This window comes from Miscanthus floridulus, chromosome 17 (assembly GCF_019320115.1).
Source record: "Miscanthus floridulus cultivar M001 chromosome 17, ASM1932011v1, whole genome shotgun sequence".
In the NCBI taxonomy this organism is placed as follows: Eukaryota; Viridiplantae; Streptophyta; class Magnoliopsida; order Poales; family Poaceae; genus Miscanthus; species Miscanthus floridulus.
This window is the reverse complement of record NC_089596.1, coordinates 95,772,888-95,842,005: the sequence shown is the minus strand read 5'-3', so window position 1 is coordinate 95,842,005 and position 69,118 is coordinate 95,772,888. Positions and strand designations below refer to the sequence as shown.

Genomic DNA, 69,118 nt, shown 5'->3' with positions numbered 1-69,118 from the left:
GGCATCGGCAGGGCCATCCCCTTCAGCTCGACTAGCACAAGAGTCCCTGAGACTCGAGTAGGATGTCGGAATCGGCGAGCAGTAAGTGTCACGCGCCCCGACCAGCCAATGTAATAGGCTTAGAGCTGTAGAAGGAGGACATAGTTGTGTTATTGTAAACTTGAGCCTCTTCAGGCAAGCTTGTAATAACGTAACTGTATATCATTATAAGCTTGTTTGCTTTGTATAAAACGTATTTAAGCTTGAAACTTTATGTTGGTGTAACTATGTGAGAACATGTTAATGTTCTGTTTAGTTGTACCATTTTGCTCGACACATCATCCTGGAAAGTTTGTGCGGCCTTAGTTTGCCATGTGGTCGGAGTATGAGGTACGGTGACCTGTACACACGTAGACACGGACAAGTCAAACCAAGGGGGACCTGCCGATCACCCGTAATGTAGAGAGCGGATCCCATGCACGTGTTGGGAGGAACCGAAGATAAGGCCTGCTCCAAAAACTATAGAAGGAGTGGTGGTCGGCTTGTACTGGCTAAGTTAGAATAACCATAAAATTCGAAGTGACACATTAGAGTGGTCGGAGAAATCATAATTGCTTTATTGAAGTAAATCGAAAGTACAAGAGGAGTACATATCTTAGTAGTTAAGCATAGAAACATCTAAGCTTGTCGATGTGCCATGAGTTTGGTACGTCCATACCGTCCAGGTGAGCTAACCTGTAAGACGTTGGTCGTGTGACTTCCTTGATCATGAAGGGTCCCTCCCATGGGGTTGCGAGTTTGTGGACACCAGCCTGGTTCGTCTTCCACTTTAGGACTAAGTCCCTGACCACGAAGAACCACTCTTTAACGTTCTTGTTGTAGTACCTGCACAAAACAGCAAGATATTTGGCCGTGCGTACACAAGAATCGAGCCTTTTCTCTTCTGCGCTGCTCACTTCTAGCTCCCGTACTTCATTGACCTTGCCTTCGTCGAAGTTCTCTACTCATGCTGATCAGAAAGCTATATCTGGTGGGAGGACTGCCTCAGCGCCGTAAACCATAAAGTATGGTGAGACGTCGGTGTTACGACTGGGCTACGTTCTGAGGCCCTAGACCACAGCTGGTAACTCTTTGAGCCATCTTCCGGGAGCTTTGTCGTTTTCTCTATACATCCTCTTCTTCAATGCGTCCAAGATCATGCCATTTGCCCGCTCGACTTGTCCATTAGCTCTAGGGTGCGCTACCGAGATGTATTTTACTACTATGCTCCTTTCATCGTAGAAGTCCCAAAAAGCATTCCGATGAACTGAGTACCCAGATCGGTGATGATGCTATTGGGTACAGCGAAATGGTGGATGACCTGGTCGAGGAACGTGACAGCCTTCTCTGAGGATGCCTGTACCAGAGGCATGTATTCTATCTACTTAGAAAATTTATCAATCAGCACAAAGATGCATATAAATTTCCTAGGAGCCGGTTTGAAAGGCCCGATCATATCCAGTCCCCAGCATGTGAAGGGCCAAGAGGCTGAAATCGTCTGGATCTCATGTGCTGGTACATGGATTCTCTTAGCGAAGAACTAACAACCCTCACAGTAGCGGACTAGCTTCTCTGCGTCGGCTACTGCTGATGGCTAATAGAACCCTGCTCGGAAAGCCTTACCGACCAGTGTTCTTGAGGCCGCGTGGTTGCCGTAGGAGCCAGAGTGGATTTGGTCCAGGAGATGTTCGCCTTCCTCCTGGGTTATACACTTTATCAAGATTTCCTCCTTTGCGTTTTTGCGCCATAACTTGCCATCGACGAGCAGATACTGCTTACTGCGACGCATCAGGCGCTCATTTTTTGTCCGATCAGTATAACCGCTGCCATCTATTAAGTACTTGATGAAAGGTGTTCTCCAGTCTGGCTCATGAGTGGTCGGAGGTGGCTCAGTTGTGCTCGGCGCCGGAATCGTAGCCACCAATTGCTGGTTTGGAGCTTTATCGACCGTGGAATCTTCCTCTTCGATGGAAGGCGTGAGCAGGTCTTGGATGAATACTCCATGTGGGATTTTGGCTCAGGATGATCCTAACTTTGACAGCGCATTCACTGCTTGGTTCTTGTTTCGGACCACGTGTATGTACTCGATGCCATAGAACCTGCCTTCCAGCTTTCTTGTCGATTTACAGTATGCATCCATCTTTTTGCTGGTCATGTCCCAGTCCTTGTTGAGTTGGTTGATGACCAGAGACGAGTCTCCGTAGACATAGAGACGTTTAACACCAAGCTCAACCGTAATGCGTAAACCATGCAGGCATGCTTCATATTCGGCGGCGTTATTAGATGTCAGGAAATAAATCCTGAGGACGTACCGGAGCTGCTCCTTGGATGGTGACACAAAAAGAACTCCTGCTCCCACACCGTCAATGTTGAGAGAGCCGTTGAAGTACATCGTCCAATATTTGTCAGATCCCGAAGAGGCAGGCGTGCTTAAGTCTGTCCACTCGATGATGAAATCAATGAGTGCCTAAGACTTGATTGTAGTACGGCTTGAAAATTCCAAGGAGAAGGGGCATAGCTCCATTGCCCATTTGACAATGCGCCCATTCGCATCCTTATTGCGAATGATGTCCCCCAAAGGGTACTCGGTCATGACCACTACACGATATCCGTCGAAGTAATGTCTCAACTTTTAGGATGTTATCAGTATGGCGTAGAGCAGTTTCTAAATCTGTGGGTACCTGGTCTTGGATTCATTGAGTACCTCACTGATGAAATAAATTGGCCGCTGTACCTTATAGGCGTGGCCCGGCTTGTCGCGCTCGACCACCATGGTAGTGGAGACCACCCGATTGGTTGCCGCAATGTAAAGTAGGAGAGTTTCATCTTCTCTGGGAGCAGTGAGGACCGGAGGTGATGTAAGGTATTGTTTTAGCTACATGAAGGCAGCGTCTGCTTCCTCCGACCACTCAAATTTCTCGGATGCTTTGAGCAGTTTGAAAAACGGTAGCCTTTTTTCTCCTAATCTTGATATGAAACGGCTGAGAGCAGCCATGCATCCGGTAAGCTTCTGGACATCCTTCACCTTTTTGGGGGGCTTCATGTCTAAGATAGCTTTGACTTTCTCTAGATTAGGGCGTATGCCGTCGTAACTGACGATGTTGCCTAGCAATATACCAGAAGGAACACCAAAGATGCACTTCTTTGGGTTTCTTCCATTGGAATATATTGAGGGCTGCAAAGGTGTGTTTTAGGTTGTCAACAAGGGTATGTGCTTCCTTGGTTTTGACAACTACATCATCCACATAGGCCTCTACAAGGTCGTCTTTTATCTTGTCTGTGAGGCAGGCCTAAATGGCGCGTTGGTATGTAGCCCCGGCATTCTTGAGCCCGAACGACATAGTCGTGTAGCAGTAGGCGGCGAAAGGCATGATGAAAGACGTCTTGATCTGATCGTCCTTTTTGAGAGCGATCTGGTGATAACCAGAGTAGCAATCGAGAAAGGAAAGGAGCTCGCAACCAGCGGTTGAATCTATGACCTTGTCTATGCAAGGCAAGCCGAAGGGGTCCTTAGGGCAGTGTTTGTTGAGATCAGTGTAATCAACGCACATTCTCCATTCATTATTCTTTTTGCGTACAAGAATCGGGTTGGCTAACCACTCCGGATGATACACTTCTTTGATAAATCCGGCTACCAAAAGCCATGTCACTTCTACCCTAATCGCCTCCTTTTTGTCGTGAGCGAGCCATCATAGCTTCTACTTGATAGGTTTGGCCTTGCTGTTGACATTCAAGGAGTGCTCGATCAAGTTCCAAGGTACACCGGGCATGTCAGCAGGTTTTCATGCGAACACATCCACGTTGCTCCTCAAGAACCCGATGAGCGCGTCTTCCTATTTGGGATCCAGTTTGGCCCCGATAAGGGCTGTTTTGCTAGAGTCGCCGTCGACTAGCTAGATCACCTTGTGCTCCTTTGACTTGATGTTCTTGTGTGGAGCCTCGAGGTCTGGGATCTCCAGGTGGTCGGCTGAGGTCTTCTTAGCGTCGAGCATGGTCTCGGCCATGCGAATAGAGAGGTCATGGGCCTCTGCTATTTTGAAACTGTCGTCTTCACAGGTGTAAGCGGCGTACACATTACCTCGGAGGGTTAGGACTCCTTTCTCGGTAGGCATCTTGAGCACCAGATACCTGTAATGAGGTATGGCCATGAACTTGGTGAGCGACGGTCGACCAAGAATAGCATGGTAGGTGCCGTCGAAGTCAGCGACCACAAAGTTGACATAGTCGGTGCGGAAGTGGTCCGGGGTCCCAAACTACACAGGTAGCATGATCTGCCCGAGAGGTGTAGAGCTCTGTCCGGGGAGAACACCCCAGAACTGTGCCTCGTATGGCTTAAGATCCGCCTAAGCTATCTTCAGGGCAGGCAGACTGTTCTTGAACAGTATATCGATGGAGCTGCCGCTGTCGATTAGTACTCTATCGAACTGGACCTTGTTAATACAAGGATCAAGGACCAGGGGAAAATGTCCTAGCTCCGGTATTGCGGCCCATTGGTCCTTCCTGCTGAAAGAGATTTCGCGGTGAGACCACAGAGGGAGCTACGGATCGGCGAGGAGGTTATCAGCGTTGGCCACGTTCAAGCAAGTACGGGCGAGCAGCTTGCGTTCCCGCTTGGTCTCGATGGACACTTTGCCTCTGATGATGGTGTGCACGCGATTGGTTGGCTTGACGTACTTGTGACGAGGGTCTACATCGTCATCGTCGTTATCCTCGTTACGCTGTTCCCCTGCATCGTTAGGCTTATCGGATGTGTCCGGAGCCTGTTGACGCATATAGATAGACTTGAGAATGCGGCAATTCTCCATGGTATGGTTTGACTTAGGATGGAGCTGGCAGGGCCCTTTCAATGCTTTGGCATAGTCGTCTTTGTAGTTACGACGTCCACCACCCTTTTTAATGGTATTGACCTCGCCGTCGTCTTCCCGAGCACGCTTGCTCCTGTAATCGTCACGGCGGTTACGCCACTGATTACGTTGGTCGTGGTGGTTGCGGGAGTCGTTGCGCTGGTTGCGGCGGTCAAAATTGTCGTTCCAACCATGGTTGCCACGGTAGTCATCGTGGTGTGGGGGTGGTCGGAGCGTGGAACCCTTGCTACTTCTTCAATAATTATCTTCTTAGCGTCGTCGGCGTCCGCATATTTCTTGGCGGTGGCTAGGAGCGCTATGACCGATTTAGGTCTCTTCCGAAGGAGCTTGTCTCTTAGGGCGTCGTGGAAGCGGAGGCCAGTGATGAAAGCCTCAATTGCCTCATTGTCGGAGATTGATGGGACCTTGATGCGCATCTCTAAGAAACGCCAGATGTACTCACGCCCGGTTGTTCACAAGTAGCGATGAAATTGTCGATGAAGGCTTGCTTAAGCTCCTGCCAAGAATCAAAGTAGTTTGTCGGCAAGCTGACCAGCCATTGGTGACCTACATGGCCAACAGCGACTGGGAAGTAGTTAGACATGACGTGCTCGTCAGCCATGGTTGATCTGCACGTAGTTTCGTAGAGCATGACCCATAATTTAGGGTTTTCCTTATCGTCGTACTTCTGAAGTTTCTTGAGTTTGAAATTCTTGGGCCATATGACTTGGCGAAGATGTGGAGTAAACTGCTTCAAACCCAGCGGATCATGGGCAGTGTCATACTCCATACGGCGATAGCTTTCATAGGATGCTCGATCATCGGCTCTCTGGTTGATGCGAGCGCGCAGATCGCGTCCACCGAGGTAATGGCGGAGATCGTTATTGCCATCATGGTGATCTCGATTGCCATCTGGATTAGCCTTGTGACCGCGGTTATCACGGCGATTATCGCGGTTGTCTCGGCGATTATCGTCTCGGACGTCGTGATGGTTGTCGTCCCAACGGCGGTTGTCATCCTGACCACCATCGTGGCCATTGTTTCCGCCTTGACGGTTGTCTGATAGGTCGTTGTTGTGCGAGCCATGTGGGTTGAGTGGCTGTGAGCGACTTGGAAGCTGGCGGCTGTGGCTTGACTCGACTGAGACAGATGGAGCCCAGACTTGATTTACAATCTCTGTGGTCTGGGCCATGGCAGCCGTCAGATAGGCTTGTATTTCATCGCGAACCGCTTGGGTTTCTGGGGTGTTGGGTAGCCGTTGCATCGTCGCCATGGCGACGGCCACGTTGGTGCTCGGAGTCTTGAAGACCTGTTTGTCCCCCACCCTGTCGAAAGCATCGTTGAGGTCGCGTGGCTGGACCCTTATGCGTCGTGCCTCCTGGTCTGCTTCGGCTTCGATTTGTCGGCGATTAAACCGGTCAATATTGCGAGCTTCGCGTGTAGTCCTTTCTTGTTCTGTTTCGCCCACTACTGGCGGTTCGTCATTGCTGACAACATGGATCAAATCCCCTTGCCTTGGTGGGAAAGACGGGAATTGCGGGAAACCCAGGGCATGGTCTGGGAGATCCAGAACGTATTCGACGCCTTCATCATCGTGATGCTGGAGCTCGGTGTGCATTGAGGCATTAGATGTGGTGCCAGACGAGGAGCTGGAGTCACCCTCTTGGACCGTGTGGACGGATCCTTCTTGATAATCTTCAATCCGGATCATGTTGATAAAGTTGCGCGGCTTCGGCCGAAGTCGGTGCATAAAACACAGATCCAAGCGGCGTTGTAGGTTATACGCGTAGCTGGAGGCAACGTTTCGTAGGCCGTAGGGCTGGACCTGGTGGTTCCCCATCGAGGCTTCGTACTCGAAGAGCCGGAGACCCATCGCGGAGACTGGCTGGCGACGAGCGGAGCGCCCTTCAGGAGTAGATATGACCATGAGATCTGTACCAAGTCGTGCAGGACAACTAGTCCGAGCTGGTCGGGTAGATCTATTGTGGGGAGCGGTTACCTGCTCATTAGGTTGACTTTGAATCGTACTTACCAGAGCTAGGGTTTCAGCGAGTTTGGTACCGACCCGATCGATGGAGTCGAGCAGGTCGGTGTTGTCGATCTGCTTCCCTTTGTAGTGGGGAAGCGGACGACGAGTCATCGGCGTGGCTGAAGATGATGCAGGCGTGGTCGGAGCCAGATGTACCATGGTCAGAGCCAGATCCATCGTGGTCGGAGCCATACCCATCGTGGTCGGAGCCGTAGCCGATGTAGGTGGAGCAGTGGTCGGCGCAGACTGGAATCCACACCTCCTCCGTGGCCATGGCGATGAAGTCGTCGGAGCCAGTGGTCCAGGTGATCTGGCCGACGGTGAACGTGAGGCCGTTTGGCGTAGCCATGGAGGCGGAGACGATGACCATCTTGTTTGCTTGGAGAGCAGTACGCACACCCCCTACCTAGCGCGCCACTGTCGACGAAATATGGTCGGCAGTCTACCTAGGGGTATGCCCAAGGTAGTAGATTGTCGGTAGACAGATGCGCAAGCCACAAACAAGACGGTAACGCAAGACAGATACGAGGTTTTATCTAGATTCGGCCACCAAGAAGGCATAATACCTATGTCCTGCGTCTGATTTGTATTGCTGTATGTCTGGGATCAACCGACCAAGGATGCCCGCTCGGTGAGGACTAGGAAATGGACGGAGAAAGTAAGGCAGGACACTCAATTCAACTGCAATACCGATGATCGTACCCTATATACCTGCAGGACAGTACCAACAAGGCATGTTAGAAGAGTACCCTGCAACTTTCTAGGCATGACAAAACCCAAACAGTGTTGTGGACGCCATCAACTCCCATACCAGATAAATACGGTAAGGTTCCCCCACATGCCTCTGAACATCAACAGTATTGTGGGCGCTGTCGTCTACCATACATGGTGAATACGGTAAAATCTCCCACATGTGTCTGACAACAACAGTGTTACGGACGCCTACCATTATCTTGTACCCGACGACGTAGACAACAAGACTTAGTAGCATGCTTACTCTCTCTCTCCCTCGCTTGTAAGGCTGTCCCCTTCATCTATAAAAGGGGATGCGCTCTCTCCCAACGGATAAATCCCTCAGTTCACTCATACACAAAAGTAGAACCACTAGGTTTAAACCTCGAGCACACGCTCAAACACTTAGCACATAGCAGAGTTCCCGTCACTCTCGACCCTTCAGATCAAAGTCCGACCGGACCTCTTGTACCCTCTATCTTTCTCCCTTCCGTTTGTAACCCCACAGCAAACTTCGAGCACCTAGGCTAAGGAATAAAGTCATCGACCGACTCAAACTGGACATAGGGCACGTTGCCTGAATCAGTATAAACCATGTGTCATTGAGTGCTAGGCCACATCCGATCACAACGTATAACAGAACTACAAATATCTACGTGTTGGTCACTTTATGCACCGACACCATTCTATTGAGATCTCTTCGATTTCGGGTAACCTGGATGGGAATCTTAATTAAATAGAAAAATATAAGAATATGGACAGCTAACAATCTTAATCCAATTAGATCTCTAAGATTCCGGGTAACCTAAATAGGAATCTTAATCCAAATAAAAAATATAGAATAGAAATCTAATAAAGAGGTAAGCGTAGAATTTCTTTGTTTCATTCTTTTTATGTTCTTTTTCACTATTTTTTGTTTGCCCGTTTTACTTCCTCCGAGTATGTTTTTCTTTATGTTCTCATTTGTACGTTTCTTACTTGGCTCCAAATACGTTCTGAATTTTTTTTCTAGCTATTTTTGAGAGTACGTTCTAGTTTTTATTATGACCGTTTTCTACTCCACTTCAAGTACGTCCATATTTTTCTTCTCGTGGTTATTTTTTATACTTGCTTGCCTTTTCTGATTTTGTTTTCATTGTTTTTTGTGGTTTTCTCCGCCTGGTTTTCTGTGTTCTAATAAATATAATAAGAGTAAAAAAAATAAACAATAAATAAGATACCACAACTATTTTAATCTTTCACTTCTTAAGAAATAAAGATTTTTACCACTAAGTTAATTTAAATTTTGACTCAAACTCGTGACCCGTGCTACAACTCACTCATGTCCAACAATGATATGATATCTTATTTCAGTACGTATTGGATTTTGTTGTAAATGCACGGTCACGTTTGCTAGTTGAATAAATGTAGAAAAAATGTAAACATACCTACTACAAGATCGAGGTCTTGAACCTTGAGCTCGCAAAATAAAATAAGTTTTATGATGGGTAAATTAGAATTTTCAAACTAAGAAAGCCAAACTTCGTGTTACAATTTGATTAGGACTTGCGACTCTCATGCAGAAGGTACCTTTTCAGTTTCACTGAATTTTACGTGTTTAATCATTGTTTTTAGAATAAAACATATCTTTTTAGTGGAAGGTAACGTGATTGTGGATGACAAAGCATTTGTGTTGATTTCATTAACCTTATTATGAGACTTTCCAACCTGATCATCGAACCATAAGCATAGAACAGAGATATGTACTACCTTTGCTTGGGTGAGTATATATTAGTGTGTCTATATCTTATTCTGTTTTGGGGGAAAAACAGAAGTCAGCGGAGTGAGAGCATAATTCTTCCCATCATGATGAATCATACAATTTGAATTGAACCCAAACTAAAAAATCAAGAGGAACCAACTACAACTATAGTAGCAACACAAAGACAACTATAACAACACAAAGCGGGCCGAAGTGCTTTCGCAGGCAGAATCCTATTCGACAAAAAGCCTTAAAAGAAACCAGTCACCAGGGCCCACATGCAGTGCGTAACGTGGACCGCCCTGCCACTGCCAGTGTCCTTTCCGGACACCTTCAAATCGAGGATTTGGACACTCCAATGGTTTTAAAATCTTTTTTATAATCTCAATCCAACCTCTCCTCCCGTGGATAAGCAATCCTCCCGCAGAAGCAGAAAAGCCTCTCGAACCTTCCAAATTCCGTCGAAATCCTTCCCCGAGCTCTAAATTCTCTCGCCGGATTCGCCTGATCCGACACGCGATCTATCGGCTCGCCCCAATGGCCGACAAGGAGAAGCCGGAGGCTGAGGAGGAAGAGGAGTACGAGAGCGACCTCGACGACGCGCCCCTCTCCGCGTTGCGGCGCCGCGACGCTGCGAGCGACGACGAGGAAGAGGACGAGGATGAGGACGGAGGGACGCCCATAAGGCGTAGGAAGGCCGGATCCGACGCAGATTCCGACGGGCAGGGCGCCGCCGAGGTGTACGACGAGGAGGGCGCGTACGAGGAAGGCGAGGAGGAGTACGAGGAATACGAGGAGGAGGAGTACGGGGGGTTCGAAGCAGGGGACGGCAGAGTGCGCGGGGTGGCTGCCGAGGCGGTTGCCGGTGCGGGGCAAGGGGGGGGCCAGGCGGCGGGGGATGGGGAAGTTGAAAAGGTGGGTGAGGCAGCGCCAGGGGATGAAGAGGAGGAGAAGAAGGGGAACGAGCCCTACGCCGTTCCGACGACCGGCGCCTTCTACATGCACGACGACCGCTTCCAGGAGGGCCGTGGCCGTGGGCGTGGCCGCGGGCGCCAAAGGTAGAGCCTTTCCTTCTCCACTTTGTTGCTTATCCTGCTGTTGATTTCACAAGTGTTATGAGAATTGGACCATAGACATGCATTTGTTAGTCTACTTTAGTTGCATTGTAGGTCTAGTTTTTGACTGTCCATTGTAGGTCTAGTTTATATGCAGTTAATTGGAGCCCGTTGATGGGATTCTGTTTTCAGCTCCTTCCATCTATGGTTACCAAAGGACATTGGTACGTTGACTAATGAATAATACTGTGAAAATACCAAAGTATTCCACCTAATGTTATTATAGTGAATCAATAGCTAAAAAAACTTATGGCAGAGCTGATTTATCTATTTTTTTCACTCATTTACTTGGTAGATGGAAACGGTTATTCTATTCTTTGTACTCTAGAATAACGATGCATGTAGAACTTGCGTGCATGGCCGTTACTTGTGTAACATGGAGCAAAATTTTCCCTCATATAAAGAAGCCGGAGCAAAAAAGCTGAGTGCATAATGCACTGCATTAAAGAGCAGTGAATGGGGCAACAAAATTCAAGTGCATACTGCAATTTTCCCTCAAAAAAAGAGGATAGTGACCCATTGTTAGCATGAAAACAGACAAGAATAACTATGAAACAGGGCAAGTGGGATTTGAAGCATGGTATGGAAGGTAGCTTGCTATCTCAACCATTGGAGATATATATATCATGCATCTTTCTAGCACAGGGAGTATAAAAGATGATAATATAAATGAAGTACTGGATGGGAGCTTCAAAAAGGTTTCTGGTAGAGTTAGACAGAGGGAGTAGTTGACTTAACATTATTTTGCTTGCGGAATTTGTATATATTATATTATATTATTGTTATATTTTTAAAAATTATACTGCATGCATTGCAGCTTCTTTTTTAATAGAAAAAATGGCCTGATTAGTGAGTGAACTCTGTACTGAACTCAGTCAGGATACAGAACCTTAGTTATTTTTACATGGATGTCCTTTATATTAAGAATGTTATTGTGATGCTCTGTCACATAAGCTTCATATTTAAGATTGTTTATTTATGATTTGATGTTTTGATTGCTGTCTAATGTTTCAGTATTGCTCATGTAGGAGAATGGTGAACAGTAGAAGGTTGTGGAGTCCTAAAGACGAGCGAGCCTGGGTCCATGACAGATTTGATGAGATGGATCTGCACGATTTTCATGGTGGCAATGTAAGTTAATGTTTTCTTGCTGTACTTAATTTGTCCAGCGGTGTCATCTAGTAGGTCCCTAATTTGTTTAGTGTCCCAATTGAAGTCCAAATTACTCTAATTAGCATAGAATTGCCTATATAACATGCAAATGCGTTACCTAAATTGCAAGATATACAAATGTGCACAAGGGTGATGGCATGAGCACATAGTAGAGCGTGGGGTGTAGGGGGGCATCTTGGGCTCCATATTAGAGTGCTACGTATGTAAGGACTTGCTGATTAAGGTAATTTGTACCTCAAGTGAACCACATAAAATTTAGGGACATGGATGTGCATTTTAAGAGAAATAGGGATCTAGATGACACTGTGGGACAAGTTTAAGGACCACCCATGCATTTTATTGTTTTGTTTTTATGGATGCATCTTCTTTTCTTAACATGTTACTGGTTCTTCAACTGTACTTTCAGCCAAAAAGAAAGCAGGGAGGTGGCTTTAGAGGACGTGGTGGTGGACAAGGTGGTAGAACTCGTGGCATTAGCCGTGGTAACTTCAGAGGCAACAGATCTCGAGCAAACTATCATGATGGTAGCAAGAACTATAGCTATGTTCCAAAGGAATCTCATGCATACCATGATAACACCAAGAATACCCGTCATTCTTCATACTCTAATGGGAAGAATAGAGCTCCAAAACCATCTTGTGATCACTATGATGATGCTAAAAGTTATGACACTGTCCCAAATGAATCTCGCACTTACTATGGTGATGCTAAGAGTCAAAAGAATGCACCAAGAGTAGTTCGAGGAAGAGGCTCCAAGCGTTACCAACCACGCTTGAAAAGTACCACTGATGTATCTTCAGAGCAAAATATGAAGTGAGTGGAAGTCTTTCTTTATGCGATCTTATGTCTTCGCACCTTCTCTTCTGAGATATATAACTAATATATCAGAATTGTTTTTGTTATCACATTTCAGATCTCAGGGTCTTGAAGACACTTCGTCAAATGCAAACTTGGGAAAAGACCAAACTCAAGGATCAAATTCGCGGCTTGAACAAGTCCTTCCTATTAAGCAGACTGTTGCATCAAGCTTGAATTCAGCTTCACCACCATTTTATCCTGCGAGGTCATCCAATCAAGAGCTCCCAGTTGGTCAAGGAGGGAATGCACAACTTAGTAATAACCTACTGAGAGGGAAGGCCTTTGTACCATCAGTTGGGAATGCTGCAGCTGCTATGAATGGCATGAATAGACCTGCACTGCTTCTAGCTGCATCATCATCAAATGCTCCATTTTCTTTAGCCACTAATCAAGTCAATAGAGACTATGGCCAGCCTGCGCATCCACTTGTTCAACAAAACCCAGTTCAATCCCCTACACGATCTGCACCCAGGATGCCTGCCCAGATGTTTGGTGCAAGATTCAGCAATAGCAGTAAAATATCACCTGCACAACCTACATCAACTACTTTGGGTGATGACGCTGAAATTTCTTCACCTAGGGGATCAAACAAATTTGATTCTCGGTTAACAGTTAAGGGACAACCTGATGACCAAGGAGAAGAGCGTTCTTCGTTTCTCTATGGTGGGGCTCATGTTCTTGGGGCTACAGGTGCAATGGGCATTACACTTGGTGATCAAAATTTCCATGGTACCCCAGCATTGCTGCCAGGTTTGTATCATCACTCAGTAAAATGTGAGTTCAGTAACATGCTCTGTGAAGCATATCAAAGAAATAAACTATTTTGAAACTTACCACAAACTAGTGAATAAGGTAACCGAACAGAGTTTGCAATCCTGTCATGTTAAGTGAAGTAACTGAACAGAGTTTCTGACCCAGGAAGCTACACATTTTTGTTAAAAAAAACTTTACCTACATATTTTAGGTGGCTGTTATTTTTTTTTTAAAAATTGCATTCAAGGTTACCAGTCCCCTGGTAAATGGGCAGTATTATTTTTAGTGTGAATACACTATTATACAAGCATTCAGTTGCTTATTACCTCCTCTTTGTACTTGCTTTAGCCTGCATATGCTTTAAATTTAATCATCAACTCTTTTTTTGGTACAGTTATGCAGTTTGGAGGTCAACGACCAGTTGGGCGTGGTGTTCCTTCAATTGGTATGGCTCTTCCAGGATTTGTGTCTCAACAACAACTTGGTCTCAATAATTCTGAGATGACCTGGTAAGGACTTGTTTAAATCAGGACCTTTTGAAAGCACATTTGTCTTGTTTTCTATAATTGGTGCAATGTGGTATTGTATTAAGTTGCCATTCTGCTGTTGGTATGTTTATGGAGAGTATGCATTGACATTAATAACCATGTGAAGTAAAGCAACTCTTATCATAATAATATGCAGCTGCATACTACTTGTCCGGACTGAGTGCTACTCTTGTATTTATCAGTTGAATGTGCCAGTATTGTATTCACAATTAGCTTGTACTTAAGTACCTAACTCCCTTCCTTTGGTATTCTAATGACATTAGGCTACCGATATTGACTGGTGCCTCTGGAGCTCTAGGAGCACCTTATGGTTCACCTTATATAGCCATTGATGGAAGTTATTACTCTCGACCATCTGAACAAGCATCTTCATCAGTTTCTATTAGGTATGTTGGCCTATAGTGCGATATTGAATTTTTTGTTTTCATCAATTGCATGTGTTATTAAAGTAGGTTGAATTATTCTCCTATCTCCTGTATGCAGAGAACCTAGTGCAAATAATGCTTCTTCTCTGTTGAAGTCCCAAGAAATAACAGGTAGATCTTGATTCTCTTTTACTCTAATTGGCATTTCCCCACAAAATGCCACTTTTCTATTTTCATTTATGTTAGGAGCTTTGCCTTGCTTATGTAGTTTATGTCCTAGAAGTGTTTTGACACCTTTTCGTTTGTGCAGAGGTTGCAAGTGATGAAAGAACTCAACGCCAAAATAAACCTCGTCGGTATGTTGAAAAAATAACATTGATATACTAATTTCTGCTCTGCTGCATTAATTTATAGATAGTATGTGTTGACATCATTCCACTTTTTGCTAAAGATACTCGGAGATGAACTTTGGCCAATGAACATAGTGATGATAGTAACCAGTGAGGACTCATTGGAGCTTTGGATCCAAAGTAAGACCTGTGCAAGAGACCCAGGCCTTACCAAGTCCTTGCAACATCTCACTGTCCGATGTCTAGCACTTTGGGCTATCTTGTAACCCAAAAAATGCCAGGTACATACACTTCTCCTATTGCAGATCCTCAGACCCTTTATGGTTTGACTCTTGTATCTTTTCTCTGCTCAAAGTTAAAGTCTGAGTGAAGCAGTGAAGAACCTGGTTTGGAAAATATTCTCATTAGTGTAGATATTACCTCTAGTGATGGTTTGTTGACGTTTCAGACAGGAAAAAAAACAAGCTAAGTTGTTTTCCCTGCCAGAAACGCCAAGTATTATTGGCTGGAGGGAATATTGTAATAACTAGCCTAGATCTCGTTTCAGTGCTTATTTTCCACACTGTTGGTCGCGCCTACAAGATCTGGACTTGCCCATGTGCAGGCTTGACAGTTGAAGATGTTCAAACCATCACTGTGGTCATTTGCTGTGATTATTCTGCCGGGCTGGTGGTGTTACAATTATTAGGTGAGTTTGTCGGCATTTCCAGTGTTTGTATTCTTGGTCCTTGCTATGCAAGCGAACGGTTGTGTGACCTGGTGTGTTTACATTGTCAGGTGAGATTTACATGGTACTCTACGTTACCACAATATCAGACGTCGTCGCAGCATATTGCATACAGTCCATAAGTGTGAAGGTCTTGATGGAAATCGTGAGACTGCTCCGTACTGTAAAGCTCGTGTTCCATTGTACATCAGTCTGTGTACTTGGGTGTGCGCTTGCTTCTGTGCCTCTGCCTTTAGCTCTTTGGTACTCGGCTGACTTGCATCCGTTATATTTATGACGAAGATCCTGTAAACTTGTTATCTGATCCACCGTGTTGAAGATATAATTGCCCATGACAATGGTACGGTCTTGGTAGTTAATATAACATACTAGGAGCATGATTTTGTTATGGTGGTGAATCTTGCTTTGGATGTTGGCAGATCAGGGCCTTTGCATTCAAAGACCGTGTGCATCGGAGGCGCCAGTGCACAACCCATTGCGCTGCCGCAACTTTCCGAACGTTCTCTACCAACTTTTCCACGCAAAAAAAAAAAAAAACAGAAAACAAAAAACAAAAAAGTGCTATACCTTGTCGATTTGCACAGGAGTGATGTGTACCGTGGTCATTACAAATCAATTATAGCCTCCTTTGGAACGCAGTAATAATTATAAATTTAGCTTCTCCTTGGAACGTTGGAATTTTACAGAAATTTCTAGAGGAAAAAACAGTGTTTCGGAAACAATGTCGTGATCAAAACAGGGCCTACGAGTGTCCGATGGCTCTGAGAATATAACAGTAAACTTATTATCGTCACGGGGGCATGGATCAATTTCTGGTCCTGGTCCTGGTCCGTTCTCAGGCACTGCCTTGCATTACTGCAATCAGACGAGCAGACAGCAGAAGCCTATCGGCATCTAGAGTGCCGATAGTACTCCATCAGCCGTCCAAGAGCCGACGAGGCTCCAAAGTGGGTTAAGTGGCCTACGCGGGGGCCTATAAGGACCTGTCGGCTATCCGCTGGCCGATGAATATCTGTCGGCTGTCCGATAGCCGATAGGTCCCAAAATACCTAACCACCGCGTCTTCCTCCTTCCCCTAGCTCGTGCTCGCTCTCTTTCTCTCACCGCAGGGCCATTGCAAATCGTGATTTGTTTACTTTTCCCTAAGACATGTTAGGATTAGTGGTGGGACTACTTACCTTAGCTACCTACCACACATGCCACAGGCTTGTCGGCTCCTCGAGAGCCTACAGGCCTGTCGGCACTCCCAAAGCCGACAGGACCTGTCGGCTCTCCAGATGCCGACAGGTGCTATCGGAACCAGCCCCGCCGTCGGCTGCCACGTCACCCCTCTCGGCTGCTGGACTGCTGACAAGACCCCTGTCGGCTTCCCAGTGGTGGACAGAATGCTATATCCACACTTTTTTTGATTAACAGCTTCTAGATTTACAATTAACCGTTAAAAAAATATTATTCGTGGTATGCCCAGTGTCCCGTGTTGGTCCATTGCCATGCAGATGCAGTACCCTTTCCTACGATCCCACACCGTGCCGATCTCAACCAAGGGACCGGAATATAACCTATCCCAGAGAATGGAGTAGACAGGACACATGTATATACGCGGCGCCCAGGCCCATTGTTAGCGCCATTTCAAACACACAGTCCTTGTGAATCTTTGGAAATCGCTCAGGCTAGCCAGTTGGCAACACTACTGTCGTCCGCCGACCGCCGGCATGATTATGATCTTTATTAGAAAGAGCCTCAATGATTGAGCCGCTGTCATCTAGCTAGCGCGTCTCCGATGGATCGATCGAGTACAGTTTCCAGGCCGTGAATGCATGCATGATGGAAACCAACTATTGCGATTTGAGATGCGCTATTGGTGTAGTGGCAGCACATTGTCACATGGAGGGATCGGCAGAGCCTGTCCCCGCTACCTAGCTGCAGAAATAGCTGTCATCCTTAATCCTCTGCTCGTGATTAATTTAAGCTGCTCTGGAGGTACGTAGAGTGTATTTGAACGAGAGGTACGAGCCGTCGAGCCCCGCCCTACCACTGACACTGAGCCGGCCGGCAGTCTTGGTGGTAGTAGTACGTGCGTACGTACTGCATGGTAGCTAGGGGTAGGTGTAGGTCTCCCTACTGCTCCCTCGTGTACCTGCAGCCCGCCGATCCCTTGCCAGTTGCCACGCCCAGAACACTAGAGGTAGTGTGGCGCTGGCGCCCCATGGCGACTGTGTAGCTAGTGTGTACCGGCAGGCCTTCATTTACCATGGCCATAACTATTGCCTAGATCTCGACGACAGAGAATCGCATGGAGAAGGAGAACACTGCCCCCCCAGCTCCTTTTTAAGAAAGAGATCAATCGGCAGTCGGTACGCCGCCTTTGCTTTGTTGCTTGAGGCGGCACACAGAGAGAGAGAGCGGCGATGAGGCGGCCGCGCATCGGCAGGGTGCTGCTGGACTGCTTCTCCTTGTCCCTGTGCACGAGCACCTGCGTCTGCGTCCGCGCGCTGGAGGACGATGACGAGGAGGCCGTCCAGAGGGCGGCGCTGGTGACGGCGAGCGACCACCACCACCAGCGGCACCGGCAGCTGCGGCTCAAGGACATCGTCGATGGGGCAGGGACGCTCGGCTTCCATCTGCAACCCAAGGTACCGCCACTCTTCTGCATGCATGGTTGCTCCGCCGTTCCTTCTCCATGTGCCTCCGATCGATGCACTGCACCATTCTCTCGGTCTGTCTGTCTGTCTGTCTGTCTATCTGATGTGTTCTCTCTTTCCGACCGATCGGTGGTCTTGCTGTATGATCCTGATGATGATCAATGCAGACGGTGGAGCTGAGGGTGTCCATGCACTGCAACGGCTGCGCCAGGAAGGTCCACAAGCACATCTCCAAGATGGAAGGTACACTCATCTATGTATCGCAATATTTCACTGGATCGGTCTTCCACTGCAATGCAAGAGTGTTTGCATTGATTCGTATGCCAGTCAAACTGATCTCAAGTTCTGAACTACTCTAGGCCAGATTCATGCCTAACTTAATTAGTAGTAGGATACATTTTGTCAGATAAGCCACGGCCCTTCTCGGTCGAAGACCTGCCCTTTCTCACTTGTGTTTCCCTCATCCCCTCAATCGTCAAATACTCTGTATTGCATAGGACTGCTGAATAATTTATCGTTCCCATTTTGAAAGAGACCAGACCTTGCCCTGCATGCCAAGGCAAAGATACCTGCTACAGTAGTTTTCAGTAGGGTGTAGGGGTATCTTCTTCTACAAAACTCCTGAATAGGAGTAAAAGGGGTACTCCGTTTATTTTTAGACAAATTATGCATCGACTACCTATCTCTGTTTATTTTTAAACAAATTATCTAGAATTTGATCAAATTTATTACAGAAGAGTGTCAATAATATGACACAAATTATGTAATATTATGGAATAGTATATTTCAATGAATCTAATGACATTTATTTATTATCATAAATATATATTGACTATTATAGAATTGCATTGTTTACACGAAGGAAGGAGTATTTAAGCTTGATCCAGTCGTCCAGGAAACCATCATCTACCCTTATCTTCATCCTAGCTGGCTACCATGCATGTATTTTCTTCGTCCTAAAAAGAACCTAATTTTAGGTTTTGAACAAGTCAACTTTGTAGTTTGACCAAGTTTACAAAAATAGTATCAATGTTTATATTGAATATGTTTACTGTTAGAACATACTATTTCGTAATTGGTCTAATTATATTTATTTGTATCATAAATGTTTATAAATTTTTAATAGAATTAATCAAACTTGAAATTGTTTAACTAGTAATTATGATTTCTTTTAACATAGAGAGTACTAGCACTACTATCAAATCTTTCTACTTTCACCATAAAGAAAAATCCATCCAGATCTTCGGTAGCATAGGACGTCATCTATATTCAGCCTATTCGCTGGTTGGTTTCTGGGCTGATTTGGGCTGACTGGTGCTGGTTTGTTGTGAGAAGAAAATACTGTTGGCTAGCTGGTTTGGGCTGGCTGAAACCAACAAGCGAACAGGTGATTATATTTATCTCGATCGAATTGATGGTGGAGGTACGAACAGAGGCATTTAGTATTTGGCTGGCGAGCTTTGCACTGAATGCAGCTGCACTGCAATCCGTGTGGTACCAGTATGTACGTACTACTCCTGCATCAACGCATGTATTATCAGTAGCAGTACGGGTAGTATACTGTAAAGTACTAGTACTATCCGTAACGATACGACTGCTGCGCGATGCGTGGTTCTTCGTGCAACGTCACAGGATCACCAGTTCTTGGTCTCGTCAGCGATCACAAATCACATCGGGTGCCTCCTGCTCCCATCCACGTACATTGCCCTGGCCCCTTGGGCTTTTGTCTACACGGGGGGCCCAGGCCCACCCAAGCATTGACGGCAACTGTCATCTCGTTGCCGCTCGGCGCTCGCTGATGGATCTGTCCTTGGCACAATGCCACTGTACGCAGCAGTCGACTGGGACATGCTCGTACCGCGCACATGTCGTTTGCGGATGTCTCGCATTCTTGCATCATATTCATTGGGCATTAGACCTTCCCAAACGCTCCTTTTCTACGAGTAGGCCTAGGATAGAATAAAAAAGAAGATGCTCTACACATTTGTTATAGTGATTTGTAGAAACTATATATGTTTGGGGGGAGAGAAGGTGATACATACTAAAAAAAAAGAAGAGGGAAAGAAAATAAATGTGAGGCATGATGAAAGAAAAAAGTTTCTTTATAAACCACAAGTAGCGATAGTTTGCATTGTGTGAATAGCAGTGTTTTCCTAAACGCTAAACGGTAAACAGTCGGTCACCTACCGTTTAGCTATTATTCGGGCTAAACGGTCAATTAAACGGGCTAAACGATCAATTAAACGGGGTAAACGGACGATTAAACGGAAACGGACGGAAACGGCGCACCACCGTGTAGCGTGTACACGGCGTGTACACGGGCTACACGGCCGTGTAGGCGAACAGTGGTGAATAGTAGTCTCAATATTCCCTAGTCTATGTTGATCACTTTATTTGTATTTGAACCCCTAAGAGTGCTAGTCTCTATTGGTGGTGCTCTTAGCCATACCCAGTTTCCATTTGCCCATTTGCCAACAATAGATATTCAGAATGTATGATACCACACACTGCTAGTGACTTGTTTACTACTAGGCCTTATCCAGAAGGAAGATTGGGCCGAAAAAAATGCCTTATTAGTGAGGTACAGTTTTAATGCAGCAAGTTTGTCCTTGTTCTCTTATGAATGTTGGAGGCCTTATTCAGAATGACCCTTAGTGAATCGGTTGAAAAAATGCTTTATGGGCGAAGTGCAGTCTTAAGTGTAGCGAGTTTGTATTCATTCCCTCGTAAATGTTGGAGGCTATAATACTTTATATTCGTCCTTACAATCTAACGATAACTTCTAAATTATAGAACAATCTCTTCCACTTCGCTCAATTTCTCCACATGATTTTAGCAGTATCCTCTAAATCTTAGCTCCTACTTGTTTGTGACACATGAGATCCATTAGCTAGTGGCTCAAGTAATTTTTTCCCTTCTCAACTTTCCCCCTATCTTTTCTCTACCGCTCCATTCTCGCACTATGCGTGGGACTAGTGCTTGTATCGCTCATCAGGTGTGGTAGAGGGGGATTGTGTCGGCTAGGGTTGAGCTCGTGTGGGGGCGATGGAGGAGCCAAATCAAACAGATGCCCTTTTCCTTGAGGTGGAGGGTGACGATCGGCGTGGGTGACCACGAAGAGGTTGGCACGCCGAATCTATCCTAATTGTCCTAAGGTGTGGTGGAGGACTTGGATTCGGTGACGGAGAGAGAGAGAGAGAGAGAGAGAGAGAGAGAGAGAGAGAGAGAGAGAGAGAGAGAGAGAGAGAGAGATGGAGAGATGGTGAGTCGAGAACTCCTATTTCACCCAAAGAAGATGGACTTGAGGCCTGAGTGTGGATTTGAGAGCTTCCTTTTTTTAGAGGGCTCGAGTATTCTGTGCTAGACCTCATCGTCTTTGTCCCCTGGTACAAACTCAAAAATAAAATAGAGGCTATGAGGGACAGAGCTTCCTTAGGGCCAAAGTGAGTCATAAGCCCCTCATATAAATAATTTCTTAAGTAGGAATTTCTAATTCCATCATCCAATTAGCAAAAAAAAAAAACTAATATGAGCCTTCTTTTTGTTGATCATATTAGACTTGGTCGATTCGTAAAAGGAACATTAGACTCGGTCCCTATGTAATTGTTGAGGCATGCTAAATTAAAGACGCTCTTATGACAATCATGGATAGTTTATCTAATAACGTTGGTTGGTGCCTGCAGGCGTGACATGGTTCGAGGTGGATCTAGAGAGCAAGAAGGTGGTGGTGAAGGGGGACGTGACGCCGTTGGAGGTGCTGCAGAGCGTCTCCAAGGTCAAGTTCGCGCAGCTGTGGATGGCCGGCCCCGGCCCCCATTGTCGCTAGCTGACCTCCACCTGCTGCCGCCGGCGCCGCCACACGCCCAGGTTGTCCTCCATCCATATCGTTCTCTGAAGAAGGGCCGGGATTCATAGATGCTACTCCTGCATCACTGCACTACGGCACTACGTGGCATCATATCGCGGCCAGATTCGGCGAGCTCGTACGCGCCATGCACGCTTTTATCGCGCGCGCCTGCAGAGGCTGCAGCGTTTCGTCAATGCTGTGTGCTACTCTGCATACTGTGCCAGTAGTTACAAGGTGTTTTACTGTTGTTGCTGGTGTAGTACTTGATAGTGGTATCAGTATCACAGGGGACTTTGATATCTCCAGGATTGTACAAAATCGCAGTGCACTAAATTAAAACAGTGAAAGTCATGTCTTATCTCTATCTCTGAAAAAAATAAATGGAGCGGTGATGCTTTTACTTTTTTTTTTTCTTTTGGGGTACGGTGATCCTTTACCAGAGAAGACTGTTGTTTGGATACGCCATGGCCCATGGCCCCTGTACAGACTTTACCATCGGGGCCCATGCGAAGCCCGCATGAAAAACGCTCGTTAACAATTCGACAGATGCAGGATCCACCATTTTCCAAAAAAAATTGGCATCCGTTGTACATGAACATGCATTAACAAAAGATGACCAAGATGTCTAGTTTAAGTTTGAGGAGAAAAATAAACTAGGATGACAGTCCAGGGAAGAAAAAATGACATTTTGCTAAGCATACGAAGGCCATCCGCCCATTTATTTTAAGTTACAACTTACAACTGCATGCAGCAAAGAGAGATGAAAACACCTGACCAGCCAAAAACTACTAGAGTTCATCAACAATACCAACTCCCCCACAAGTTACTCTTTGATTTCAATTGCAACTATACACAAGATTAGCTTGGCAGTTAGCTTCTGATCTCAGGCACTGCTTCGATGAACAGACTTGTTGATCCTCTGCAATCTCTATACTACGAAATCAGGGCCAAGCTCTGGCCAGGGATTGGGCCACGTCGCCTCCAATTTATCGGCCGTCAGACCCTGATCGGGACCGTCCAACAGCAGGCAAAAGAGCTTGCACTTTTCTAGACCCTTCTTCCCCAACGCCCGGCGCTCCCGTCCTCGCGCCGCCGCACTGGATGTAGGGCCACCACCCTCCTGCACGGCCTGCACCGCCGCCGGTACTTCCGTCCGCCTGCCTTACCCTCCTCTTCCCCTGCTGTCCCCGTGCGGCAGCTCTTCCCTGCCCGTATTGTGGCATCCTGCGCCCCCCGCTCGCAGCCATCGAGTGGAGGTGGAGCCCGCCGCTCCGCTTCCTCGCAGCCGTGACCACGGAGACAGAGGCGAGCTCAATGTTGAGCCCAAATGCTCAATAGCCATGGCGGAGTAGAGCAGGAGGCACGAGGCCAATAGCGCTCGCGCGTAGGTACACAATAGCCGTCTTCTTTCCGATGGCATCGGCGAATGCGTCCGCATGACCCCCACCGAGACCATAGGGCATTCGACCAGCGGCGCAGCAGGTGGCCGTGGCCTCGCAGGATTGGTGGCCGCCGAGCAATGCGACGTTCAGCAATGTTGCGCCGGTGCAAGGTGGAAGATGAGATGGAGCTGCTGGCGCTGGCTACGGTTCTCTGTTCTCTCACCAGGCCGGCCTAGGTCCACCTTTGATTCTGCCGCCCGACCAGGCATATTGATGTCCCCTTTGCATCTAATTAATTGTTGGCCTCAATCAAATTTGTTTCTGAATTCCGTAGAGAGAATCAAGCAAACAAGGAAATATGTTTATTGCGCTTATACCAGTATGGATTTCTCAGATTTTTCCTTTACATATCTGCCCATCTCTATTTTCTCAGCAACTTGTTTGGTTCATCTGCAAAATCCGTTGCTGAATGAGCTCTGAAATCGATAGTGCCACTGCCCCATCCCTGCTCAAGCTACACTTACAATACAATGTTGTGTGCTATTGTTTATACTTAAAATAATATCAATTATTTGCTCAGTTTCAATGACAGCCCCTAACATTGTTCTTATTTCTAATCATCTTACTACATGTTGTGTTGTGAAAGTAAATATTTCTCTCACACATAAACTGCTAAGTTAAACACACGGGCCTAGCAACTCTGACACAGTTATGGGTTGATGCATCATGCATGTACCTTCACTTGATAGCTCAAGAACTCGAGAAGAATCAGATGATATTTTTCATACTAATGACAGGCTCGCTATCTATACTAAAACCACCACCACAACTATATTCACAATGTTTGTAGCCCTATTCTAGCCATGTTCACAATGTTTCTAGCTCAAAAATCTATTCCCCTTCTGTTGCCTTGCCTGTATATACTGTAACCTACTACATTCACAATGTTCCAAGCCCTGTTGCTATATGAATGGGATTAAGATATAAGGCGAAATGCAAGGGAATGTATGAATTACATTGGCTTTGACTACTACATGGATGTCTGTTGGCTGATTGGCCATGAAATGAATTACATGGATCTTTTTGTACAGTTAATTAACAAGTCATTAACATGGTTATTTTTCTTAAGAATGTTGCTAACATACAAAGGTAGCTATGCTGCAATTGACCTCCAAGTTTCTCTTTTTATTTTCTCTGGTTCTGTGATGATCTTCTATGTCAGATGTACTTCTGTAGTCTTATTTTAAATGCATTAGTCATTACAGAATATGTAAAACCCAGCCACTTTACAAATTTTCATGATATTGATTTACAACATAGCATCTAGCATATATATATGCAGTTCTTTACATGTGCACTAACTTACAAGCTGACATCAAAGTTGCTCTAGGACCTTTTACTACCAGGATGAAATAATTGGAGAAAGCAATCTAGGCAGCTAACCCTGCCCTCTATTCAAGCTTTAAGTACAATATAGTCTGACAATTGCGGAGCAAGAGATGAGAGTGCATATTTTGCTTCACAGTCAACATTTCTTTCGGCCATTCTCGGTGATCCCTGGTTGGCCCGCTCCAAGAAGGGCACGGCAAAGCCGCGCCGGTGTTCTGGTATTTTTTTAACGTAACAGCCTCCACGATGTTTCGATACTGAGAAAATGGTTGCCTGGTTACCATCTGAAGATTATCATTCAGATGAATTTTTCGTCATCATCTTGTTAGGCTGCAGCATATGGCAGCAACCCTCATGCACTCCGTTGCAGCTACATTCTGAATTTGCTCCGGTGCCTCGTGCCATGGTCCGTGGACTGGGCTGTAGGATCCAACGAAGTCAGGAGCTAACTAAGGCACAACAGAGCTGATGGAACTGTGCTTCCTTATACGCAGCTGTACTCAAATATTTCAGTCACTGGCTTCTGAATGCATTATGAAGCTGGGAAATGACATGGTAATGTCCCTGAACAATCAACAATAATTCAAAAGGATTCAGATCCTTTTTTAAGGGAAAATCACTTCAAACGGAAAGGACAGGAATAACAATTTAAGAAATACGTTTCCCAGGGGAGATGCGCTACTCACTGCAAATAAGGGAGAGACATGTTTCTTAATGTTGCCGGGTTCTTTTTCACAAATTCCTCCCATTCTTCAGGATCTATCCTGCCGTCCCCATTTGAGTCCGCTTGACTGAATGTCTGCACTCCAGTCCAAACAGAGCAACGCAATACATGTTAGAATAAAAATGAGATCTTTGCAAACAAACACCTGATGACTAGCAGAGTAGCAGTAGATCAATTACATTCTCGACAATCGTCTCGACAGTGCTATCTGAAAGGCAGAGATCAGACTCATCAAGCAGTGCCAAGACCATCTTTCTGAGCTGTGTTTCTCAAAGAACAAAATTGATATTTAATCAGAATCAAACAGGTGCAGTTTACACAGGCACTAGGACTTTCAGAGTGATTAAGGCATGAACGCTGGCTGCTTTGTTTTGTTTTTTTCGGAAAACAGATGAGAATGCATGATCGATCACCTCTTCTTTCTCGATGTAACCTGTCCCCCTTAGATCATACAGCTTGAACGCGACTGCATAGAGGATGAGAAACCCAAATCAAACATGTCAATTCCTTCTTTCTCCATGTAACCATTAGAGACGCAGGAATTGTACAGGAATTTCACAAATTTCACATGAAAAAGCAATCAAGATTAAGGAAAAAATTCTCCCGTTCCAAGCAGATCCTAACGCACGAGAAGACGATGAATGAACATTGAGGTATATACAGTTCATACACGCTGTCTTCTCCGATATATGTGCTTTAGGGTGGAATACACTGAGCGACCGCACGAATTCCTCGAAATCGATGACTCCGTTCCGTTTGAGATCGAACAGATCGAAGACCTGTCACAGTAAACACGAACCGAGTTAATTAATGAAGAAAAGTGCGTTTGGTCACAGACGAAAGTTTCCTCATGTAACTGTGTATATAAGGGCGAAAATGGGCAGGAGACGCTTACCCGGTCTGCAAAGAGGTTCGCTCTCTTGCTGTTCCTGAACAAGGCGAGCTGAAACTCCTCCTGATGGACCAAACCAACAGACAGACTCCAATTGGTCAGCGCAATCAATCAGAAACTAGGGAATGGAATGGAATGGAGCTGGATCCATGGATCGATCGATCCCCAGTTCCCCACCTTGTGGATGAGCCCGTCTTTGACGATGGAGAAGCTCAGCTTCTTGTACAGCTCGTACAACGCCTCCACCTCGTTCACCGTGACTGCCACACAAGCAAACACAACAACCGCAGCAGCCGGGGTCAGTCAAGCGTCACGCAATCGGCGCGGCGGGGCCGTCGTTGCCGGTGTGAGCAGGGGGAGAGAGATGACATGAGATGCTCACATGAGGTCTGGGACGCCAGCACGGCCGGATCCTCGTGCGCCGGCGCACTCCTGCTGAACCGCTTGGACGACACGCAGCCCATCGCGCCGGCGGCGTGCGAGCGAGCGAGCAGCCTCTGGATCGGGACGCGACGCGCTGTGCCTGTGCGGCGGCCGGCCCACGCGGCACGAGGCTATGGTATGCAGCAGCAGACCGTTCGAGAGGTAAGAGATTCGGTAGGCCGGCGAGGCGGCGACGGCGAGGAGACCTTGCAACTTGGTGCGCGCGCGCCGATGAAGTCGTGTGTTCTCGCGCCACGCCACGCCACTAGCGCGCGCGCTGTCTCCCTCGCGTCCCGTGTCCACGCCTCCTTTTGTCTGTCTCCCTGGCTGGAGGCGCGCGTCCGCGATCTTTATAGCGAAGCGACTTCCGGCCCGGCTGCCGACTGTCGGCTGCGGCGTCGTGGTCAGAGATCGGACGTTACCCGCTAAAATGTAAAGTTTTTTTCTCCCACGACAAAACAGAGTTTTAGACGGTCTTTATTCGGTTGGTATTAAAATCAGCTGATAAGCCAACTGAAACTGTTTTGTTGTGAGAAAAAAATACTGTAAATTTTAGCTGATAAGTCAGCTGATAAGTTCAAGCGAACATGCCGACGCTCACACACAGTTGGCGATGGCGTGGACCCTGCTGGGCAACGAGAGCACGACAGGTGCAACGAACCGAACCAGGATGCCCAGGTGGTGTGCGTGCGAGAGAGCAGGGTTGCAGGAGGTGATGGCCTAAGGGCTGGGCATCCTAGGCGCCGGGACAGGGACAGGGACGCGCTGACGCGGCTGGTTAATTTACTGATAAGATCATTCACGTCGTGTAACTAATGGTTAAACAAACCTTCAGCCATCTGTCACAAAGACAGACTCATAAAATATAGTTTTGGATGGTTGCAAAACTATATTGGGAGGAAAAAAATAGATCCTCCAAAAGCACTCTATTTTTAGTGTCGAAAATCCATCATATCATCTTCGGCTAAAATAGAGCGTTTATTAGACTCCTATTAGAAGAGTGTTTTTCACTTTTTCTCCTATGTCCAACGTCTGTAAATAGAATTAGCTCTTGATGAAGAATAATTTTATCTATTTTTTATTAAAGTATATAAATTAACATGCTGAGAGCTACGGGGTATCTTATAAATTATTGTTGGACATGATTTGATATCGGAGATTTATGTTCGGTGAGGAGGTGACTTCTTCCACATGGCCTCACGGGATGACGGTTGGGTTGGTTTTTTGGACGGGAAATTGGGTTGGACTTTGGAGCGTGTGGGCTACTCTGGAAAAGCTTTGGATCGGCAATGTCAAACTCGGCAGATCATGGACCGCGACGTTGGTGTCTGCTCGTCGTCAACGGCACTGTACTGCACTGCACGACGCAGGATAGGGACACACGCACGCACACCGCTTGAAACGCCGGGAAGTCGTTGTTTCAGTTTGTCAGCGGAGCGGACGAAAGATCATATCCGACTCAGAGAGACTGTGCATGACCGCCAGGCTGCAGCCACGACGACTTTAGGGACTGCTTGAATCTTTTACCTCGTTATTTTGTCTTGTCAAGCTAGAAACTAAAGAAAGACATCTGTTTGATTAGTGGACAAGATCACCTCATAGTCTGTACTGACAATTTTTTTCTTACTTCTATAATTACCCTTGTCCGGCCAAGCTAGATGAGGCAAGCCATTAAAGAACCAAGCAATGCCCTTAATTTCCAAAAAATTGCACGACAAGCAACCGTCCACGGACGTAAGTAAGAAAGATTAAGCAGCCAGACGAATCCATTTTTTACCACTATCTCAAAAGTCAGCTTTTCCTTACTTAACTATAAAACCAGACACAACTCCTCCCTTTTCTCTCCAATACATACACGTGACCCCGTGGCTGTGTTTCTCAGTGGGTTTTCTCCCTTTCTTTTATGTTTATTTCGATCGAATCTTTGAAAAATCGTACTAAATCACAGAAAATCATAAAATGGAAAAAATTCAATATTGTTGGACTCCATATGAGTAGATCTACACAATGAACATATGATGTGATACAAAAGTTTTTGTTGTAGCTTTAGATCTGTACTTTTCTCTTTAGTTTATGTGGTTCAATTGTGGTGAAAATTTTATGGCGGGCTAATCATTACATGCTAGTGATGTAGTATAAATTTCATGCTCATTGGATCATGTACGACTGAGTTATAGATTTATATAGGTTTATGCTTGTTAAATAGTTAAAAGTGTGTAAAAATAGAAAATATGTGTTTTTTGTGTAATGTTCTATGTAACAACATGGTTATGTTAAGTGTTCATAAAATATAAGAATAGTAACATTACACAAAGAACACACATTTTCTATTTTACACACTTTTAACTATTTTAAAACTATTTAACAAGTATAAACCTAGATAAATCTATAACTCAGTCATACATGATCCAATGAGTATGAAACTTTTACTATAGCTCAAGCATGCAATGATTAGCCCATCATAAAAATTTCACCATAATTGGACCACAGAAACTGCAACTATAAATTACTAGAAAAACATAGATATAAAGCTATAGCAAAAACTTTGTACTAAAGCATACTGTATCATATTTTTACTATGTATATCTACTCATGTGAAGTCCTACAAAATTAGATTTTATTTTTTTATGATTAATTTACTATGATTTTCAAAGATTCAGTCAAAATAAAGATAAAAGAAAACGAGAAGAACCACCCAGAGAAACAGCCATGTGGTCATGTGTCTGTATTTGGAAGACGAGGGAGGAGTTGTGTCCGGCTTCATAGTTGAGGGAGAAAAAACTAACTTTTGCTGAGAAAGGAAAAATAAACTTTTTCTGTAACCAAACATGCTCCAAATTCCCACAGGCTACAGCCAGTCCAGCCCAGTTGGGCAGGCTGAAACAGAGGTGGGCCAAGAAGGGTCTTCATTCTCGCTCCATAACGAGGGAAACAAAACATATGCACGGCTATCAGTCAGTAGCCTCCGCAAACGGCATACTCGCGACACCGGTTGAGGACTTGAGGGTGACATCACTTCCTCCAATGAAAGGAAGATCAACAAATGTCACCTGTCAAGAGTCAAGACAGACAAGTTCCACCTGTGGTAACAGAAAGCAGAGTCCACTTTATACGTAGCAGGAACATAGCACCAAAATTACAGGTTCCTGATGTACAAATGTGTATCTTCAAGTACACAAACGGTTATAGAATATAGAATAGCTCATACCACAGCCCACAGGATAAATAGAGACAACTGGATCATAAATAAATTGAGCCTCAACTTGGCATTGAGACTCGAAAGGATGGATATCTTGATTGTTTCATACTATGAGGTTACATATATACATGGAACTCCCAGAGAAGAAGGGCAATAGTTACCTTCTTAACAATGATCAAGCTAGTCAAGAAGATCAAATGTTTTCCAGAACACTGGTTACGCTACATGCAAAATATACGTGATGGAATAGTTTCATTTCTGGATCATTCATACAATAGCAACATCAAATGGGAACAATGCAACCTTGGCAGCAATACCAGGCCACCAAGATGCCTAAAATTGCTCCGGCAAAGACCTGTGATGGAGTATGTCCTAACAACTCCTTGAGTTTTCTTTCACTAATCGGATGGCCTTCAAACAGGTCCTCAACGATCTTATTGAGTACCTGTGTGATCATAATGCACATATTAGTAAATGAGTAAAGGTACATACAACAGGCACACATCTAGTCTAGTCTAGTAACAATGAAATTCAAGGAGCAAAACTTCAAAGCACACAGCGGGTAGCATCCAGGAAAAGCACCACATCATAACCTATCATGTTGTGCTTGATTGATGTGATTCGAGCATGCCCCAAGGCCCAAGAGATAGTCAAGATTACTCTAAACATAGTTAAAGGGCGTACCCGGTGCAGAGAGCTCCCGCTCTGTGCGGGGTCTGGGGAAGGGTGTTTAGTGGCAAGCCTTACCCTCGCCTGTGCAATGCGAGGAGACCGCGACTCGAACCCGGGACCTTCCGGTCACAGGCGGTAAGACTCTACCGCTTGCACCAGGCTCGCCCTTCACTCTAAACATAGTTCAGATGTCAAAATACAATAAGTGTTATGAAATGCCTACACAGCAAGTGCTGCTAGGTTGATGACCATCGCAATGTCTTATATTGAATATCATCGACAAAAGGAGTCTCAGCAAATATAGCTGAGAACAGGAATGCCTTTTTTTTTCTATGTAGGCTCATCGGGCATTCAGACCACAGGGCGTGATGCACCAGGCAAACTGCCAAATGACAACGCTTTGATATATGGTCAACAAAACCCTGTGAGCAGAACAACACAGCACTCCAGGTTTAAGGGGCACTGTAATGGATCTAAGCTACCAAGATGAAGTTCTAAACTTCCTGTGACAAAGCCAACAACACCATGTTTAATGATGAATATTAAGCTATTACTACATATAGTGGCATCACAGTTATCACCCCCCAACAAGTAAACCACAGTGGATAGAAGACAAAAAAAAAGGTACGAGCCTAGACAAGACAACAGTATCACAGTAACTCAGATGAGATACAGATCCAGAAATGGAGACTACTAAAATCCAAGCCACATTGACCAGCCAATCACACAAAAATCCACACCATTCTCTTAGATTTAACTGTTTGTTTCAGGATTATGATGTCCAGCCAATCACACAAAAATCTACATCTTGAACATGATATCCTACCAACTAACTGTCGCTTAGCAGAGTATCGAGTATCGCAATGATAGAAAACAATCGTAGCCATCACGTTCTGATTTAATCGTAGCCATATGAGAATAACATCATGCTCAGGGTTTCCCTCGGACTGCAAAACTAGCTCAACGAAATCAAGATTTCCCAAATGAATAGCATAATGCCACCAAAACATTGCAAGATATACTGTACAAAAAGGAAGCAAGCGAACCATGAGCTCACCTCGGCCTGCATTCCGGCGTGGCGCCTGACGCCCGTGGCATCGTACATAACAATTAGAGTAAAACCGAGACAAACGGGGAAGAGCGCGTCGCTGACGCCATGGCAGAGCGCGACGGATGCGGTGAGCGCGGTGCACAGCGCGGTGTGCGAGGACGGCATCCCGCCGGAGCTGAAGAGCATCCGCAGGTCCCACCGCCGCTCGACGACGGAGGTGAGCAGGGCCTTGGCGGCCTGCGCCACGGCCCACGCCACCAGCCCCGACACAAAGGTCGGGTTGGCCGCCAGCGCCAGCAGGTACGGGCTCTCCCGCGCCTTGGTCACCGCCGCCGCCGTGGTGCTCATGAGCAGCGTCCCTATCCCGGTCCCACCCGTGGCCGTGGCCGCGGCCGCGAGGTCGGGGAGCTCCCCTCCCGCGCGGCCGCCCCGCAGCGCGGTGGAGAGGAGCCGGGCGAGCGACGGCGGCGACGACGACGACGGCGCGGCGGCATCGGCGGCGGGGCCGTGGGCGGAGGAGGCTAGGGTATGGACGGCGCCGCGGGGGCGGCGGCACGGGGGCTTGCTGTTGCTGAGGGGCCTGGAGGCCTGGTCGAGGAGGCTCGGGAGGAGTGCCCTAGCGAAGCGGTTGGAGCTGAGCACCTCCATTGCTTCTGCTCCGCATCGCCGCGCGGAGGTCGGAGGAGTGGTGTGGCCGTGGCGATTAGGCTTGGGTTAATACCGACACGTCCATGTACAGGAATACCCCTGCGCTTTTCCAGTATTCACGGCGCGTGTCGTCGCTGGAGGGGCTGGTTGCCCAGGGGTGTTTTCGGTAGCACGAAGCGGCGAGGGGACGAGGGGGCGAGGGGTTTCCGGCATATTACGGCGAAGATTCTGGGGTGGTCGCCGTCGGCCCGTCGCGGGGAAGCTGAGAAACGGACATAGGCTACGTACCTTCATGAAATGTGTGGTGGTACTGTGATGTGAATGAATAATGAAAAGAAGGGGAAAAAATTTCCTTCATGAAAAATGAACGTGATTTTTTTGGGGGTTTATGGAAATGCTGCCACATGATGGGTTCCACACCAGCATATGCTGCTGCTGTATGCCCAGTACTTCGTTCGCCTTGATTTTTTTTTCGTTCTAGTTTCCAACAAAATTCTTCTAGATGTCCCGTACTCCCGTCTGTTTCACTGAAATTTGACTTATACTGATTTGTTGTGAGAGAAAAACGATGTGCTCCAAGCCTCCAATTCGTTGTTGGATGTCACTGATGGAGGATAATCAGACCGTCAAGCTGTCAATATCCACTTCCAAGTTCAAAACAAAAGGTTTGGCAAAAAACCAAAAAAAAAAGTTCCAATCACAAAAAGAAATTGCTGTCGGTCTACCACGATTTAGGAGCACGCAGGCAAGCAGCAGAGTAGCAGAGCTTCTCAATGTTTACTTATCTGCAAAAACGGAAGATCCTGTTGAAGGTGGAAGATTCCAAGCTCACAGAAGAGTTCAATGCAGAATATGAAGTGCTAGTTGAAGGAATTTTAGAAGCAACGTGAAAAGTTGCAGGAAGCCTGGTTTATGTAGCTGTTGCCCTTTGCTTAATCTTATTTCTGTTTGGGCGTGTGGCGCTTTGTTTTGTCATGGAACTTTTGTGTAAGCCATGGGGTAGTGCTAAGGGGGCTGGCGGCGGGCCATGCCTCTCCCTATTTAACTCTTATCATGAGTGCGGTTATACCTTCTTAAATTTAATTAGATTTGTAGAAAAAATATTAACAATATTTTTATCTCTAGATAAGTTTATTATAAAAATAGATTCAATGATCTATATAATGATACTAATTATGTCTTATAGATATTAGTATTTTTTATATATTTGGTTAAAGTTGAATACATTTGACTTCTCGGAAAACTATAAAGACAGTTAAAAAGAGACAGGGATTACATTTCATCATATTTTACTTATTACTTAACGTGCACTTAACTAAGTGCAGTGAATGCACCTTAAAAAATCTAAACAGATGGGCTATACTCACTTCGTATATATCAAACCTTTTTTACTAGCCTCTTTATGCATAATTTCTAGCTCCGACACTACCGGCATCCGTGTGTGTACCGGTTTTTTTTTTCTGTTTTTCTCTTGTTTTGTTGCTGCCGCTGACAGTTTTAGCTTTCTATGAAAGCTGGGTTTTACCTCTATCAAAAAAAAAAAAAAAAAGTAGCCGAGCTTCTGTTTCCGTTTCTCTTCAGCGAAGGTGTAACGTAACAGCAGAACAAGCCACCTCCTGCTCCCAATTCTCCACTCCCGGAAGGCCGAAACCCCCAAAACCCTCCTCGCCGCCCGGCGGCCGTCGCGCCCAAGCGCAACCGCGGAAGAAGGATGTCGCTGTCGAAGCCGGTCTCGGCGCGCCGCCTCACGCCGGCGCTCTTCCCGCTCGCGCACGCGGACGCCGCCTCGGCCGCGGCCTCCCGCCGGGAGCTCCGCAAGGACACGTTCGTCGCCACGCCGCCGACCCCCGCGCCCTCCCCGCGGGCCGTGCGCCTCGCGGAGCCACTCCCCACGCTGGCGCCGTCCCGCCTCGCGTTCCACAACCGGATCCTCGCGCTCCTCTCTGGGCCCCAGGCCGACCTCCCCGAGGCGGCGCTCCTCACCCGCCACGCGCTCCACTCCAACTGCCGCCCTTCGTCCTGCACCTGCGCCGCCGTCCTCGCCGCGCTCCTCCGCGCGCGCCGCCTCGAGGACTTCTTTGCGCTGCACCGCTTCGCGCTCCAGGCCGCCGTCCCGCCCACCGCCGCCACGCACGTGCTCTACCTCTCCGCGCTCGCCGCGCGCCACCTCGACGACGACGCTCTCCACCACCTCCGCATCCTCGCCCGCCCCGGATCCCCCGTGCCGCCCTCCCCGACGGCCTACCGCGTCGTCGTCGAGTGTCTTGTCGACCACGGCCGGCTCGCGGATGCCGTCGAGCTCAAGGATGAGATGCTTGACTCTGGATTCGTCGGGCCGGATCCCAAGGTCTACAGAATCCTCATGGCTGGGTTCTTGGGTGCTGGGGATGGCGCCAAAGCCATGGAGCTGTACCAAGAACTCAAGGACAAGGTTGGGGGCGAGCCAGTTCTTGATGGCATTGTGTATGGGACTCTCATGAAAGCGTACTTTCTTATGGGAATGGAGGAGAAGGCTATGGAGTGTTACAAAGAGGTGCTCGGTGTTGAATTGGCGGTGAGGTTTGGGGCCGAGAGCTACAATGAGGTGGTTGATGCGCTTGGGCAGAATGGGAGGTTGGAGGATGCACTTAAGCTGTTCAACAGAATGCTTGGGGAGCATGACCCTCCACTGCGGATTGCAGTTGATCTGAGAAGCTTCAGGGTGATGGTTGATGCATGTTGTGCTGCTGGGAGATTTGAAGATGCAATTGCAGTGTTCAGAAGAATGGGAGAATGGAAGCTGGTGCCTGATGTGGCATCCTATAATAATTTGATTCGGCACCTGCAGATTAACCAGTTGATAGATAAGGTGGAGGTGCTCTACAGTGAGATGTGTGAGAGTGGTGTTGGTGCGGATGAGGAGACATATTTACTGCTCATGGAAGCATGCTTCAGTGTCGACCGCATCGATGATGGTATCTCTTACTTTGACAAAATGAACAATTTGGAGCTGAAGCCTGATGCAACTGCATATCATAAACTTGTTGATGGCCTGGTGGGTTTCAGTATGGTCGACAAGGCTCAGGACTACTTCGATCAGATGAAGGAGAAGGGAGTTAGCCCGAACATCTCAACCTACGAGACATTGCTGAAGGCATATATTTCTGCTGACCGGTTAGATGATGCAGTCAAGGTTGCAAAAGGTATTCTTTTGGATGAGAAGGTTGTGTTCAGCGATGGAATGAGGGAGCTCTTGGAAGGAGCATTACGTGGAGATGGGAGGGAAAATGACATCGCCAAGTTATATGAGGATGTGGAGAGGGAAAAGGCTGAAGCAGAAGCCCGGGCTGCAGAAGAGAAGGCGAGGGCAGAGGCTCTTGCCAGGGAAGAGAGGGAGAGAAGGAGGGCAGAGATTGCTGCTAAGGATGAAGCCGCAGCTAAAGCCAGTGCCGCTGCCATTGAAGCTATCCTAGCCCATAAAAGGAAGACTGAGAATGAAGGAGCGCCTGCTCCTGATGCAAACACCCTGGATGGTGGCTTTCTCAGTAAGCTAGGCCTTAAATCAGCTGGAGAAGGGACACTTCAAGGCAATCCAACAGAAAGTGGAGACGATGAAGAAGGGGAACTTCAAGGTAATCCGGCAGAAAGAAATGGGGACAATGTGCCCTATCTGTGATGACCACAAGAAGTTATGTCCACAATTTGTTCATCACACTCAAGTCATAAGCTATAGCTTGTCAGTTTATATATCAATATCAATATAATGAGCGCGATTAGTGATTTCGCGACGCCAAAGATTATCTTTGGGTAAAATTAGCTTGCTTCTGGCTGAGCATTGTGTTACTGCACTGGATGCATACAAACATTTATAGAATTTTGATGCGTAATTATTGGAGGCCATTTTCTATTTGTTCAGCATCAAAACAACTGTCTGTGTTTGCTACCAGCAGCGTGTAAATGACAAGAATTGTAGTTGCAAAATCTATTCTTAGCAACAACATTGCAAGCTACCGAAGAAAGCAGAAAGTGAGATCCAGCCATTCTTTTGCTATCTCAACAGTTGACACGAAAATCAACCTCATCATATTTCATTGTGTAAAAATGTTGACCTTGCATAGCATCAATACAATCCATTCATATATTGATGAAAAACAAGGAAATATTTGGTAAATCCAAAGCTTTGTCGCCGATAATGCGACTAGAAGGCAGAGCCGAAAAATGCGTCTGCGTTTGGGGTTGCTCTGAATCAGCCCGGGCAGCTTGATATTGTTCTGGTAAACATACAGTTCCAAGGTTCCATCATCCCGAAAAATTTTTGCTCCACATCCTCGATGGTTTAGTGGTCCTACAGACTCTTCGTCGACAAGAACAGCAATTACCTTCTCTTTCCCCTCTCCAGCATCAGGAATCTGCAATGGAATGACCAAAGTGCTATCAGCCAGGCTGATACTTGTTTACCCACTGGCATGGCAAAATGAAAAGAGAAGTCAACCTCAAACATTGCTTCTGTCAAAATGTCCTCCATTATAGACCGCAGTCCTCGGGCTCCTGTTTCTTTCACGACTGCTTTCTTTGCTATCATCCGCAAAGCATTATCAGTGAAATGAAGCTTGACCTTATGGAGGAAACATAAACATAAATAAGTTTATTGGTTATAAATTATCATTTAAAGTTAAAGATTTTTTTTGCCAAAGCTTGCAGTTATTTCATTTGCCGAAATGAAACATAGACTGACATCATTCATTTTGAATAGCTTCTTGTATTGCTTTCCTATTGCGTTTTTGGGCTCCCTGAGCACCTGCAAAAAGAACTGGCTATAATTTTGAGGTGGTGGTAATATTTAAGAAGGTAATTTAAGAAAGATTGCTTTAATTATAAAATTAAAAGAAATTTACTACTTGAACCAATTGCTCTTCACTAAGATTGGTCAGGCCAACTGTTATTGGCAACCTTCCAATGAATTCTGGGATCAAGCTGTAGGCAATAAGATCATCATTTTCAACCTAAGTGGGAAACCATTCGGAAAGACCTCTGTTGTCAATGCAGAATCAAACAAAAAAATGTCTAAAATCATGCCAAGTGCTGAAGCAATTGAACCTACAGTGTCAATAGAGCAAGATTCCTGAAGAGCAGTTGTCCAGCTGCAGTTCCGCAGTTCATGACATATTGGTATGCCAAATCCAACAGGGTAATGTTGATGTCTTGTACAGTACAAAAGTACTTTGAGAAGCATATAAATTCTAGGTGAAGAAGGATAATTCCTAAAGGTGCATAAATTCATATAATTATTAACTGTATAACCTTTCTGAGACTATCTTTTCCAAGCCAAAGAAGGCACCTCCACAAATGAAAAGTATGTTTCGTGTATCGACCTGCAAAACAAACATGCAACTTACAGCACAGACCAATTCCATATTGGCACAGAACTACTAGATGTAAAGGCACATTTTGTTTGCTCTGACTGAGCATAAGTTTGTCCAACCAATTACCTCAACATAACCCTGGGGTATATTATCTTGACTTCTTTTTCTTGGCACGCTGATGACCTAATAAACACAAGAAACAGTTCAGAAAGCAAAATATAGTCAATATAGAAAGACATGACATGAAACTTGAAGTTGAGAAAGCAAAGTATGGTCAACTACTGTGTTTACATACTGTCTACGTTAGTTAACCATGTGCAGTTTCTCAAATATTGTTTTCTTCTAAAGAGGGAGTGTGACTACTGCATGCAAAATATGAATATACAATGTGGCCGAGAAAATTACTAGATGCACTTACTGTTCCTTCAAATATTTTTAGCAACGCTTGCTGCACACCCTCTCCAGATACATCCCTTCGATCCTCATGGCAGTCAGCCTGAAAGTAGCAATAAATATGATTACTGTAGGTGAAATTAACTTCATTACATGTTGAGGTAATATTAAGATCAGAGCTAATTTGTCCAATAACCTTCTTTGCAAGCTTATCAACTTCGTCAATGTACACAATTCCATGCTCTGCAGCTTCAATGTTGAAGTCAGCAGCCTAAGAGGTAGCACATGTTAACTAAAAGATAAAAAAGATCTCCAAGTCCTTTAAGAAATCACAAGCTAATATTTGATGACTATTTCAAACTAGAATTGTGAACATTGACTCAACAAGTTCCCTTGAAGTTTGACAGACAATCAAATGGAACATTGAAGACATAGCGGAAATAACTTGAAAGATTTTTTTTTTTTTGAGGGAGTGGGGGGGAAGAAGGGGGTTCCCACCTGAGAAAGCAACTTAAATATTCTGGTGAAGGAACTTTCTGATCTGACCTTAAATAGACTATAACATTCCTTAAAAATGGTAGACTATGCAACAGTTGTAGCTGATGGTCGTACCAAACAGTAGCAATACTACAGTAAATCATCAAAGAATGGTACATTGATACATACCGCTAGAAGTTTGTAGATTACAGATTCCACATCTTCACCAGAATATCCAGCCTGAAAAAGCAGTCTATTTGTCACATCAGGAAGAAGAAGGTAGCAAGAACAATCAGCTGGGTTCTTTGCCTATCTCTTATATAAATGGCAGCAAAAATCGCATGAAAGATCAATGGGGCTAAGTATATCAAGGAAAAATCCAAAACATGTGTGATGGCAGCCAAGATTACCTGTGTAATTGCTGTTGCATCAGCAATCACGAATGGCACATTCACATACCGAGCTAACGTTTTCGCTAACAATGTTTTACCTGTCCTATACAGAAAAAGCAAAGCCATCAGCACAAAACATTACCATTGTCCAGCCATAGATTACATGTCCACAAACAATACCTGACCCTGTCGGCCCAATCAGAAGGATGTTACTCTTTTCAAGCTCAATGTCATCATCGCAGCTCGTAGCGACACCACCACGCGCCAAGCTTTTCGCGGAACTTTCATCACAAGTCAGGGGATGTAATCCGGTGTTAGAATCACGACACAGTCTTGAAAAGCCGAATTCAGTTACCAGAACCTCACCATTTATTTGATGATTCGTTGTATATCCTCTTGTAGTGATTGTGCACAGCAACAGAGAGCACCTGCACGGCCAAGTTCCCTGCTAAGTCGATGGATCACATAGGTTGATAGGTACAAGCTGAAATTCCGTGGAAACCCCAAAATTATCTGACTTGTTAGTGCATACAAGCAGTAACGCGACAAAACCCATTGATACCAATACACGAGCAGATACTGAGGCCACAGAAACAGAGCCATAGGCAGAGCGACGAGAAGGGGGCGGCAGGTGTGGAGAGTGTGATTGGTAACCTTCTTGGCCTTGTCCTGGTCGACGACGAACTCGTCCAAGCCCCTGCGGATCTCCTTGGGCGTCGGGAAGCGAGGCCACGACGGGGACGCCCCAGCGGAGTGGGAGTAGGGCGCGGCCGCCGCCAAGGCGAAGGCGCGGGCGCGGGACGCGAGGAGGCGGCGAGCTGCGGAGAACATGTGGCCCGAGGTCGTCGCGGCTGGGACCAGCCGCCAGACGGAACGGCGGCGGTGTATTCCCCGATCAGCCGCCGCGGGCTCCGACTGACCGCCTCAATTTACGTCTTCAATTACACCCAGTTCGGTTCAATTGTTCAAACCGGCCGTAGCTTTGTTCCGGGGTTCTTTCGGGGAGGCTTTTACCTGTATATCCTAAAAAAAATGTCACACTCCTGTATCCCTCAAAAGTTAGTCATCACCTACATGTTCTTACTCGAACTTTTCTTTTCCCTCACGCCATTCCGTCGGCATTCTGTTAGGTTTTGGCCGTTTAGCGGCTCTGACATATGGGACCGGGCTAGAAAAATATCCTCCTTGCCCTCTTGGTCACTGACATACTGGTGGTTCTCGAGGCTTCCGCGCGGCATGAACTCGTAGACGAGGAGGCGCTCCTCGTCCTCGCAGCAGTAGCCCAGGAGGCGGACGAGGTGCGGGTGGCGGAACTGGCCCAGGAAGATGACCTCGGCGAGGCACTCGCGGTGGCCCTGGAAGCCCGCGGCGTTGAGCTGCTTGACGGCGACGGGCTAGGCGTCGAGGCCCGGGCGCATGCCGGCGTCCACGAAGCCCTTGTACACGGCGCCGAAGCCGCCCTCGCCCAGCAGGAAGCTGCTGGAGAAGTCGTGCGTCACGCCGCGGAGCTCGCCGAGGCCGAACGAGTGCAGCTGCAGCGGGCCCGCCATCTCCCCTCCGCCGCCGCCCTGCTGCTGCTGCTGCTTCACGCTGCCGTCCTTGTCGCCATGGTGGTGGTGGCGGCCGACGACGCCGGGCTGTTGGCCAGCGACGAGAGCCGCCGGAAGGACGCCAGCCGCCGCGAGAGCTCCGACTGCTGCGGCCGGCACCGCGCCAGCCCGTCCGGGGCCACCGCCGCGTCCTCCCCCGCGCAGCACTTGGTGGCCGACGCCAGCACCGGCCTCCACGGCTTCGGCATCATAGTCGTGCGTGTGTGAGCTAGCTAAACAGCTGTGCCGCGCCGGAAGTAGCTAGCGTGCGTGCGTGTGAGCAGGTGGAGGGAATGAGCTCAGGTACGTACGGGAGTGGATGGATGCCGATGGAGGATATTTTCGATAACATTCGTAGACATACCACACTTTTTTTACATTGGTAGTTTGATCCTTTCATTTGGAGAAATTGGATCCTTTCATAGGCCGAGAGTAGTGTCTTTTTCTTTTATTTTCTGGTTTCTAACTTCCTGGTATTAGTAAACTGTTTTAGCTTTAATTGGTGACAGGTGCATGCCTTTCTTTGTTCTCATTCTGCCGCCGCCGCTGTCACCGATCGATCGGCAGGCAGGCAGGCCGCGAGTTTAGTACAGCTACAGCATCGATGCCGCCGGTCTACTGCGGAGCGACGTCGTCCGATCGCCACCCGCCACTGCTGCGGCCGAGCCGAGAGTCAGCTGTCGTGGCCATATACGTGATGAATTAAATTGTAGGCACCACAGTGCAGAAAGATGGCAAAATAATGAACTAGCCAAAGTAATGTAAGGAGAATGGTACGCCTATTTCTTGTAAAAAGATGAAGAGAGGAGAAAATTTACCAAGGTTGACACAATACCTCAATGCCAGTTCTCCCACGAAGGACTCGTTCTTTGTCAATCCCCCAGGAAAGGCATTCTGTGTTTCTTCTACCTTCGCGATCCGTAAAAAATATATCCTGGTTCTCTTTTGCAATTTCCATGATCCACTTTGGGAGAGAGATTAACACATCACCAGATCCAGTCTCTCCAGACCCATGAAATGACAATACAACCTTAATAGATGTTTGTAAAAAAACACTAATTAGCCAATATAAGCAGGCCTGGTGAAAAAGGAGAAACAGGAAAGTTTTACCAAACTTTTTTTAAAAAGGATATTAATTATTTTACAACATTACACAATGCTTTTGATAGAAAATAATCATATAAACTCAGAAAGTCTAGTTCTTTTACTTCATAGAAATTGGAGGTCATAATTCTTATTACATTCGAAGAATCAAAGTCCCTTATGTTTGCATAGTTTGTAAGAATCTGTCCTCTATAGTTTGTATTTAGTAATTAGTGTCTAATTATGGACTAATTAGGTTCGAAAGTTTCGTCTCGCAATTTCTCACCCAACTGTGCAATTAGTTTTGTTTTTCGTCTACATTTATTACTCCATGTATGTGCCGTAAAATTCGATGTGACACTTTGGGGTGAAAAATTTTGGAATCTAAACAGAGCCTTAGTTCAGCGCGTACACTCTCTGGGTCAACTAACTGGCAGTGACTATTAATAATGCCCATCTGCAGTAAACCGTAATGGCACAGGGGAAACGAAAAAGTTCAGACGCCCATACAAGCCCAAGGGCAACTGAGTCATTTTCCAGAGCCGTTACCCACCGTTAGGAGCAAATGCCGACGGAATGGCGTGAGGGAAAAGAAAAGTTCGAGCGAGGGCATGTAGGTGACGACCAACTTTTGAGGGGTACGCAGGAGTGTGGCATCTTTTTTAAGGATACACAGGTAAAAGCCTCTCTTTCGGGGGATTCGGCAACGAAGGGCTTCCAGCTTTTGTGCGCAGCAAGCTTAACAGAATCGTCTCGTGCAGTCGTGCGGGCGGATTCTCCGGCTAGCCGGAGGATACTGCCGCAGTGCCGCCCGCGCTGGCTAAAACGAATATACAGCTTCAAGCTAAAAGACAGCAGCTTGCCTCATCCGTCATCCGCATTTGTTGCTTGGGTGTAAAACACGGCAGTCAAAACAACTTGGCACCACAGCATCACATACACGCGCACAGCAAAAACTAAGACCAAGTCACCAAGGGCATCAATAATAACATCAAAAGGTTGTACCCCAGAATTAAACCATGATGTAGCAGATTATTGTATCTCACCAAGTCGGTTTCACCGAGATGCACGCGTGCATTCCACACAGCACCAAGAATACATCTCTAAATTCGAAAACAAAACTGGGCATCCGGTCACGAAAAATGAGTCATCAGCGAAAGGGGACTGATTTTGTTGCTCGGCGCACTCAGACATGGTATCCTGTCAAAGTAAATCCTCTCCCAACGATCTCGCCAGCGCAGAACCACGCGTACAGCTCAATACCGAAGAGTGCTGCGACACCGGCGTGCTCGACTTTCAGATCGTTTCTGTTCTTCCACAGCTGCTTCACTTGATCAAGCTCTTTCCAGAATGCTTCATAGCGACCAGGAAGGCTGAAAGGAGCATGTGTCAGTTCATAGATAGAATTGAATATAGTATTCAAAGGTGCAGCTCATGATATACACACATAGATATGAGACAATCTAGTTACATAAGTGCGATGGTTCAATCTCTTCTCCTAGCTGTTTCATTTGCAGTGATGAAACTATTTAATTTTATAGGTTTAGAGCACAAAGTATCAAGGGTTTATAAACCTCCACAGGTCTTTACAGAATGGACATTTCTTCTTTAATCACGTATCATAGTTCAATGACAAAAAACTACCGTCAAATATTGTAGTCCGTAGCTAATATCATATCCAATAATTGCCTCAAATCTAGTCAAGTCAACAACTCAACACTGAAACAAGTGTCAGATTGCCTGTTATGGGATATGTGTAAACCTTATACGCTTCAACCACGCCACTAAATAGACTGGAATTCATAGCTTACATCTTCAGAGAGAACAAGGGGAAAACTTCCTTTTTACAAAGCTTGGTTTACTATACGTGTAAATATAAGATTTTTAGTTTCCAGACTATGCATGTTTTCAGGATTTGTGGTCAATCGCCACCAGGCAACTGGAGTCATTGCACATCAGCTTATGGAACTAGATTAGATACATCTGCTAATTGCTCATAACAATTAATTGCCCCAGCTTCCAGAACCATACTATCCATACTTTAAGTTTTGTAAAGAGCATACATCAACCAGACTCACTTTCTCACAAAGACAATTTTCCTGTATCCATCCACTTTCTTCACAACAATGTAGTTTATTCAATCAACTGATCAAACAGACACTTTACGATATCATAACTACACTCAGGTTATATTGCTCTATACATCCCCAGGGTTTCATGAGTGCCCTTTCGAATATTGAGGTGCTATCTATATCTATCTCCCAAATTCTCAGCTCAAACTTTGAACTAGATGTATAAGTCAAACATGGAACACCAAGTCTATATTTAATAAATCAACTGTTGAAATATTAGTAGAGTCTAAAACCCGAAGGCTTTATCAGTAGAGAACTCCTGTGGTCAAACCAGCCAACCACATCACTATGGCCACGAATTGAGCTAAATTTCACAGCCCAGCACAACAGTACAGGTATGGCCAATAACGGCAAGTATTCGTCAAGCACATCGGTAAAAGAAGTATTGCATTGAGATCACGGAGTACAGCGCACACGATCTGCCACAGGATTCTCGGATTGGGAAGAGAGGAGATCGATTGCACGAACCTGGCGAGGCGGGTGTACAAGAGCTGCTTGGAGAGCTCCTGGCACTTCTCGATGGTGGGCGGCTCCACGACGTACTTCTTGTTCTTCTCCACGAGGAACCGCTGGTACTCGCACCCGTGCCGCGCCACGAACCGCGTCGCCTCGCACGCCTTGGCCTGCAGCTGCGCCAGCCTCGACGCCAGCGCCATGGATCTGCTCCGGCCGCGAAACCTGCGGCGATGACCACAAAGATCAGGGGAATCATAACAGCGAGGTGAGATCGCGGGAGGAAACCCAGCGGGAGTTAATCGCTGTTGAGGGTGGTGTTTACCTAGGGAGATCCGAGAGGAAGAGGCGATCCGAGATGGCGGCGGCGGCGGCGCGACTTGGTTCGTCCCCTCACACACAGCCTTGTATTCCCTTTTGCCAGGCAATACCAGTATACCAATACCACAGTAGCCAGGTAGAGTATGCTAGGTTATGTGGAGGATTGAAATCTACTTATTAAATTAGGTTATTTGTCTTTAAACTTGACATTCCACTGTTTTCAAAGTTCACATATAAATTTATCTTAAATTCATAAAGTGGGGGATGAAAATTAATTCTATAGATCGTCATTCTATATTTCTATTTTACAACTCATGATCCGCTCTTGAACTCACTCTCCTATGATAGAAATGCAACACATAAGTATCTCTCTCGTATAGCCAATAATAATAATATACAACAACAAAGCCTTTAAGTCCCAAACAAGTTGTGTAGTCTAGAGTTGAAACCTAGCAGAAGCAATCAAGATTCAGGCATGTGAATAACTATCTTTCAAGCACTCATATCTAAGACTAAATCTTTAGGTATATTTCATCCTTTCAAGTCTTCTTTTATTGCCTCTATTCAAGTCAACTTCGGTCTTTCTCTGCCTCTTTTCATGTTACTATCCTGACTTAGGATTCCACTACGCACCGGTGCTTCTGGAGGTCTCCGTTGGACATGTCCAAACCATCTCAACCGATGTTGGACAAGCTTTTCTTCAATTGGTGCTACCCCTAATCTATCACGTATATCATCGTTCCGAACTCGATCCCTTCTTGTATGACCGTAAATCCAATGCAACATACACATTTCCACAACACTTATCTGTTGAACATATTGTCTTTTCGTAGGTCAACATTCTGCACCATACAACATAGCAGGTATAATCGTCGTCCTATAAAACTTGCCTTTTAGCTTCTGTGGTACTCTTTTGTCACATAGGACACCAGATGCTTGCCGCCACTTCATCCACCCTGCTTTGATTCTATGGCTAACATCTTCATCAATATCCCCGTCTCTCTATAGCATTGATCCTAAATATCGAAAGGTATCCTTCCTAGTCACTATTTAACTTTCCAAACTAATATCTTTCTCCTCCCGAGTAGTAGTGCCGAAGTCACATCTCATATACTCAGTTTTAGTTCTACTGAGTCTAAAACATTTGGACTCCAAAGTCTCCCGTCATAACTCCAGTTTCAGATTTACTCCTGTCCGACTTTCATCAACTAGCACTACATCGTCCGCGAAAAGCATACATCAAGGGATGTTCCCTTGTATGTCCTTTGTGACCTTATCCATCACTAAGGCAAACAAATAAAGGCTCAAAGCTGACCCTTGATGTAGTCCTATCCTAATCGGGAGGTCATCCGTGTCTCCATCACTTGTTCGAACTCTAGTGACAACATTATTGTACATGTCCTTAATGAGCCCGATGTACTTCGTTGGGACTTTATGTTTGTTCAAAGCCCACCATATAATATTTATTGGTATTTTATCATAAGTCTTCTCCAAGTCAATAAAAACCATATGTAGGTCCTTCTTCTCCCTATACCGCTTCATAACGTGTCTTATTAAGAAAATGGCTTCCATGGTTGATCTTTCGGGCATGAAACTAAATTAGTTCATAGAGACCAGCGTTATTCCTCTCAAGCGATGCTCGATAACTCTCTCCCATAGCTTCATAGTATGACTCATCAACTTAATTCCCTTGCAATTAGTACAACTTTGAATATCTCTTTTATTCTTGTAGATCGGTACCAATATACTTCTCCATTCATCAGGCATCTTGTTCGATCAAAAAATATGGTTGAACAGCTTGGTTAACCATACTATAGCTATGTTCTCGAGGCATCTCCACACTTTGATTGGGATACCATCTGGTCCCATCGTCTTACCTCTTTTCATCATTTTCAATGCCTCTCTAACCTTAGATTCTTGGATTCTCCACACAAAGCGCCTATTGGTGTCATCAAAAGAGTCATCCAACTGAAAGGTTGTGTCCATATTCTCACCATTGAATGATTTGTCAAAATACTCTTGTCATCGATGTCGAATCCCATCCTCCTTCACCAAGAGATGCTCTCTTTTATTCTTAATGCACTTAACTTGATTGAAGTCCCTTATCTTTCTCTCACGAACCCTAGCCATCCTATAAATGTCCTTCTTTTCTTCCTTTGTACTCAAAGGTTGGTAAAGATCCTCGTACGTTCTATCCTTTGCCACACTTATAGCTCGCTTTGCAGTCTTCTTTGCCATCTTATACTTCTCTATGTTGTACACACTCCTGTCATGGTACAAGCGTCTATAGCATTCTTTCTTCCCCTTAATAGCCCTTTGGACTTTCTCGTTCCACCACTAAGTATCTTTAGCCTCGCCTTCATTTTCTTTGATTACTCCATACACCTCTGAGGCCACCTTCCGAATGTTGGTTGCCATCTTCTCCGACATATTGTTTATGTCCTATTCTTCCTTCCAAGAGCCATCTTTGATAACCCTTTCCCTGAATACCTCTGACATCTTTCCTTTCAGTTTCCACCACTTTGTTCTTTCAATCTTATATTGTTTATCTCTACGGGCACGCACCTGAAAATGAAAGTCTGCCACCAAAAGCTTATGTTGAGAAACAACACACTCCCCTGGTATCACCTTGCAACCCAAGCATGCTCGTTTGTCCTTTCTTCTTGCGAGGGCAAAGTCAATCTGGCTAAAGTGTTGTCCGCTACTGAAGGTCACTAGATGAGATTCTCTCTTTCTAAAGAAAGTGTCGGCTATTGTCGATGAAATATGGTCGGCAGTCTACCTAGGGGTATGCCCAAGATAGTAGATTGTTGGCAGACAGATGCACAAGCCACAAACAAGATGGTGACGCAAGACAGACACGAGGTTTTATCCAGGTTCGGCTGTTGTGAAGGCGTAATACCTACGTCCTACGTCTGATTGTATTGTTGTATGTCAATGAGAGATGTTTTTAGAGGGGTCCCCTGCCCGCCTTATATAGTCCGGGGGATAGGGTTACAGATCTGGAAACTAATCCTAGCCAGTTACAATTACCATAGGTGGCCGGACAAGGATTCCTATTCTAACCGACCAGGATCTTGCTTGATCTTCAAATCTGCCTTGACTCCTTGCGCGGGACTCCGAACAGGTTGGCCAAGCCGCGCGTCGTCTTTTAGTGGACCGAACCCCCTGATCCGGGCCAGCCCAAGCCTAGCCGTAAGGGTATAGGGGTTAATACCCCCACAGCTAGTCCCCGAGCACCATGTATTGTGCTGCGACACACCGTTTGATCTCCTTTGACTAATGCGATCCGTCTTCATGTCATCTCCAACTGATTGAAACATTGACCAATCAAATGTGCTAGCATTTTGATCAGAACAGAGAGTAGTAGACCACAATTATAGCCGAAGATTTCGGTTGTCCGAAGAATGCATGGTGCTCTTAAAGAAAAAAGAAAAAGATTTCTTTCCTTATCAAGTGTGCCCACTTGTATTTCTGATAAGAAATGTAAGTGACCCTTGGACAGTAGTAATCCTGACAATCAGTCAAAGCGTAGGGGTTGATTAAATAAACACATTCACCGCAAGGTGAAGTGTGCCCACTTAGTCCCCGAGCCTGGTAGTAGGTGACGCAGGCACATGGTGCCAGGGTCTAAAAAGAATTTCCAATGAAGTTAAGAATCCAATCGTCGTACAATCAATACGAGATGCACGGATAGGTGCATCGTACCGATGTAGTCCCCGAGCTTGCTGGAAGGCGAAGTATAAGCCTTGTAGCAAGGTCCAAATAAATGCCTCTCAACTGTATGTGAGTACACATCACATGTAGTCGAGGAGAGCAGTCGCCGAGCATTGTTCAGAACATTCCCTGAGCATGGTAATGGTCAGAGCAGTCCCCGAGCACGATAGTGGTCTGGACAGTCCCCGAGCACGGTAGTGGTCTAGACAGTCCCCGAGCACGGTAGTGGTCTGGATAGTCCCCGAGCACGGTAGTGGTCTGGGCAGTCCCCGAGCACGGTAGTGGTCTGGGCAGTCCCCGAGCACGACAGTGGTCTGGACCATCCCTGAGCACGAGACATGCGGCAAAGAAACGAATGCCAATTGTACTATTATTTGGTGTATTTATTTATCTTCTTACTTTGTCAAGTCCAATCTGACACGTCGGGTCAAAAAAGTAGACGGGTATAGCACGTCATACTGCCCTCTTGTCCTTTCAAACAAACAGTCACTTAGCACCTGTATAGAGGTGCGTCAGTATGGGCCCTCTCACACTGGCAACGAAGAGACACATATACTAATAACGAAGAGGCGCATATATTGGCATAGATCTCGAGGTTGTAAAAACAACCGTCTGTGGCGCGTGCGCACGTCTCCCAAGAATCTCGGGCAGATGAAACGGCGGAACTCTTGGTTATTTATAATATAGAATTGGTAAGTTACTTTTTATCGAACCCCATTACCATTCGCCGCCGTAGCCTTCGTCTTCCTCTTGCCAACCCTAATACCTCCGAAATCATCACCAATCACCCCCCACCGTATCCACCTTCATCAGCAAGGGTGGATTCATGGCGAAGAGTGACGCCCAGAAGAAAGCCAGAGTCATGGCGAAGGAGTGGTGGAAGTCAAGAAGCAACAAGCAGACCATCGAAGACCTCGTCATCATGGGAGTACTCCACAACAAGGAACTCACAGGATGGCACACGCCGGAGGGCGAGGGGTACCCCGATCCACAACCAGGTGAGATTGTGGTTTTTGAAGATTTCTTTAAGCGAGGTTTTGGGGTCCCAGTGCATCCTTTCCTTCAGGGGCTCTGTTTGTATTATGAGGTTGGGATTTGCAATCTGCATCCCAACTCGATTCTTCTTATCTCCACCTTCATTCATCTTTGCGAAGCATATGGTGGCCTCCAGCCCCATTTCGACTTCTTTCACCATCTTTTCTGTCTACGGAAGAAAGGAAGCGGCGGCTTGAAGATAGCCGGAGGTGTGTACCTCAATCTTCATGACGGGATGAAGGCCCAATACCTGTACTGCCCTTGGAACACGTCGCTGGACGACTGGTACAAGAAGTGGTTCTACATCCATGAAGAGCCGAACACGATCACACTGTGTGACATGGGGTTCATTCCAGAGAAGAAGAACAGCTGGTCAGAGAAGCCCGAGCACTTGGAACAGATCTCAGAACTTCTTGGGATGATCCCGTGGAAGAAACTGGATGGTCCAAGCATGGTCAGGAACTTTATCAGTCGAAGGATCTAGCCCTGCCAAAGGAGGGTACATCCCATCTACGAGTACCAAGGTAGCGCAGATCCAACGAGGACGAGGCAGGAGGCGCTTGATAAGATCAAAATCAGAGCTAGAATTGGAGAGCTATTCAACTTAGCTGATCCAAATTATGTTCGATTGAGCGCCATCGAGCACGCTTTCAAGCTCGCCCGACCTCCCCCAAAGGTAACTCAACTTGCCTTGTACCGATAATCTCATTTCGTAGTAGAAACTTACTGTGTGATCGCCTATTTTTTTCCTAGGTTAATGGCCAGGATAGAGCGACAGTGTTTGTGTTGCCACCCCCTGGTGTAGATTGGCCGTAAGTTGCTGACCCGACCACCCAGACTAGCACCGGGGGCGAGGACGTGGACTGGGTCGTGCTCAGAGTTGGGGAGGAGGCAACGGGCAGAGCTGCTGGTAAGCAGCCGGCGACCAGCAAGCGTCATCAGGCGATCTTGACTTTGTCAGACGACAACACAGAGGATGCAGACATCTTTTGGCTCGTCCCTCGAAAGAGGATGAGGCAACTGGAGTCGACAGAGCAAGGTGGCTCCTCCGTGCCGGTGGGACTCACATCGCATACCCCCTGCAGCGTCGAGGACAAGCGGCAAAGGGGTCAAGCATCAAGCCCCGGCACCGGTGCTGGTCATAGAGGGAGACCAGGTGGCACCCGCAGAGCACGCGGAGCAAGCACGGCCGAAGAGACGCGCCTTCGCCACATCATTCCGTGCTTCCAACATGTAAGTACTTGTAACCTTGATGTTAGCTTATAATTTATATTGAATACTGTGGTCTTCTGAACTTATCTCGGATATATTCGGTCGGCGTCCACCGAAAATCCCAACCAACTAGCCGGGAGTGGCGTGGCTCCGCTAGCAATGTCAGAGAAAACTGCTCAGCAGCTGGCCATGGAAGAACCTATAGTAGAAAGTCCACCGGAGCCTCAGCAGACAAGCGGCCAGACAACAGTCCCCGAACAGGTGGTCGAGGGGAGAGCCGAGCCAAGTACAGTTGCTTCGAGCACTAACCCTGCTGAGGGGGACACTTCAGCGCCAAAGGAAATAGGCCAAACCGAGGAGCAGCAGCCGGAGGTGGCACAGAGCACGTTTGCCGATGCTACGGCCCGTGGGAAGGCCATAGTGATCATAGGAGCTGCAAACTCTGGACCAGCACCGCTACCCAAAGAAGAGGCCGAAGAGGACGAAGTAGAGGAGGTCTGGGCCGTCCCTAGGACAAACGACAACATGTATATATGTTGCGCTGGCAGAACGACCAATGGGTTGTTCATGAGGAAATCCCAGAGGTTGAAGAGACCATGAAAGTTGAACAAGCAGCGAAACGTATGGTGACGGAAGTCCAGGTATGTTTTGCTTGACCACCTGATCCTGCTATCCAGTCAAACTATCTTACTTAGCTTTTTACATGCAGGACTTAATGAAGACCGCAAGGTACTGAAAGAAGTGCTTCGACCAGATTGAGGGGATCACAGCAAGCAATAAAGAACTGGCGGCTAAGGTGGAACGCTTGCGCCACCAACTTGAAGCCACCAACCATGAGAGGATGGAGCAAGAGGTGCAGAACCAGAACCTGGTCGTCCAGCTCAGTAACAGAGAGCAGGAAAAAACAAGTAAGTTGTCACTTTATCACAACAAGTGCATGACATGTGTTGTTGCATTGTTGGTAGTAACAGCTGTAGTGCAGGCTTAGAAGCTGAAGTAGTCCGTCTCCAAGAGGAGAATAGCCGTGTGGCCGTAGAGTGTGGTCGCCTAAAGAAGGACAACAAGAAACTGGTGCACGACCAGTCGCAACTCCGAGACCACACAACCAAGATGAAGGAGGAACTGAAAAGTAAGTGTTCTAGACCACCTTGCTCACTTTGTTGCCTGCCTTATCTTGTCGTGGCGTGACATTTTAATGTCTTGTGCGGTTTGCAGTTTTAAAAGTCAATGCCAAGAAGCATCTGGAAACCGTGATGAAAGATCGTGACGGCTGGAAGGCACGATGGCTAGAGATCACCGAGGATCGGGACACATGGAAGAACCGGTGCCAGGAAGTGGCAACTGGCATTTTGCCAGTCCTCAACCTTATCGACCCAGCGCTTACAGAGGAAGTGCCAAGGACGTCGTAGCTTGGATTGGTCGATAGATGCCGAAAGGCATAGGGATGGTTCCAAGAGTTCGTGAAGGAGGCGGGTGAGTACACAGGCGCACATGTGCTAAGCATGGTGCGTGCCCACTACCCCCTGATTGATCTCAAGCGCTTGGAGGCTAGGTACCCAAAGGAGGTAGATTCAGACAAGGCTGAGGAGCTTCGGATGACCCAGCTAGACTTGTCGACAAAAATAATTGGCGACATTAACCTGTGTGGAGGCGGGACAACACCTATACAGGGTACGCCATCAACAAGTCAGCTGGAAGCGCAATCAGTTTTAAGCCAGCCGACGAAGCTTGCGGTCTCGACCAGCCAGGCATCGGTGGGGCCATCTTCTTTAGCTCGACCAGTACAAGAGTCCCCAGGACTCGAGCACGATGCCAGACCCAGCGAGCAGCGGGTGCCGCGTGATTGGACCAGCTAATAGTATAGGCTGTAGCTGTAGAAGAAGATGTAGTTGTGTTATTGTAAACTTGGGCCTTTTCAGGCAAGCTTGTAATAACGTAACTGTATCTCTCATAAGCTTGTTTGTTTTGTATAAAACATATTTACACTTGGAACTCGTGTTGGTGTAACTGAGTGAGAACATGTTAACGTTCCATTTAGTTGTCCCAGTTCAGTCGACACGTCATCCTGATAGGTTTGTATGGCCCTAGTTTGTCCTATGGTCAGAGTGTGAGGTGCGTAGCCTATGCACACGTAGATGTAGATAAGTCAAACCAGAGGGGACCTACCGATTACCCATAGCATAGAGAGCAGATCCCATGCACGCGTTGGGAGAAACCAGAGATAGGGCCTGCTTCAAAAACCCGGGAAGGAATGGTGGTCGATTTTGACTGGTTGAGTTAGAATAACAGTAGACTTTGAAGTGACACATTAGAGTGGTCGGAGAAATTATAACAGCTTTATTGAATTAAATCGAAAGTACAAGAGGAGTACATATCTTAGTAGTTAAGCATAGAAATGCCTAAGCTTGTCGATGTGCCATGAATTGGGTACATCTGTACCATCCAGATGAGCTAACCTGTAAGACGTTGGTCTTGTAACTTCCTTGACCATGAAGGGCCCTTCCCATGGAGTTGCGAGTTTGTGGACACTAGCCTGATTCATTTTTCACTTTAGGACTAGGTCCCCGACCACGAAGGACCGCTCCCTAACGTTCTTGTTGTAGTACCTACGCAAAACAGTAAGGTATTTGGCTGTACATACGCAAGAATTGAGCCGCTTCTTTTCTGCACTATTCACTTCTAGCTCCCTCGCTTCATTGGCCTTGTCCTTGTCGAAGTTCTCTACCCGTGCTAATCTAAAGGCTATATCTACTAGGAGCACTGCCTCAGCACCATAAACTATGAAGTATGGTGATACGCCGGTATTGCGACTGGGCTGGGTTTTGAGGCCCCAGACCACGGCTGGTAACTCTTTGAGCCATCTTCTGGGAGCTTTGTCGTTTTCTCTATACATCCTCTTCTTAAGTGCATCTAAGATCATACCGTTTGCCCGCTCGACCTGTCCATTAGCTCTAGGGTGTGTCACCGAGACGTATTTTACCACTATGCTCCTTTCATCGCAGAAGTCCCAAAAAGCGTTCCCGGTGAACTGAGTACCCAGATCAGTGATGATGCTGTTGGGTATGCCGAAGCGGTGGATGACCTGGTCGATGAACATAATGGCTTTTTCTGAAGATGCCTATACCAGAGGCATATACTCTATCCACTTAGAAAATTTGTCGATCAGCACAAAGACACATGTAAATTTCCCAAGAGCCGGCTTGAAGGGCCCGATCATATCTAGTCCCTAGCATGCGAAAGGCCAAGAGGCTGGTATTGTCTGAATCTCGTGTGCTGGTACGTGGACTCTTTTGGTGAAGAACTGACAACCCTCACAATGGCGGACTAGCTTTTCTGCATCAGCTACAGCTGATGGCCAATAAAACCCTGCTCGGAAGGCCTTGCCAACCAGTGTTCTAGAAGCCGAATGGTTGCCATAGGAGCCAGAGTGGATTTGGTCCAGGAGATGTTCGCCATCCTCCTAGGTTATACACTTCATCAAGATTTCCTCCTTTGCATTCTTGCGCCACAATTTGCCATCGACGAGCAGATACTGCTTACTGCGCCGCATCAGGCGTTCGTTTTCTGTCCGATCGGTGTAACCGCTACCATCTGTTAGGTACTTGATGAAAGATACTCTCCAATCAGGCTTCTTAGTGATCGGAGGTGGTTCGATGGTGTTTGACGCTGGAATCGTAGCCACCAAAAGCTGGTCTGGAGGCTTGTCGACTGTGGGATCTTCCTCTTCGATGGAAGGCGCGAGCAAGTCTTGAACAAATACGCCATGTGAGACTTTAGCTCAGGATGATCCTAACTTTGACAGCGCATCTGCTGCTTGATTTTTGTCCCGGACCACATGTGTGTACTCGATGCCGTAGAACTTGCCTTCCATCTTTCTGATTGATTTGTAGTATGCATCCATCTTTTCGCTGGTTGTGTCCCAATCCTTGTTGAGCTAGTTGATGACCAGAGCTAAGTCTCCATAGACATAGAGACATTTGACACCGAGCTCGACCGCAATGCGCAAACCATGTAGGCATGCTTCGTACTCTGCGGTGTTATTAGATGCTGGGAAATGAATCCTAAGGACATACCGGAGCTGCTCCTTGGATGGTGACACGAAAAGGACTCCTGCTCCTACGCCGTCGATGTTGAGAGAGCCATCGAAATACATCTTCCAATACTCATCGGGCCCCTGAGAGGCAGGTGTGCTTAAGTCTGTCCACTCGACGATGAAATCGACAAGTGCCTGAGACTTGATTGTATTTCACCTTGCAAATTCCAACGAGAAAGGGCATAACTCCATTGCCCATTTGACGATGCGCCCATTCGCATCCTTGTTGCTAATGATGTCTTGCAGAGGGTACTCAGTCATGACCACCACACGGTATCCGTCGAAGTAATGTTTCAACTTTTGGGATGTTATCAGTATGGCGTAGATCAATTTTTGAATCTATGGGTACCTGGTCTTGGATTCATTGAGTACCTCAATGATGAAATAGATTGGTCGCTGTACCTTGTAGACATGGTCGGGCTCATCACGCTCGACCACCATGGCAGTGGAGACCACTCGATTAGTCACCGCAATGTAAAGCAGGAGTGTTTTGTCTTCTCTAGGAGCAGTGAGGACCGGAGGTGACATAAGGTATTGTTTCAGCTGTGTGAAGGCAGCGTTTGCTTCCTCCGACCACTCAAACTTCTCGGATGCTTTGAGCAGTTTAAAGAACGGTAATCCTTTTTCGCCTAATCTTGATATGAAACGGCTGAGAGCGGCCATGCATCCGGTAAGCTTCTGAACATCCTTCACCTTTTTGGGTGGCTTCATGTCCAAGATAGCTTTGACTTTCTCTGGGTTAGGGCGTATGCCGTCGTGACTGACGACGTTGCCAAGTAGTATGCTAGAAGGAACACCAAAGATGTACTTCTTTGGGTTTAATTTCCATTGGAATGTGTTAAGGGCTGCAAAGGTGCGTTCCAGGTTGTCAACAAGGGTATGTGCTTCCTTGGTTTTGACAACTACATCATCAACATAAGCCTCGACGAGGTCGTCTTTTATCTCGTCTTTGAGGCAGGCCTGTATAGCGTGTTGGTAGATAGCCCCAGCGTTCTTGAGCCCGAACGACATGGTCATATAGCAGTAGGCGTCAAAAGGCGTGATAAAAGATGTCTTGATCTGGTTGTCCTTTTTGAGAGCAATCTGATAATAACTAGAGTAGCAATAGAGAAAGGAAAGCAGCCCACAACCGGCCGTTGAATCTATGACCTCGTCTATGCGAGGTAAGCCGAAAGGGTCTTTAGGGCAGTGTTTGTTGAGATTAGTGTAATCAACACACATTCTCCATTCATTATTCTTTTTGCGTACAAGGACCGGGTTGGCTAACCACTCCGGATAATACACTTCTTTAATAAATCTGGCTGCCAAAAGCCGTGTAACTTCTACCCTAATCGCCTCCTTTTTGTCGTGAGCGAACCGTCGTAGCTTCTGCTTGATAGGTTTTGCCTTGCCGTCGACATTTAAGGAGTGCTCAATCAAGTTCCGAGGTACACCAGGCATATCAGCAGGTTTCCATGCAAACATGCTCACGTTGCTCCTCAAGAACCTGACGAGCGCGTCTTCCTATTTAGGATCCAGGTTGGCCCCGATAAGGGCCGTTTTGCTGGGATCACCATCGACCAGCTGGATCGTTTTGTGCTCTTTGGACTTGACGTTCTTGCGTGGGGCCTCAAGGTCTAGGATCTCCAGGTGGTCGGCTGGGGTCTTCTTGGCGTCGAGCGTGGTCTTGGCCATGCGAATAGAGAGGTCGTGAGCCTCTGCTATTTTGAAGCTATCATCCTCGTAGATGTAAGCTGCGTACACATTGCCCTTGAGAGTTAGAACCCCCTTCTCAGTAGGCATCTTGAGCACCAAATACCTATAGTGAGATATGGCCATGAACTTGGTGAGCATTGGTTGACCAAGGATAGCATGGTAGGTGCCTTCGAAGTCGGCGACCATGAAGTTGACGTAGTCGGTGCGGAAGTGGTCTGGGGTACCAAATTGCACAGGTAGCGTGATCTGCCCAAGAGGAGTAGAGCTCTGTCTGGGGAGAACACCCCAGAACTGTGCCTCGTACGGCTTGAGATCAGCTGGGGTTATCTTCAAAGCCGATAAACTATTCTTGAACAGTATATCAATGGAGCTGCCGCCGTCAATCAGCACTCTATCGAACTGGACCCTGTTGATACAAGGATCAAGGATCAGGGGAAAACGTCCTGGCTCTGGTATTGAGGCCCATTGGTCCTTTCTGCTGAAGGAGATCTCGCGGTGAGACCAAGGAGGGAGCCACGGATCGGCGATGAGGCTATCGGTGTTGGCCACGTTCAAGCAGGTACGGGCGAGCAGCTTGCATTCCCGTTTGGTCTCGATGGACACTTTTCCTCCAATGATGGTGTGGACGCGATCGGTTGGCTTGACGTACTTGTGACGGGGATCTGTGTCTTCATCATCATTGTCCTCGTTGCGCTGTTCCCCTGCGTCGTTAGGCTTGTCGGATGTATCCGGAGCCTGTTGACGCGTGTAGATAGACTTGAGAATGCGGCAATTCTCCATGGTATGGTTTGACTTGGGGTGGAGCTGGCAGGGTCCTTTCAATGCTTTGGCGTAGTCTTCTTCGTAGTTGCGACGTCCGCCACCTTTCTTAACGGTGTTAACCTCACCATCGTCTTCCCGAGCATACTTGCCCCTGTAATCATCAAGGCAATTACGCCGCTGATTACGCTGGTCGCGGTAGTTGTGAGGGTCATTGCGCTGGTTGCGGCGATCAAAATTGTCGTTCCGACCACAGTTGCCGTGGTAGTCGTTGCGGTGTGGGGGTGGTCGGAGCGTGGAACCCTTGCTACTTCTTCGATGATTATCTTCTTAGCGTCATTAGCGCCCGCATATTTCTTGGCAGTGGCCAGGAGCACTGTGATTGATTCGGGTCTCTTGCGGAGGAGCTTGTCCCATAGCGCATCGTGGAAGCGGAGACCAGTGATGAAAGCCTCGATTGCCTTATTGTCGGAGATTGACGGGACCTTGATGCGGATCTCTGAGAAACGTCAGACGTACTCTCGTAGTGGCTCGTCTTTCCGGTCTCGAATCCGCTGCAGATCATATTTGTTGTCGGGTTGCTCACAAGTGGCAATGAAGTTGTCGATGAAAGCTTGCTTGAGCTCTTGCTAAGAATCGAAGTAGTTCGTCGACAAGCTGACCAGCCATTGGTGACCTGCATGACCGATAGTGACTGGGAAATAGTTAGACATGACGTGCTCGTCAGCCATAGCTGATCTGCATGTGGTTTCATAGAGCATGACCCATAATTCGGGGTTCTCCTTGCTGTCGTACTTCTGAAGTTTTTTGAGCTTGAAGTTCTTGGCCCATATGACTTGGCGAAGATGCGGAGTAAACTGCTTCAAACCCGGAGGGCCATGGGCAGTATCATATTCCATACGACGATAGCTTTCGTGGGATGCACGATCGTTGGCTCTTTGGTTGATGCGATCGCGCAGATTGCGTTCTCCGAGGTAATGGTGGAGATCGTTTTTGCCATCACGGTGATCTCGGTTGCCCTCCTGATTAACCCTGCGACCATGGTTATCGCGGCGATTATCATGGTTGTCTCGGTGGTTGTCATCCCGAAAGTCGCGACGGTTGTCATCCCGACGGCGGTTGTCATCCCGACCACCATCATGGCCACCGTTTCCGCCTTGATGGTTGTCTGACGGGTCGTTGTTGCGCGAGCCACGTTGGTTGGGTGGCTGTGAGCGACTTGAGTACTGGCGGCTATGGCTTGATTCGACTGACACGGATGGAGCCCGGGCTTGATTTACAATTTCTACGGTCTGGGTCATAGCAGCCGTCAGGTAAGCTTGTATATCTTCATGAACTGCCTGAGTTTCCGGGGTATTGGGTAGTCGTTGCATTGTCGCCATAGCAACGGCTACGTTGATGCTTGGAGTTCTGAAGACCTGCTTGTCCCCCACCCTATCAAAGGCGTTGTTAAGATCGTGTGGCTGGATCCTTATACGTCGGGCCTCCTCTTCCGCCTCGGCTTCGATTTGTCGGTGATTAAACCGATCAATATTGCGTGCTTCGCGTGCCAGCCTTTCTTGTTCCGTCTCGCCGACTGCCGGTGGTTCGTCATTACTGACAACGTTGATCAAGTCTCATCGCCTTGGTGGGAAGGACAGGAATCGCGGGTATCCTGGGACGTGGTCTGGGATATCCAGATCGTATTCGACGCCTTCATTGTCGTGATTCTAGAGCTCGGTGCGAACAGAGGCATTAGATGCGGTACTGGACGAAGATCTTGAGCCACCCTCTTGAACTGTGTGGACCGATCCTTCTTGATAATCCTCAATCCGGACCATGTTGACGAAGTTGCGTGGCTTTGGCCAAGGTCAAAGTATAAAACATAGATCCGAGCAGTGTTGTATATTGTACGCGTAGTTGGAGGCAGTATTTCGTAGGCCGTAGGGCTGGGCCTGGTAGTTCTCCGTCGAGGCTTCGTACTCGGAGAGCCAGAGACCCGTCGCGGAGGCTGGCCGGCGACGAGCAGAGCGCCCTTTAGGAGTAGATATGACCACGAGATCTGTACTGAGTCATACAGGACGACTGGCCCGAGCTGGTTGGGTAGATCTGTTGTGGGTAGCGGTTACCTGCTCATTAGGTTGACTTTGAACTGAACTTACCAGAGCTAGGGTTTCAGCAAGTTGGGTGCCGACCCGATCGATGGAGTCGAGCAGGTCGGTGTTGTCGATCTGCTTCCCTTTGTAGCGGGAAAGCGGACGACGGGTTGTCGACGTGGCTGAAGGCGATGCGGACGTGGTCAGAGCCGAATGCATCGTGGTCGAAGCCAGATCCATCGTGGTCGGAGCCGGGTCCACCATGGTCGGAGCCAGATCCACCATGGTCGGAGCCGTAGCCGATGCAGGTGAAGCAGTGGTCGACGTGGATTGAGTCCGCGCCTCCTCCGTGATTATGGCGATGAAGTTGTCGGAGCCAGTGGTCTAGGTGATCTGGCCGATGGTGAACGTGAGGCCATTCGGCGTAGCCACGGAGCCGGAGATGATGACCATCTTGTTTGCTTGGAGAGCAGTACGCACACCCCCTACCTGGCGCGCCACTGTCGATGAAATATGGTCGGCAGTCTACCTAGGGGTATGCCCAAGGTAGTAGATTGTTGGCAGACAGATGCGCAAGCCACAAACAAGACGGTGACGCAAGACAGACACGAGGTTTTATCCAGGTTCGACTGCCGTGAAGGCGTAATACCTATGTCCTGCGTCTGATTGTATTGCTGTATGTCAATGAGAGATGTTTTTAGAGGGGTCCCCTGCCCGCCTTATATAGTCCGGGGGACAGGGTTACAGATCTGGAAACTAATCCTAGCCAGTTACAATTGCCATAGGTGGCCGGACAAGGATTCCTATTCTAACCGACCAGTATCTTGCTTGATCTCCAAATCTGCCTTGACTCCTTGCGCGGGACTCCGAACAGGTTGGCCAGGCCGTGCGTCGTCTTTTAGTGGACCGAACCTCCTGATCCGGCCCGGCCCAAGCCTAGCCGTAAGAGTATAGGGGTTAATACCCCCACAGCTATCATCAGGTCAAAAGCTACCGCGAAGTCTAGAACTTCCTCCCCCTCCTGATTCCTACTACCATACCCAAAACCTCCATGAACTGCCTCGAAACCTGCGCTTGTAGTACCTACATGTCCATTAAGATCTACTCCTATAAAAAGCTTCTCACTACTAGGTACAACCCTAATTAGGCCATCTAAGTCTTCCCAGAACTGTCTCTTAGCACTCTCGTCGAGGCCTACTTGGGGGGCATACGCACTAATTACATTCAAGACCATATCACCAACGACAAGCTTGACTAAGATAATCCTATCTCACTCCTACCACACCATTATTGAGGCTTTTATCAATCAAAACTGCTACTTCATTTCTATTCGTGACTGTCCCTGTGTACCAAAGCTTGAAACCTGTATTGTCCACCTTTTTTGCCTTACGTCTCTTTCATTTAGTCTCTTGAACGCATAATATATTTATACGCCTCCTAGTCGCGGTATCAACTAATTCTCTTAACTTACCTATAAGCGACCCTATATTCCAACTACCTAAACAGATCATAGTTGGTTCGACTAGCTTCCTTACCCTTCGCACCTGTCGACTCAGATGTGAAGACCCTTCCTCATTTTTCACTACACCCGGGCGCCAATGTAGTGCACCACTAAGGAAGCGACGACATGATCCTTGCTCACTTGACACCATACCAGATCACGACACGGCGCGTCACCAAGGGGGTGCCGACCCAGCCCTTGCCCATTTAACACCGTACCCGGGTTTTAATATGACGCGTCGTTAAGAGGGTTACGCCCCAACGATTTTTTTTTGGGTTTCATCTCTAATAGAATGACTAGATTTAACGTCGGCTCGCCACGTCTATCACAACCCTCCTCCTTTACCAGGGCTTGGGATCTGCTATGTTGAGACAACAATAATATACAAATATAATCTATATACAATTATATTAGCTTAATTGATATGTGTCTAAATTACGATTATTAAAATGAAATCAATTCCAAGATCTAAATGGGGCTTTAGAAAAATTTCTCTCTATATATATCCATTTGGACGAGCAAAGGTGACAGAGAGACCGAACTGAGGAAGCGAGGGGCACGAGCGCTCGTGAGGCAGACGTGCTTGTGTTGCTGGCGGAGATGGTGAGGAAAAATTAAACTAGAGTTCCTAGGACACACAAACTATATATATGATTGTTCAGGTTTGGACCAAAATACCTATGCTGAGCTTCTTTGGCCTAATACTCGTATAACAGCTTAAATAGTCGGGTTCCCCAACGGGTAATGAGGACGGATAAACAGGGAATGTTTCCGTACCCGCTATACCCGTCGGAAATGGATTCTTATCCATTTAAATGCCTGTGGGTAAAGATATGATCTCATCTCATTACCTAATAGATCAAATACCATCGGGTATCGGGCCGTTGCCATCTTTACTCAGCATCGAGGTCGCCACATCATAGCTGTAGAGCACCCGTTGATTCCAGAACAAGACCCGGCTGCTGCCATCACCACTGCTAGGCGGAAGAAGAGCCAGGGGACACAAGAGCAGCGGGTACCCGACGATGGAGTAGCCCCGCTCCCCCTGGCCTTGGCCCCCGTCGTCGTCCACCGGCATCGCCCAGATGGTCATGGTATCCGGCGTCTTGCTGGTGTGCGCCGTGAGCCATAGCTCCCCGCGTAGCATGTCCATTATGAAGGCATCATCGTCCAGCGCAGGGTCCATGGAGTCCGGTAGCCTGGTGACTCCGAATGACTAATCTGCCAGGTTGAGGTGGAGGAGACCCCGTGGCGGAGTCCGATGATGTCCGTGGCGAACTTTGTCGACGCGCCAGAACATCAACCCTTTGACAGTAAGGCTAGTCTGCCGTCTATAGACGGGGTATGGCGTATCATGTGCTGTCTTCCTCCAAGCACGGCGGCCGCCGCCAACGGTGAACACCTCCATCCCCATCCGGTAGGCATTCGCGATGATATCAACAGACCGGTACAAGGCTCGAACCACCTTGTACTTACCACTGCGTGGATCCAGGCCTAGGCCTGCAGAATTGCAGCCTGCTTCTCGCGCCAAATTGTTGCGCTTACTGTCCGGCAGCGTGAGGCGTCCCTGGTGGCCGGGTTGAAGAGGTAGAGCTTGGTGTCGGTGCGAACGAGCACCAGACCATCACAGAATGCCAAGTAACCCAGCTGGCTAATAACTTCGCCGCCGCCAAGGTCCTTGGTGTAGATGAGCGTCGCTGTCTGTTTGGAGGAGGCACTGAGGCAGTACCGCTGCCATTGTCTTGCGGAAAAAGTCTACCTGACCCCCTCAACTATCATACTTGGTCTACTTCACCCTCTCAACTATGAAACCGTCTGTTTTACCCCCTAAACCATCTAAAACGTCTGATTTACCCCCTGGGGCGGTTTTCAGCGGCGATTTTGCTACAGTAACAGCGGGTTTGCTACAGTGACGGAGGGTTGCTACAGTACCCGTGTTTTGAATTTTCTTTTTTTTATTTATTTTCGGTGAATTTTTGAAAAATCATAGTAAATCATAGAAAAATCATAAAATGAAAAATCTAATTTTATTGGACTCCACATGAGTAGATCTACATAGTGAATATATAATACGGTATACTTTAGTACAAAATTTTTACTGTAGCCTTAGATTAATTGGAAAATCCAATTTTGTCTGTAATTAATTAGAATAATTCATAGCTGCAGCTTCTATGGTCCAATTGTGGTGAAATTTTTATGGTACGCTAATTATTGTATGCTTGAACTATAGTAAAAATTTCGTACTCATTGAACTATGTATAACTTAGTTATAGATAAATTCTAATTAATTACAGACAAAATTGGACTGTAGCAAAACCGCCGCTGAAAACCGCCCCAGGGGGTAAATCAGACGGTTTTAGATAGTTTAGGGGGTAAAACAGACGGTTTCATAGTTGAGGGGGTGAAGTAGACCAAGTATGATAGTTGATGGGGTCAGGTAGACTTTTTCCTTGTCTTGCAGATGATACCACTGGTAGAAGAGGAATTGGTTGGAGAAGGTGCTCGGCCGGGACTCCCCTGGGATGGCATAGTCCAGGGTGACGGGGCTGATGATCACACACGGGTCCTGCTCCCGTTTGGTTGCAGAGTGGCGGAGGTGCGCGCGGATGAAGACGGGATCCGAGATGGTGGCGCGCCAGGCCTTGCAGACAGACTTGAACCGCACCAGGGACTTGACAGGCAGCCCGAACCAGGATCTCCTCAACGATGTTCTCCTCCGACAGCTCAGGATTCTGGCTTGGAGGACTGCTCCCCCTCCTCTTCCTGCGCCCGTCTTCATTCTGCAGTTCCATGGTGTACATGCAGGAAGGAGAAAGACGGACAATGGTTAATCTAGCTTGACTCAGCATTGGTATCCCAATGTATATATAGACACATGGTATTGTTCCCGATAGGCATCATGTTCTACTCCGAGTAGGACACGGCTTCTGTATCAGACTCTCGGGAACGCCTGGCAAAGAGACAAGTCGCTGAATCGAGCTCAGACTCAAACACAGGAGGATTATAATTTGAAGAGCAAAATTCACCGCCGGTCCTTAAACTTTGCCGGCGGTGTCATCTAGATTCCTGAACTTCTAAAGTGATATCTGTGGGTCCCCTAAACTTGGCCGATAGTGTCATCTAGGTCCCTAAACTTTTAAGGTGATCACCGGGTCTCTAAACTTGGCTGGCAGTGTCATCCCGGTCCCTAAACTTTCAAGGTGATCACCACAGGTCTCTAAACTTGACAGGTGGTGTCATCTCTACTCAAATATAATAATATTAAAAGTTACCTATAGTATTAAAAATTTTCTCTATTAAAAGTTACTTCTAAATTTAGTATTATTTTAAAAGTTTTAATAGTAATATTATAGAAGTAACTTTTCTCTATTATTAATACTATAACATTATTGTTAAAACTTTTAATACTATAATACTATTCTTAAAAGTTCTAATACTATAATGCTACTATTAATAGTAATAGTATTATAGTATTAATAATAGAGAAAAGTTACTTCTATAATACTATTATTAAAATTTTTAAAATTATACTAAAATTAGAAGTAACTTTTAATTGAGAAAACTTTTAATACTATAGGAATTTTAATATTATTTTAATACAATCAACGATACATAAATACTAAATTAATTTTAGAATTTTTCTATTTTAGTTTAAACCTAATATATTTGTTGTTGTAAATTATTTTAATACTTTAATTTTTTTGCTGATGTAAATTATTTTTATATAATTTGTATTTTCATGATAAATATTATATAAATAATGATTGATTAATAGACACAAGTTGGATTCATGTCTAACGCATAGTCAGCGTGCCACGCCAACTTATAGAGTAGGTTAGACCATATTTGGACATGGATGACACCGCTTGCCAAGTTTAGGGACCTGCGGTGATCACCTTGAAAGTTTAGGGATCGGGATGACACCGCCAGCCAAGTTTAGGGACTTGCGGTAATCATCTTGAAAGTTCAGAGACGTGGATGACACCGTCTGTCAAGTTTAGGGACCCACAGATATCGCTTTAGAAGTTCAGGGACCTGAATAACACCTCCGGCCAAGTTCAGGGACCGACTGTGAAATTTATTCTAATTTGAAATGGGAACAAGCTGCGGAAATTAAATTTGTCCCCCCAAAGGTACTCTATAGAATAAATGACAGTAACTTTTTTTTTGTGAATAATAAATGACAGTAACTGGTGTGCCTTTAACAAACTGTCATTTATTAGCACGCTGGTTGCACACTGAATCCAGGCACAACACCAACGTCTGAACTTCTCACGTCTCAGGGCACGTACAACGGTGTCCTTTTCCCGTCTCCGTGATGGGCTTTTTTGCAGGAAACCCCCCATTTAGCCGCGCGCCCCGTCGCCTCGTGAGGCGACGGCCTTCTCCCGTGCTCCGAGGCGGAAGAGACGGCGGCAGCTGCGTTGTACGGCCTCGTCTTCTAGAGGCAACGGCGCGCTCGGATCCCGCGCGGGTAGGAGTCGATGGCGCGCGCAGGCAGAAGATTTGGGCGCGCGCGGGAGTTTTCCGCGCCCAATCCATCTCCACCCGCCATATCTCCGCCTCATCCCGGTTCCCCCAATCCGCTTCATCCCGGTTCCCCCAATCCGCCTCATCCATCTCCACATCGCACTCTCGAGATGTCCATGTCGGCCGTAGCTAGGAAGAAGAAGGCATCCACACCGTCGGCGTTGGATGCGGCGGCGGCGGCCCCAGCCCGTACCCTCGGTCGCGGTGGCTTCTTGGCGCCGACGGCTCTCTCTCTCGGTCGTGGTGGAGGCTCGGCGCTGACGGCCTGCTCTCTCGGACGTGGCGGCAGCTCAGCAGCAGCAGGGACCCGCCCAACCACCGGTGGTGTCGGCAAGGGCGCGGCGACGGCGCCATCCTCCATTGATGGATCCAGCGTTGGTGGCTTCCCCAGCATAGATGGATTTCCGTTCCCTCATTCACCGTCTCAAGCCTGGTTTGATGCGGCCGGCAGTGACCCCTCTTCTCCTGTACCATGGTAATCCCTCTTCTCCTGGTTTGTGATTTTTTCAATTTACAATCATTGTTTAAGATCCAGTAGAAGAATAACATATATTGGATAGATGATTGTGCTATATTCTGCAACATATATGGCCTAGGAGGGGATAAATTATGCTATATGGCACTCAAACAGAATGGATAGCAACTGAAACTTTGAAGAATATTATATCCTGTCATACATTCTGCAACATGATTGTGCTATATTCTACAACATATTGGATAGAGTACTGTATTTGAAAATTGATGGTTTCTGAGGCAAAGTAAACTTTAGGTTATTGTTTGTTTGTACTGTGCTATATTCTGCAACTCAAAGCCATAGTACCATCATGGGCGGATACAGAGGGTATTCCCCGTATTTCCAGGAATACCCAACTATTTTAGCACACTTCTATGTATATATGTGTATATACTTGTATATGGAAGCTGGTGCCTGATGTGGCATCCTATAATAATTTGATTCGGCACCTGCAGATTAACCAGATGATAGATAAGGTGGAGCTGCTCTACAGTGAGTTGTTTGAGAGTGGTGTTGGTGCGGATGAGGAGACATATTTACTGCTCATGGAAGCATGCTTCAGTGTCGACCGCATCGATGATGGTATCTCTTACTTTGACAAAATGAACAATTTGGAGCTTAAGCCTGATGCAACTGCATATCATAAACTTATTGATGGCCTGGTGGGTTTCAGTATGGTCGACAAGGCTCAGGAATACTTCGATCAGATGAAGGAGAAGGGAGTTAGCCCAAGCATCTCAACCTACGAGACATTGCTGAAGGCATATATTGCTGCTGACCGGTTAGATGATGCAGTCAAGGTTGCAAAAGGTATTCTTTTGGATGAGAAGGTTGTGTTCAGCGAAGGAATGAGGGAGCTCTTGGAAGGAGCATTACGTGGAGATGGGAGGGAAAATGACATCGCCAAGTTATATGAGGATGTGGAGAGGGAAAAGGCTGAAGTAGAAGCCCGGGCTGCAGAAGAGAAGGCGAGGGCAGAGGCTCTTGCTAGGGAAGAGAGGGAGAGAAGGAGGGCAGAGATTGCTGCTAAGGATGAAGCCGCAGCTAAAGCCAGTGCCGCTGCCATTGAAGCTTTCCTAGCCCATAAAAGGAAGACTAAGAATGAAGGAGCGCCTGCTCCTGATGCAAACACCCTGGATGGGGGCTTTCTCAGTAAGCTAGGCCTTAAATCAGCTGGAGAAGGGGCACTTCAAGGCAATCCAACAGAAAGTGGAGACGATGGAGAAGGGACCACTTCAAGGCAATCCAACAGAAAGTGGAGACGATGAAGAAGAGGAACTTCAAGGCAATCCGGCAGAAAGAAAAGGAGACAATGTGCCCTATCTGTGATGACCACAAGAAGTTATGTCCACAATTTGTTCATCACACTCAAGTCATAAGCTATGGCTTGTCAGTTTATATATCAATATCAATAAATGAGCGCGATTAGTGATTTCGCGATGCCAAAGATTCATCTTCGGGTAAAATTAGCTTGCTTCTGGCTGAGCATTGTGTTACTGCACTGGATGCATACAAACATTTATAGAATTTTGATGCGTAAATATTGGAAGCCATTTTCTATTTGTTCAGCATCAAAACAACTGTCTGTGTTTGCTACCAGTAGCGTGTAAATGACATGAATTGTAGTTGCAAAATCTATTCTTAGCAGCAACATTGCAAGCTACCGAAGAAAGCAGAAAGTGAGATCCAGCCATTCTTTGCTATCTCAACAGTTGACACGAAAATCAACCTCATCATATTTCATTGTGTAAAAATGTTGAGTGTATATAGGTTGTGAGTGTCTACGTTGTATTGTGTAATCGTAAAAAGATGGTGAGATCTGAGAATATGTGTCACAAAAATTGACAAAAAGGTGCGTATTTGAAAATGTCATTTGACAAAAAATCTTCTTTAGGGCCAGCTTGGTTTGGCGAGAATTTAAGAGAAATGAAAGGAATTACGTCTCTTCGCACGTCAGATTCCACCCATTCTCTTAAAACTCTTTTTTTCTTTCAGAAAAGGACAAGGCATAATAATTTTGTACGCCAAATTTATCATCCGTATTTCAAAGCTATAATCATAAAAATCCGTGTCAGCACACCAATTTTATCATCCGTATTTGAAATCTATAATCATAAAAAACGATCGGTACTCCATAATTAGTGGCTTACAAACAAATATGACCAATATTAGAACTAAGGTGACTATGCAGGACGGCAGGAGAGCGAACCCAGCGGCGCGGCGCGTGCGCGGCACTGGCAGGGCCTGACCGAGGGACACGGCGATTTTTTTAAATAATATTTTGTTAATGATTAATGGCAAATTTTGAATCCTATCGGTCGGCCGATGGGACTCTTGTCGCTGCTAACTAGCCCATAAGCGTACGTGGAACCTGTCGGCATCTGGCCGGTGGATCTTCTGGATGTTCTTAACACTCTTCATCCAGTTCCTCACTGCAGATCATAACAGAAGAATACCAGTGATTAGGAACCTTTTCCAATCAATATAAGTGAACGAAGGAACCAGACTGCAAGAACCCTTACCGACTTGAGTTGAAATGGAACGTGCACCAAGTGGAGCCATCTCCCTGTTAATGTAGTGTGCAGTCAGGACAAACCCATATAGACAAAAAGTTATATATGAACAAAAAGATGCAGAGTATAGGGCCGCTTGAGATTGCTAGCATTTCAACAAATACACGCTTATAGAGATGTGTTGCAGTGAGAGAAAAAAAAAACCATTCCACACATAAAATTTCCAGCTCCTGAGTGCATGTTAAACAAATGCATATGCCAGCACTAAACCAACAGAATCTTATCAGAAGAAAAAAATAACGATAGGGTACATATGAAATGCGATGCTATGCCTTTGGTCTATATAGGGCTTGCGCTGGTCACCTACAGACCAATCAAACACTGGCATACTGTACCCCCGGATCTGGTGGGCCAACAGGACCAGTCGGCAGTTGGGGGGCCGGAGGGCCCGAATTTTTTTACTATTTGGCCCTTTTTTCGAAAGTTTCTCTCAAATAGACTCCTGGCGGAAAGAATTCCAGAAATGGACCATTGGCTCCACTTGGATGTGGATGTGGTGCAAAATTTCTGGAATTCTTTCCGCCAGGGGTCTATTTGTTCGAAAAAAGGGCCAAATAGTAAAAAATTCGGCCGGAGGGCGTGGGAACCTGTCGGCATTTGGTAGACCGACAGGTCCAGTTGGCCAGTGGGGGCCGACAGGTGCTCGCGCTCGCATTCCCGCCACCCGCGCTCGCAGCTGCCGGATTTTTTTTCCACGGCATTTTTTTTCTTGCGAATACTTTTCCCACTGCATTTTTTCCGCGCTCGCAAAGCCGGCACCGATCCCGATTTATTTCTTTCTCCCAGGAAAGAAATTAGCATTCACAGAAATAGTGACAATGCAAGGGTTTGAACACAAGACCCCATGGTTTAGGAGGTCATTCCCGTACCACTACACCACATTAATGTTTGTGATAGATACAAAAATATTTTTGTTATTAAATAGTATAAGATTAGAAAAATATATCACACACCGTCTTCATACATACTGTATGAATCTCTCACAACTAAAAAGACAAAAGGGTGGACATCATTTTGGTGCGACATTCTAACGTGGGTCCATCGTTCTGCCTGCTGCGATCCCGCACCCCTCGCTCCTACGCCCGTCCCCTGTGACCAAATTCACTCTCT

General features: G+C 46.7%; 6 protein-coding genes and 2 pseudogenes across 9 annotated transcripts; 4 read left to right on the top strand and 4 right to left on the bottom strand.

Annotated features, from left to right (window-relative positions):
* Positions 1-9,741: 9,741 nt before the first annotated feature.
* On the top strand, positions 9,742-15,641 carry LOC136516390 (protein MLN51 homolog). Of its 2 annotated transcripts, none has more exons than XM_066509777.1 (11): positions 9,742-10,422; positions 11,508-11,610; positions 12,059-12,465; positions 12,566-13,260; positions 13,658-13,772; positions 14,075-14,197; positions 14,295-14,347; positions 14,487-14,532; positions 14,628-14,807; positions 15,074-15,214; positions 15,304-15,641. In XM_066509777.1, exons 1-9 carry the CDS (start codon positions 9,902-9,904, stop codon positions 14,653-14,655), a joined length of 2,091 nt encoding a protein of 696 aa, XP_066365874.1. In that variant the 5' UTR covers positions 9,742-9,901; the 3' UTR covers positions 14,656-14,807; positions 15,074-15,214; positions 15,304-15,641. The 2 variants fall into 2 exon arrangements, with proteins under 2 accessions (XP_066365874.1, XP_066365875.1); XM_066509778.1 differs by having other exon boundaries at positions 9,875-10,422; positions 15,131-15,214.
* Positions 15,642-17,449: 1,808 nt separating this feature from the next.
* Positions 17,450-22,121, top strand: LOC136518910 (protein SODIUM POTASSIUM ROOT DEFECTIVE 3-like). The gene is made up of 3 exons (XM_066512599.1): positions 17,450-17,886; positions 18,063-18,138; positions 21,579-22,121. Exons 1-3 carry the CDS (start codon positions 17,662-17,664, stop codon positions 21,719-21,721), a joined length of 444 nt encoding a protein of 147 aa, XP_066368696.1. The 5' UTR covers positions 17,450-17,661; the 3' UTR covers positions 21,722-22,121.
* Positions 22,122-22,300: 179 nt separating this feature from the next.
* On the bottom strand, positions 22,301-26,734 carry LOC136516293 (calcineurin B-like protein 4). The gene is made up of 8 exons (XM_066509652.1): positions 26,512-26,734; positions 26,307-26,389; positions 26,133-26,192; positions 25,908-26,016; positions 25,651-25,703; positions 25,417-25,497; positions 25,200-25,312; positions 22,301-25,077 (listed from the first exon to the last, which is right to left on the bottom strand). Exons 1-8 carry the CDS (start codon positions 26,591-26,593, stop codon positions 25,023-25,025), a joined length of 636 nt encoding a protein of 211 aa, XP_066365749.1. The 5' UTR covers positions 26,594-26,734; the 3' UTR covers positions 22,301-25,022.
* A 3,040-nt stretch (positions 26,735-29,774) lies between these two features.
* LOC136517213 (uncharacterized) lies at positions 29,775-32,170 on the bottom strand. The gene is made up of 2 exons (XM_066510743.1): positions 31,481-32,170; positions 29,775-30,196 (listed from the first exon to the last, which is right to left on the bottom strand). The coding sequence occupies exons 1-2, from the start codon at positions 32,120-32,122 to the stop codon at positions 30,035-30,037; spliced, it is 804 nt and encodes a 267-aa protein (XP_066366840.1). The 5' UTR covers positions 32,123-32,170; the 3' UTR covers positions 29,775-30,034.
* Positions 32,171-33,536: 1,366 nt separating this feature from the next.
* Positions 33,537-36,140, top strand: LOC136514855 (pentatricopeptide repeat-containing protein At3g49240, mitochondrial-like). The gene has a single exon (XM_066508560.1). The coding sequence runs from the start codon at positions 33,834-33,836 to the stop codon at positions 35,775-35,777; it is 1,944 nt and encodes a 647-aa protein (XP_066364657.1). The 5' UTR covers positions 33,537-33,833; the 3' UTR covers positions 35,778-36,140.
* A 21-nt stretch (positions 36,141-36,161) lies between these two features.
* Positions 36,162-44,446, bottom strand: LOC136514856 (CLP protease regulatory subunit CLPX1, mitochondrial-like). Of its 3 annotated transcripts, XM_066508563.1 has the most exons (15): positions 44,309-44,446; positions 43,999-44,208; positions 42,643-42,771; positions 38,907-39,007; positions 38,745-38,824; positions 38,524-38,574; positions 38,054-38,128; positions 37,883-37,960; positions 37,591-37,647; positions 37,403-37,473; positions 37,203-37,302; positions 37,000-37,104; positions 36,837-36,899; positions 36,594-36,716; positions 36,162-36,510 (listed from the first exon to the last, which is right to left on the bottom strand). In XM_066508563.1, exons 2-15 carry the CDS (start codon positions 44,184-44,186, stop codon positions 36,190-36,192), a joined length of 1,542 nt encoding a protein of 513 aa, XP_066364660.1. In that variant the 5' UTR covers positions 44,187-44,208; positions 44,309-44,446; the 3' UTR covers positions 36,162-36,189. The 3 variants fall into 3 exon arrangements, with proteins under 3 accessions (XP_066364660.1, XP_066364658.1, XP_066364659.1); XM_066508561.1 differs by lacking the exons at positions 42,643-42,771; positions 43,999-44,208; positions 44,309-44,446 and adding exons at positions 39,093-39,154; positions 39,381-40,645; XM_066508562.1 differs by lacking the exons at positions 42,643-42,771; positions 43,999-44,208; positions 44,309-44,446 and adding exons at positions 39,093-39,154; positions 39,381-40,645 and having other exon boundaries at positions 36,426-36,510; positions 36,601-36,716.
* Positions 44,447-61,250: 16,804 nt separating this feature from the next.
* On the bottom strand, positions 61,251-63,192 carry LOC136516028 (F-box only protein 8-like; annotated as a pseudogene).
* A 1,980-nt stretch (positions 63,193-65,172) lies between these two features.
* LOC136514943 (pentatricopeptide repeat-containing protein At3g49240, mitochondrial-like) lies at positions 65,173-67,065 on the top strand (annotated as a pseudogene).
* Positions 67,066-69,118: the final 2,053 nt, after the last annotated feature.

Excerpts from the sequence above, each read along its gene's own strand:
- LOC136517213 (XM_066510743.1), bottom strand. The coding sequence starts at position 32,122 with ATGGAGGTGCTCAGCTCCAACCGCTTCGCTAGGGCACTCCTCCCGAGC. Across the intron at positions 30,197-31,480 it reads ACGCCGGAATGCAGGCCGAG|GTACTCAATAAGATCGTTGA; the intron begins GTGAGCTCATGG and ends ATGATCACACAG.
- LOC136516293 (XM_066509652.1), bottom strand. The coding sequence starts at position 26,593 with ATGGGCTGCGTGTCGTCCAAGCGGTTCAGCAGGAGTGCGCCGGCGCAC. Across the intron at positions 26,390-26,511 it reads GCTGGCGTCCCAGACCTCAT|TCACGGTGAACGAGGTGGAG; the intron begins GTGAGCATCTCA and ends CTTGTGTGGCAG. Across the intron at positions 26,193-26,306 it reads AAGACGGGCTCATCCACAAG|GAGGAGTTTCAGCTCGCCTT; the intron begins GTGGGGAACTGG and ends TTGGTCCATCAG.
- LOC136518910 (XM_066512599.1), top strand. The coding sequence starts at position 17,662 with ATGAGGCGGCCGCGCATCGGCAGGGTGCTGCTGGACTGCTTCTCCTTG. Across the intron at positions 17,887-18,062 it reads GCTTCCATCTGCAACCCAAG|ACGGTGGAGCTGAGGGTGTC; the intron begins GTACCGCCACTC and ends TGATCAATGCAG. Across the intron at positions 18,139-21,578 it reads GCACATCTCCAAGATGGAAG|GCGTGACATGGTTCGAGGTG; the intron begins GTACACTCATCT and ends TGGTGCCTGCAG.
- LOC136514855 (XM_066508560.1), top strand. The coding sequence starts at position 33,834 with ATGTCGCTGTCGAAGCCGGTCTCGGCGCGCCGCCTCACGCCGGCGCTC.
- LOC136516390 (XM_066509777.1), top strand. The coding sequence starts at position 9,902 with ATGGCCGACAAGGAGAAGCCGGAGGCTGAGGAGGAAGAGGAGTACGAG. Across the intron at positions 13,261-13,657 it reads TACCCCAGCATTGCTGCCAG|TTATGCAGTTTGGAGGTCAA; the intron begins GTTTGTATCATC and ends TTTTTGGTACAG. Across the intron at positions 14,533-14,627 it reads CGCCAAAATAAACCTCGTCG|ATACTCGGAGATGAACTTTG; the intron begins GTATGTTGAAAA and ends TTTTTGCTAAAG.
- LOC136514856 (XM_066508563.1), bottom strand. The coding sequence starts at position 44,186 with ATGGCGCTGGCGTCGAGGCTGGCGCAGCTGCAGGCCAAGGCGTGCGAG. Across the intron at positions 39,008-42,642 it reads GGTATTGAGCTGTACGCGTG|TTCCGCGAAAAGCTTGGCGC; the intron begins GTTCTGCGCTGG and ends TTGTGATGAAAG. Across the intron at positions 38,129-38,523 it reads TAATCTACAAACTTCTAGCG|GCTGCTGACTTCAACATTGA; the intron begins GTATGTATCAAT and ends GCTACCTCTTAG.